General features: G+C 39.4%; 4 protein-coding genes across 10 annotated transcripts in view; 2 read left to right on the plus strand and 2 right to left on the minus strand.

The window, feature by feature from the left end:
- Positions 1–6,870: 6,870 nt before the first annotated feature.
- Positions 6,871–25,704, minus strand: LOC113119100 (scavenger receptor cysteine-rich type 1 protein M160-like). Its single transcript, XM_026288300.1, has 15 exons — positions 25,613–25,704; positions 23,289–23,342; positions 22,228–22,473; positions 21,624–21,896; positions 14,954–15,265; positions 14,105–14,416; positions 12,148–12,207; positions 11,772–11,906; positions 11,425–11,541; positions 11,209–11,328; positions 10,038–10,112; positions 9,229–9,312; positions 8,437–8,568; positions 7,859–7,930; positions 6,871–7,695 (listed from the first exon to the last, which is right to left on the minus strand). The coding sequence occupies exons 1-15, from the start codon at positions 25,662–25,664 to the stop codon at positions 7,559–7,561; spliced, it is 2,181 nt and encodes a 726-aa protein (XP_026144085.1). The 5' UTR covers positions 25,665–25,704; the 3' UTR covers positions 6,871–7,558.
- Positions 25,705–28,505: 2,801 nt separating this feature from the next.
- Positions 28,506–29,186, plus strand: LOC113120170 (antifreeze protein Maxi-like). The gene has a single exon (XM_026290116.1). It carries the CDS (start codon positions 28,506–28,508, stop codon positions 29,184–29,186), a length of 681 nt encoding a protein of 226 aa, XP_026145901.1.
- A 2,857-nt stretch (positions 29,187–32,043) lies between these two features.
- LOC113120243 (G1/S-specific cyclin-E2-like) lies at positions 32,044–51,568 on the plus strand. Its single transcript, XM_026290164.1, has 10 exons — positions 32,044–32,170; positions 32,292–32,336; positions 32,844–32,944; positions 34,518–34,653; positions 45,526–45,672; positions 47,812–47,907; positions 48,897–49,031; positions 49,127–49,238; positions 50,388–50,545; positions 50,729–51,568. The coding sequence occupies exons 3-10, from the start codon at positions 32,874–32,876 to the stop codon at positions 50,816–50,818; spliced, it is 945 nt and encodes a 314-aa protein (XP_026145949.1). The 5' UTR covers positions 32,044–32,170; positions 32,292–32,336; positions 32,844–32,873; the 3' UTR covers positions 50,819–51,568.
- An 11,238-nt stretch (positions 51,569–62,806) lies between these two features.
- The window catches only part of LOC113119102 (H-2 class I histocompatibility antigen, Q10 alpha chain-like), a 14,954-nt gene continuing 5,671 nt past the window's right edge, over positions 62,807–72,089 (minus strand). For 3 of the 7 annotated variants that reach the window (XM_026288308.1, XM_026288309.1, XM_026288307.1), the window contains exons 2-9: positions 68,892–69,164; positions 68,496–68,783; positions 68,121–68,405; positions 65,800–65,916; positions 65,569–65,604; positions 64,925–64,965; positions 63,856–63,899; positions 62,807–63,776 (exon numbers count right to left, since the gene is read on the minus strand). In XM_026288308.1, the coding sequence (XP_026144093.1) occupies positions 63,867–63,899; positions 64,925–64,965; positions 65,569–65,604; positions 65,800–65,916; positions 68,121–68,405; positions 68,496–68,783; positions 68,892–69,164 (1,073 nt within the window). In that variant the 3' untranslated portion in view covers positions 62,807–63,776; positions 63,856–63,866. Of the gene's footprint in view, positions 63,777–63,855; positions 63,900–64,924; positions 64,966–65,568; positions 65,605–65,799; positions 65,917–68,120; positions 68,406–68,495; positions 68,784–68,891; positions 69,165–69,774; positions 69,963–71,177; positions 71,341–71,618; positions 71,761–72,089 lie in introns of those variants that run through there. The other 4 variants (XM_026288311.1, XM_026288310.1, XM_026288306.1 and 1 more) reach the window with 3 other exon arrangements.

The following is a 72,089-nucleotide window of genomic DNA, read 5'->3' on the forward strand; positions in this document are numbered from 1 at the left end:
TAACCTAGAACACTGTCTAAGACTTGATGGTTGCTCTGTCAATTCTTCATCATCAGTTAGGAACCTAGGTGTGCTATTTGATAGAAATCTTTCCTTAGAAAACCATGTTTCTAGCATTTGTAAATTTGCATTTTCCACCTCAAAAATATATCTAAATTACGGTCTATGCTCTCAATGTCAAATGCAGAAAGGTTAATCCATGCATTTATGACCTGAGGGTTAGATTATTGTAATGCTTTATTGTTTGTTGTATAGATTTTAAAATCTTGCTTATCACTCATAAAGCCCTGAATGGATTAGCACCTCTAACAGCTCTTGTTGCATTATAATCCTCCATGTACTCCATGTTCTCAAAACTCAGGCAATTCGATAATACCTAGAATATCAAAATCAACTGCAGGGGGGCTGATGTACTTGCTACGTCATTAGAAGAATGGCATCTACGCTAAATTTAGTCTGTTTCTCTCTTATTCAGAGGTTCAGTAGCCACCAGATCCAGTCTGTGTCCAGATCAGAGGGTCACTGCAGTCACCCGGATCCAGTACGTATCCAGACCAGATGGTGGATTGGCACCTAGAAAGGACCTCTACTGCCCTGAAAGACAGTGGAGACCAGGACAACTAGAGCCCGAGATACAGATCCCCTGTAAAGACCTTGTCTTAGAGGACCACCAGGACAAGACCACAGGAAACAAATTATTCTTCTGCACAATCTGACTTTGCTGCAGCCTGGAATTGAACTACTGGTTTCGTCTGGTCAGAGGAGAAATGGTCCCCCAACTGAGCCTGGTTTCTCCCAAGGTTTCTTTCTCCATTCTGTCAACGATGGAGTTTTGGTGCTTTGGATAAAAGCATCTGCTAAATAACTAAATGTAAATGTAAAATTTAAATCGTAAAAAAAAAAAAAAAAAAAAAAAAAAAACACTTTAATAGCTTGCACCAACAGTTGCACACAGAAGCAGCTCCCTCGGAATGATGTACGGAGCTCAGTGTTTTGCATGCGCCGGTGAGTCTCATGAAAACCAATGTTTGTTTACAGGATCAAAAGAAGCAAAGTTTCCTTGCTTTAGCAAAGAAAGAAACAGTCTCCTCTTGGCTAATATCAAAATCCTCCAACATTATTCTATACAAATCCTCATTTTGTACTTCTAATTAATGAACATTGTTTTGATTTTATCTCTCTGCTGCGTTTCTGTGTGCGTCATTTCCGAGCGACACGTTGGGCAAAGCCGAGCTCCGCAGTGACTGCTGTCACACCCTCAGCTCGTTCCCTTAGCCCCAGTCACCATTGCCAGTCACCATCCACTCAATCTCCCATGCACCGCTCACGTGAACCGTCACCTGAATACTGATTACCTGCACCTGCACCAGCAATCACCACACCTTTAAATACTCACCTCACTCATTCACTCACCGGCTGGAATCAAGATTACATGGATGCTCTTTGTGGATCTTCTGCCTGCTTCTTGTGGACCGTATTGTGACTCTGTGGAGATTCAGATACAGCGATTAAGGGAAGTGACTCTTTGTTGTCAGGCCTAGCTTTGTACTTGAACTCACCTATTGATCAGTGCTTGAAGATTCACCGTCTGTGACCACACTTACCTGCTCTGTTGAAATCCTATGTTAATAAAGCTTCACGAAAGTACTTACCCGTCTTCTCCTCTCCTTGTGTGGATGTGACAGGATTCCAGCCCCGAAAACAGAACTTCATATCTCCCATGGATGTTAACGCTGCTGCTCAGGAAGCGGCTTCGGACCCGTTCACCGAAATGGTGACTGCTCTCCGCCAAGTATTACAGTCAGTTTCACCACCCACCGAAACTAGTGCTACCACCACCAACAGCACGCCCCTTGCACGTCCCGCGTGCTATGCGGGTGAACCGAGTGGCTGCAGTGGGTTTATACTGCAGTGCTCACTGTTCGTCAACGCGAATACCAGTAAATTCCCCAATGAGGCCACCAGTGTCGCCTTTGTGATCTCTCTCCTCACCGGACGAGCGCTACAATGGGCGGAGGCTCTTTGGAACTCCCAGAGTCCGGTTCTATCCTCATTCGATGCCTTCACCACCCACCTCCAGGAAGTGTTCGGGATGGCTCTAACTCCTCTTTCAACCCATGATGAACTCTTAAATCTCCGCCAGGGAGCCACGGAAATTCACGACTACACTCTCCGTTTCCGGACATTAGCCGCCACCAGTGGTTGGAACCAAACTGCCCTGCTAGCTGCATACCGTAAAGGTTTAAAGCCCCAGATCAGAAAGCAAATGGTCATTTACGACGATAATGTCAATCTCGAGACATTCATTAGAAAAACTATAAATGTTGCTCAGCACCTCTCGGCTTGTGCCTCCCCGGCTTCATATACCATCTCTCCATCAGCCAGAACGCCCTCGCCTCAACGAAACCAGGAGGAGCCCATGATCACCGACTCCTACCGCCTAGATGCCTCTGAACGGAGACGCCGCATCCAGCTGCGGCTGTGTTTATACTGTGGCGAGGCCACTCACCTGATCCACGCCTGCCCAGTCCGTCCGCCTCGCCCAATGGTGAGTACAGTTTCCATTACCCCATCTGTATCTCACATACCTCATATCAAAGCCCAGATAACAATTAACTCACGTAATCTTTCCATCCATGTCCTGGTGGATTCCGGAGCCGCAAGCAACTTCATCTCATCTCACTTCGTAACCAAGCACCGTATACCCATCACCCAGAATGAGACCACCTACCGTATCACTACCATCCAAGGATCACCGTTAGGGGGAGGCAAAATAACTAGAAGGACACATGATCTGGAACTCGTTCTGCCCCACGGACACCGGGAACAACTGGCCCTCCTCGTACTTCCTCGCGCTACCGTTGACGTCGTCCTGGGTAGGCCGTGGCTGGCCCAACATAACCCACAAATCAACTGGAGCACAGGGGAGATCCAGGCATGGGATCCGCGATGCCAGAGTCACATTCACCGTTCACCAATCCAGAGTTCACAGTCCGAGCCACCGCACCTTCAATTGCACTCCACCTCCATAGGAAGACCTGCCCTTTACTCCTCCTACTCCGATGTGTTCAGCAAGGAACAAGCCACCCGATTACCACCACATCGGCCCTGGGACTGTTGTATCGACCTGCTGCCAGGTGCCAAGCTACCGCATGGGAAAATATATCCACTCTCCCGTCCTGAGCAGGTGGCGATGGAGGAATACATCCAGGAGGCTCTCGATCAGGGGTTCATCAGACCGTCCACATCTCCAGCTGCGTCCAGTTTCTTCTTCGTCCCCAAAAAAGATGGCGGACTTCGACCATGCATCGACTATCGAGTGCTAAATGACGCCACCGTCAAGTTCGCCTACCCATTACCACTCGTTCCGGCGGCTCTGGAGGAACTGCGTGAAGCCAAGGTGTTCACCAAACTCGACCTCCGCAGTGCCTACAATCTGATCCGTATCCGAGAGGGAGACGAGTGGAAGACTGCTTTCATCACCCCTGCCGGGCACTACGAATATCAGGTCATGCCCTATGGGCTTGCTAACAGTCCATCCATCTTCCAGAGTTTCATGAACGAAATATTCCGTGATTATCTCCACCAATTCGTCATTGTCTACATAGACGATATCCTGATCTACTCCCGGAACATAGAAGAACACCAAACTCATGTCCACCACGTCTTACAACGACTCCGAGACCACCACCTCTACCTAAAAGCTGAGAAGTGTGAGTTCCACTGCACTACCGTCTCCTTCCTCGGATACGTGATCTCTGCGGAGGGAGTTCAGATGGAGTCAGCCAAGGTAGATGCTGTGGCCAACTGGGCGGAGCCCACAACGGTGAAAGAACTCCAACGTTTCCTTGGCTTTGCCAATTTCTATCGGCGCTTTATCAAGAACTACAGCCTGCACTCGGCTCCTCTAACATCCCTTCTAAAAGGAGGTCAACGCCGGCTGCGCTGGACACCCCAAGCTCGAGAGGCCTTCAACCATCTTAAACACCTCTTCACCTCGGCACCCATTCTTCGACATCCTGACCCGTCCAAGCCGTTCGTCGTAGAGGTTGATGCGGCCAATCACGGCATTGGAGCCGTGTTGTCTCAAAGGTCTGGTGAACCTTGCTCACTCCATCCGTGTGCGTACTTCTCTAAGAAACTCTCTCCTGCCGAATGCAATTATGGAATCGGAGACCGTGAGTTGTTGGCCATTAAACTCGCCCTTGAGGAGTGGCGGCACTGGCTAGAGGGAGCTCAGTTCCCATTCACTGTTGTCACCGACCACAAAAATCTCCAATATCTGCAGAATGCCAAAAGACTCAATGCTCGTCAGGCTCGGTGGTCACTCTTCTTTGCTCGCTTTAATTTCCAGATCACGTATCAACCCGGTCACAAGAACACTAAAGCAGATGCTCTGTCCCGTATGTACTCACCAGATCCAGACACCAACAAGCCTGATTCAATTCTACCACCCTCCGTTTTCCTCGCGCCTATCCTCTGGCAGATCGACGAGGAAATTCGAGCCGCCACCCTCGAGGAGCCTGCACCTCCGGAGGTACCCACGGGTCTAATGTACGTGCCCACCAACCAGCGACTCCCCCTACTGGAAAGTACGCACACGTCACCTGGCTCAGGACACCCTGGCAGCAGGCGAACCCTCTCGCTCATCCAGCAGAAGTACTGGTGGCCTAACATGGTTCGTGACGTTACCCGGTACATCCTCGGATGCTCGGTCTGCGCCGTTACCACCACACCTTGTCAACTTCCCGTGGGTAAATTACAACCACTACCCATTCCTCGCCGACCCTGGACCCATCTAGGGGTGGATTTCGCCACTGACCTTCCCCCCTCAGGGGGGTACACTACCATTCTAGTTGTTGTTGATCGTTTTTCTAAATTCTGCAAACTAATCCCATTAAAGGGTCTTCCCACAGCGTTCGAGACCGCCGAAGCCCTCTTCACCAACGTGTTCCGGAATTATGGCACTCCAGAGGACATTGTCTCGGACAGAGGACCTCAGTTTGTCTCCAGGGTCTGGCGAGCGTTCTTCCAACTCCTCGGAACATCCGTCAGTTTATCTTCTGGATATCACCCTCAGACCAACGGCCAGACCGAGCGGAAGATTCAAGAGATCTCACGGTACCTCCGTACTTACTGCTCCCAACACCAGGATACCTGGAGCCAGTATCTGCCGTGGGCTGAGTATGCCCAAAACTCCCTTCGCCAAACCACTACAGGCTTAACCCCTTTTCAATGTGTTTTAGGCTATCAACCACCGCTGTTTCCTTGGTCAGGAGAAGTCTCTGAAGTGCCCGCGGTAGATCACTGGTTCCAGGAGAGCGAGAGGGTGTGGGACTCAGCTCACGTCCATCTCCAGCGGGCAGTTCGGAGGCATACAGAGACCGCTAACCGACGCAGATCGCCTAATCCCGTCTATCTACCTGGAGACAAGGTTTGGCTCTCCACTCGGGATATCCGCCTCCGACTGCCCTGCAAAAAGCTGAGTCCCCGCTACATAGGGCCGTTCACCATCTATTCTCAGATAAATCCCGTCACCTACCGCCTGAACCTACCACCACACTACCGGATCTCACCCACGTTTCACGTCTCACTGCTAAAACGTCACACTGATCCAGTTTCTCCTTCCTCCACAGAACCAGAACCGCCTCCCCCTCCAGACCAACCCGAAATCCTCGGAGACAACATCTACCAGGTCCAAGAGATCCTCGACTCCCGGCGGCGGAACGGCCACCTGGAATACCTCATAGATTGGGAGGGGTTCGGTCCCGAGGAGAGGTCGTGGATACCACGCAATGACATCCTGGATCCGGCTCTCCTCGAAGATTTCCACCGACAACACCCGGACCGCCCGGCTCCCAGAGGTCGTGGTCGTCCCCGTCGCCGCTCTAGGATGCCTGGAGTCACCCGTGGGGCGGGGGGTAGTGTCACACCCTCAGCTCGTTCCCTTAGCCCCAGTCACCATTGCCAGTCACCATCCACTCAATCTCCCATGCACCGCTCACGTGAACCGTCACCTGAATACTGATTACCTGCACCTGCACCAGCAATCACCACACCTTTAAATACTCACCTCACTCATTCACTCACCGGCTGGAATCAAGATTACATGGATGCTCTTTGTGGATCTTCTGCCTGCTTCTTGTGGACCGTATTGTGACTCTGTGGAGATTCAGATACAGCGATTAAGGGAAGTGACTCTTTGTTGTCAGGCCTAGCTTTGTACTTGAACTCACCTATTGATCAGTGCTTGAAGATTCACCGTCTGTGACCACACTTACCTGCTCTGTTGAAATCCTATGTTAATAAAGCTTCACGAAAGTACTTACCCGTCTTCTCCTCTCCTTGTGTGGATGTGACAACTGCAAGCTACATTAAAGTGATTATTACATTTTGAATATGGTTATTTTTCATACAAAAATGCATTGATTCGCTACAGAAGGCATTTCCTCATCCCCTGGACCTGTGTGAGACACTTTTTTATTATGAATGGATCTGCTTTATTTAACTTTTTTTGGACTGATGCATGCAACACCAGCTATTCATCTGAAATAACAAAGTCTTATACACTTAGGATGCCTTGAGTAATTTGTGGACTAATTTTAATTTTTTTGGTGAGCTAACACTTTAATGTTTCCCGAATGTTCATCTTAACCCCGGCCAGGGATAATTTGTATTTTAATTAATTCTGAGCAAATTATTCTGAGCAAAAGTATTTTTTTTTCTGTTAAGGTTCCAGAGGTCTCCTTTCCAAAAGGCATCCGGCTAGAACAAAATAAAAGGACACTTAATGTTATAATGAGAGTACATTGTACTTATACACACAATAATAATAAAATCAGATCAGTCACTTAAGTTTTTTTTCTTCCCAGAGACAGATTCAGTCATAACTAAAACATTTTATTTACATGTCATCAGTTACAGATGCTGCTTTTAGCTTCAGATAATGATTCTAAAATAGCACGTTTGATTAATATTTGTTTTTGTAAGCATTTTGAAATTCAGAGAAAAGCGTTTATGTAATATTTGTACCTTTTACATTGATATGGACTTAATGTACCTTAATGATAAAGTTTAATTGTACTATTTAAAAGCAGATATGAATGAACAAAGAAATAACACTGAAACGGACTGAAAGGTCTGATAGAAGAATGACATACTGTAAAATGATTCTCAGGTATGATTTCTAAATCTATACTTGTAGTACAGTCAGAATATTTCTCAATGTACACACTTAAAAATAAAGGTGCTTCACGATGCCATAGAATAACCTTTTTGTCTACATGATTCCAAAAAGAACCTTTAACATCTGAAGAACCTTTCAGTTTCACAAAAGGTTTTTTGTGGCAAAAGAAAGTTCTTCAGATTATAAAAAGTATATCTTTATATATTTTTTTTAAACTACAGAAAGAGATGGTTCTTTAAAGAACCTTTGACTGAATAGTTCTTTGTGGAACCAAAAATGGTTCTTCTAAGGCATTGCTGTGGTTATTTCATCATACATTAAACATCACCATTATTTTTAAAGTGTAAATGTAGCCACATCACAGTCTCTAAGCTAATATAACTGACTAGGTTGTTGCAAATAATTGCCAATGTCATCATAGTCACATTCTGCAGAGACTGCCTCATTATCATAGCTGACGGGTGAGTACAACGGGGAGTCCTCTCTGCTGCCGCCCTCTTTATCTAGCTCTGACAATGAAAGATAGACCAAATGACATATTAGTGCAATAAAATCACAAAATTACCAAAATTGGTAAAGGGGTTTGTATGCTACAAATAAAGATCTCAACAAATCAGTAACACATCATTTTGACGTGTAAATGTATATTAATTGCTGCTGGTAGAATCACACCTTGGTAACTGAAGGGAGGATCATCTGTGTCGGGGCCTAGGAATGACCTTCCAGATCCCTGCTTCAAGAAATCTGCATTATCAGAGTAACCATTTTAATTTATGTATTTACATTTGAATATATATAGTTGTATATTATCTGTTATGTATAGTCCTCATTGCATTGCTTTGCCAAATCATCTTTTGTTGTTCCCAGTCTTGTGCTTTCCATGTCCTATATTCAGCTTTGCCCTGCCTTTTACCCATTGTTTAGATTTTTTAAACTAATGTCCATCTTACCACGTGTAGTTAATTAGTATTACTCAGTAATTGTTTGTGTAATTACACAGCAACAAGGACACCCTAAAATAAACTATCCAGAAAGTCATGTAGTTCTGGAATGAAGAGTACAGAGTTTTGAAGTAAAACACAAAAGCGTTTATTTCAACATCGCTTAGTGTGCAAGTGTCCACCTATATATACTCATACTGTCATACTGTTGGACTAAAATTCCCTGTATGGCATGTTTACAACAGAACAAAGCAGATCATTCTTCAGATTTTTTAAAAGAAAATTAAAAAAGCTTTGAACGTTTAATACCTGAAGTTTGTAGCTGGTCCCCTGTGTTTTCATAGCATTCAGCAGACTCCTGTGAGCACAGGTCCTGTGCAATTGTGCCTGTGTTTTCATAGCATTCTCCTGATGAAGTGCAGGATGACTCAAACGTGTCCACTGTGTGAGAGGTGATGAGAATACTCATTGCAGCCTAATCAAATAGTTTTATATGTCATTTAAGGGGAGACACTGCAGGGTAAAAAAATGTTTTCTCATGCACCTGACCATTTTTTGATTTTGGGCTTTTTGACCTTTCATAAAATGTTCTTTCAGACTAATGCAAAGAAAACACCCAAAAGACACTGTTAAGTGTTTCTTTTATAACACTTTATCTATTTGTGTCAATAGATATCAATTATAATACATATTGTTAAAGGCCATTTTCTCTAAATGAGTTTTTTCTCCAACACTGAGCCATAAATCTCCTCTTCAGTAGCACTATACACACACAAAACTTTAAATATTTATTCCTGTCTATATTCTGAAGGTTTTTACAGAGGGATTCGTTCATATATAGTTTTCTTGATTATATACAACAATTTATTCCCCCCAAAATTGTGAAAATATATTGTTTTCTGGCTGTTCAGTGTATTTTCTGAATTATGGAGTGACAAAAAGACTTTTTTTTCAATTATCAGTGTAATCAATCAACTTGGTAAGTAAGGTGATAACTATTAGTTATTTATTTTTCACCCTATTCACCTGCAGTGTCTCACCTTAACTAATAATATGAAAGACATCTCTCTTCAGTTAACAGTTTGTTATAAAAGTTCTCACCACTTGTAGCAGACCCATGCATCTGCAGTGCATTATGAGTAGAGATTTGCTGGTATCCTCCCGCTGTGACCTCTGCAGGGACAGCTGAGACCAAACCGTGTTTACAATCTTTTTCAACTGCTCACATACTTTTTCAAAACTTTGCCTCTTTTTTCAAAACTTTACACACAAATCCAAGAATTTTCACACACAAAATGCATAATGCCTCACATCACTTGCAAACTGAAGCACTGCTTTCAAAATATCAGAAACACATCTCAAAAGCAAACATTTGCAAACAGTTTTGCCTTAATATTAATTCCTGTTAGATTTGTGTGTGTTACAGAGAGAATTGTGAACTTTATTTTCATAAAGCGTTTTAAAAAAGGCTTCAAAGATAACGACGGAGGATTAGTGTATGGTTTTGCAGATCTGGTGTGTGCTTCTGCTGTTTGATGGTCAGGTTTCAGAAACTGTGTGAGTAAAGATTTTGTTGGAAAAAGAAACTGTAAATACATTCAGATGATCTGTTATCTGCCTATGCTAGTATGTTAAGACTGTTTATCAAAAATGTTACATGAATCCATTATTTTAGCACTCGAGTCAACTCCTGTGCTCAAACCCTTCCATTACGGACAGCACAGATATGTTTACCTACAGCTCGTAAGGCTTATGGATTAAATTAATCAGTGACCTTATGAAATTACATTTTGATGAAAGATTTTTTCGAATGTACATAGAGTGAATTGAATTTTGAATTCATGTTGAAGTTAAACTGGATAATAGAAATAAAATGGAAGTAAGACAAAATGAAACCGGTCCCTTCCTACCTTCCTCCGTCACACTGTTCAGGTTTGTGACCCTCGCTGCAGGCCTTTTACCATCTGCACTGTATCGCATCGAGTCTGAGGAGAAAGAAGAAAGAGAGAGAAGTCTTACAGCACCGCTCACATGTTTTCAGTTTTATCTCATGTCATCTACAGAGAAATCAAATCTAGTGTGGGTTTTACAACACTTGTTCTGACATACAGTAGGTGAGACCTGGGATGGTTGTGACAAATTTTGCTTTAACCTCTGTAAATGATTGAATCTTGTGATATTTAAGCCTATTTAAATTATTCATCAGTGCACACAATTTTTTTTCTTAAACCATGCGCCCTTTGTGCCTGTTGTCCCATTTAGGCAGCTGTAATAGTAAAAATGAAAAAGAAGTTTTCAAAAGAATTGTAAGACTTATTTAATATGCAAAGATGTTAATAACAGTGGGCATTTGCATAGTTTTCAAAGTGACCCATGCACTCATTTAGGGTAGATAACGGACCTTTTCTGATGTAAAAATCCTATTAATATTTTAAGCACATTATAACAACAGTCCCAAACAACAAAAATTAAAACTATAAGTCCACGACCCCTTTAATAACTATATTTATAAAGTGCATTATTCTTGAAAACTATGTTTATAATGAGCATTTCATAAGACCTTTGCATCAAAAGTCGTTTGCACTGTGCTCCTTTGTCACTTAATATTTTATTTTAGCGCATTAATCTATTAGATTCACACTCACAAGATAGTCTTATTTTTAGGGATTTACTTCACATGTCCTATCGGTGATCAATGTATAATAAAACACTAAAAAGAAGACTATTTTGTGAGTGCGGATCAAGGTTTCATATAAATAATTTTTTTCAATGCCTGTTTTTTGGCATTCAACAACATATAAATTACATGGTGAGCTAAAAGAAAAATGTATATGGCTGAGAAAAGACCATTATATTGTCGAATTGTTTTGCCTTTTCATATCTTGTCTGTTGTGAAAGGGCCTTTTCACCAGTAAAATGTGCATTATTTTATGTAATTAGCTACTTTTTGTAGTAAGTAACACAATTTGCTCTTGAAAGTAACTTTCCTCATACTGCTAGCATTTTTATCTCCATGCCTACAACCATCCCGGTTCTCTCCTGCTTTCTCAGTATGGTCCATAACACGTAACAGGGACTCACTTTGAAAAGTGGATAAAGGAAAAGCCGTTTCCGGACTGATGTCATGTTGCTCATAGTCTGTGTCATACGATCCGCTCTCAATGCTACTCTGAGCCCAGATACGCAGAGGTGATACGGGGGCTATAAGGGCACAGAGAAAACAATTCACAAATACAGAAAACAACCGTAGAGCATCTGTCATCCGTCTAACATCAGCTCAGAGTAAAACACGCTCACCCTCAGGCTCGCTGCTGTTGTTTGTGACTTTGACGAGATGCACAGATTCTCTGTAGTTGTTTTCCTCTGCTTCGGCTGGGGCCTGCAGGTTCATGTATCTCTTCTGGGCCACAGCAGCTGACCACAATGAGGGGAAAGACACAGATGGCTCAGTTGTATGTTTCAGTGGTGTTCGAATTGTCAAATCATGTATTATTTCTTGTTTATTCATTGTGCTGTTGATTATGGATATGCTCTTGACAGGGTTTGTGAGATTCATCTAAATAAAGGTATTGATGGGTCCACAAGATTTTCTGCCAACTGAAAGGGTTGTGCATTGTGGTGTTGGGTCGTAGGTTTGCACCCACCTTTCTTCTTTTTATTATGATGACACAAGAGGATATTTGTGATAACTGCAATCAAAAGAAAGAAAGCAAGAACAAAACACCCCAGTTGCTCTAAAGTCGGGAAGAATCCAGGTGGTTTTTCCATTGTCATAGTCACTGGATGAAAGAAAGAGTGAAATGATGAAAGAGTGATGCTTTGCCTTACATTAAACAGCGTTTGCATTAACACAGCCAGCTATAAATGTTATCTAATTTTAAAGTTGTTTTTCTGCAAATGATTTTTTTACAGCCTTACTGTGATTGTAGTGGATTTATTTTATGATCTATTAAACAAGGGGAAGTTGACAAATATTGTTTCTGAATCAGCTGTAGGGTTGTTAGAAAGGTTTGGGATCACCTGTGGTTGCTGGTGCTGAGGTCGATGGTGGACCTGTGGGAACAGGCAGACCAAGAGAATCTGGAAAAGAAGAAATGTTTATCTGAAAGCTGTTTTACACAGGGCTCATCTTTAGGGTCTAGTGTTAAAGGCAGCTCCGTGGCTGCTTTGCTTGTGTGTAAACAGCATTACAGTTTTCATAATGTATATGTAATTATTTATTAATTAAAATGGACTATAAGTGCAAACTATAACGGATACAATGCAGTGGCAACATTGATGGCCAATGGCATTAGATCTCACATGGTGCAAAATTTCATTTGAGAGCTCCAAAAATGGGGGAAATAGTGAAAGATGTATAGTAAAGCAATAGTAAAGCTTCAGAAGGCTCTAAATACAGGGTACAGGGGCTGGCACCCAATGTCACGCAGAGGGATAGTCAAGGGCATGTGAGCAATTGGGAAAACAGTATACCGAGGTAATCATTCCTCATAGTTATACAGCCTTTTCGGAGCTATAAATACTATTAAAGTGAGAGAATTAATTTGCGCTAGGGATGGCCAATCAAATAAATAAATTAATATTAAGGTGAAAAGAAAAGTGAAAGTGACGTGACATGCAGCCAAGTGTGGTGACCCATACTCAGAAATTGTGCTCTGCATGTCTGCAATTAGTCTGTTTTACCATAGAAATATTAAATGACGACAGCTATTTAAAAATACAGCTAAACTCTTCTTCTCAAATATGGCCATTTTGAAAGAGAGAGAGAGAGAGAGAGAGAGAGAGAGAGCGATTAAAGTTGTGTGTGTGTGTGTGAATTATCTGTCTCTCTCTTCACACAAGGAAGCTGAGTTTAGTTACTTAAAAACTTTTACATCCTTGTTGCAGAGAAATATAATTTAAAGTTTGTGTATCGGTTAATAAGTCACAGGCTGCATTGACAACATGTTTCTGAGCTACTAAATGTTTTTGTGTGCACAGTGTGATCTACGATCTTTGTGATGTGTGTGTGTATCAATTAAAGCAGCGCATGGTAGAATGATCATTATGATCTTTTATGGTCAACTGGCATTGTCACACACATAGAAAGTATAAGAGACGTGACATTCAGCCAAGTACGGTGACCCATACTCAGAATTTGTGCTCTGCATTTAACCCATCCAAAGTGCACACACACAGAGCAGCGAACACACACACACACTGTGAACACACACCCGGAGCAACGGGCAGCCATTAATGCTGCAGCACCCGGGGAGCAGTCAGGGGTTCAGTACCTTGCTCGAGGGTATTGCCGGCCGAGACTCGGACCCGCAACCCTAGGGTTAGGAGTCAAACTCTCTAACCACTAGGCCACGATATGCCCATAAATAAATGTAAAAAAATCAGTGGGCAGCAATAGATTCAGCGCCCGGGGAGCAACTTAGGGTTCAGGGCCTTGCTCAAGGGCACTTCATTCATGAGTATTGAGGGTGTAAGAGAGCACTGTTCATTCACTCCCTCCCACCTACAACTCCTGATGACACCAAGACTCGAACCTGCAACCAAAATCCAAATCTCTAACCATGAGACCACAGCTGCCCCACAGTATGGTCACATTGTACATTTTTTATACAAAGTGTGATTAAAACATTAAGATAAATAAACTTTTAAAAAGCTTAAAAAAACAATATATGAAAAAAAATATTCTGAAACTATTTGCATGATAATTAAATCAAAAGATTTTTAATGCACTATATAAATACATCATGCATTTAATAAAGGGGGATGTATTGACACAGTGGTTAACCAGAGGAATTAAAAATGGCACCTAATGCCCAAAAGGTTGCAGAACCCTGATGTAGTATATGAGCTGTGTGGTGTACTATTTATATTTTGAGAAGTGTTTTACTTAGAAAATTAAATATATTTTGTTTTGAGGTATACTTTAGCTATTAAAATGTTATATGGGACATTCAAAAACATGAAACATGTAACTTACTATTGCAAATCAGCCCAGCTGGTTTTGGGTCATTGCACAAGAACACATTATTAATGTATTCCTGACAATGCCACAGGTCTTTCGTTCCCAGAGGACAGTGAAAATACCAGAGTGATCCATTTTTATGCTTAAAGGCTGTGTCGAAAGCTGTGAATTGTTTGGCTTCTCCACAGTTCAGCATGTCACAGGCCATTTTGGCTTCTTCCTTATGCCAGGACGAGTCACACACCGTCCCCCAGCCACCATTGCGATGGACCTCCACTCTCCCAGAGCATCGGTCCAGACCTCCTGTCAGTCGCAGAGCCTTGTATTCTTCATTAAACATAAGAGAAGATGTGTGAACAGACACATGCAATCAGACAAAATCATCACAAAATCAACTCAAAACAAACAATACATCAGTGTCACCCTTAGTACAGACCAGTTTGATCTGTTTGACTGGCTTTTATACCATAAATGTTTTGTCATTTTGCAGTTAGTATCAAGCAACAAGTTTTGAAGAGGAAATAATAATGTTTTAGCTAAAATGTACAAGGCTGCCCCACTAAGAGCGGCATAAAAATGTATGAAAGATGTTTTAGTTGTTACTGCTGCCTTTGACATTATATACAGGTAAGTACTTTACAGGAGAAGAGTCTGAGTAATTCTAGTTTAAAACTGGGAAACATGTTGGTAAAAAAAAAAAATGTGGATATTATTTGTGACCCTGGACCACAAAAGCAGTCATAAGTAGCACGGGTATATTTGTAGCAGAAGATTATTGGATGAAATATGGATGCTATCTGTACTGAAGTCTCTAATTACCATAATTTGAGATGTCACTTATAACTCACACATATCGTCACGTACCTGAGCAGACCACACCTGCATCCTCCTTATGTCCACAGTCATGTCCATTCCTAATCGCAGGACATTCCCATAAACTCCTCTCTTTTCCAGTGCAGTTGAGCTCATCCATGTGTATGGAGCCTATGCCCTGGCCGTACGGCTCACCTTGCCCGCTGACAGACACAGGGTACCCGCAGCCCAGCTGTGCACACACCACGCGTGCATCGTCCATATCCCATCCATCATCACACACTGTGCCCCAGGAGCCCCTCCACACCTCCACACGGCCCCCGCAGCGATGACCGCCCCCCATCAACCGAACAGGAGCATTGCCTGAAGAAACAGATGCAACATTTAGACAATGAAGATAATATTAACATGATACAGACATACAGAAACCTTTGCATATACACTAAAACCATGTTTATAATAATGCAATTACTGGAATGTTGTTGAAGAAAGTTTACTAAAAAGTAGAAATGTGCAGCTTGTATTAGTGAAAATAAAATAATAATTTTTCCATACAAAAATGTCTGTCATTTGAAGGGACATTGTCTAATTATTTATTTTTCAAGTTGAGACTATTTTTCTAGGAACCTCTGATTATCAGCATAATCTCTGTCTGTGGAGTTTATGTTAACAGCCCTTGAGTTTGTCATGTGAAGTTAAAGGGATTTTTGAGTTAAAGAGATAGACCCAACTATCAAACTCAGAGAGAACTGAATTCAAGGCTATGTCTACATTAATACAGATAAGCAGCGTTTTCATTTCCAAACTCTCTCCATCCACATTAGCATTTTTCCAAAAGTTTCTCATCCACACTGAAACGGTGTGTGTGTGTGTGTGTGTGTGTGTGTACAGGCATAAAAGATACACTCTCTCTATATATTTGCACATACTGTATAAAGACAATCGTATATGATGTAACCTTCTTGTATTTTTATACAAGAACAACATAAAGGTAAAAAAAAATTGAGATATGGTTAGAAAGCATGAGGCTCGCAGTGTCAGGATGCCAGTCTGTCAGTCAAATCATGAACAAACAGTTCTTCTTATTTTAATGTTTTAATGGTGGCTGAACATGCACTTTTGAGGGTCTTCTTTTGCTTTTAATGGCAGTTGGCAAATCTGTGGGCTTAAGAGAGCCGATACCGATCAGTTAAAAAAAATATCCAGTCCAGATGGTGGATGAGCACCTAGAGAGGACCTCTACAGCCCTAACTAGATGAGCCCCAGAGACAGATCCACAATCAAGACCTTTTCTCCTAGACCACAGGAACCAGATGAGTGCTCTAAACAATCCGACTCTGCTGCAATTAAACTGCTGGCCTCATCTGGCCAGGGGTGAAGGCTCTATTTTGACACACTGTTTAATACTCTACAGCCGCTTTTACACAATCTGCATTGCAAGAAGCACTATATAAATAATAGTGACATGACTTGAATGTTGGTCTGTGCCACTGCAGGATTTCAAACAAACACCAGTGATGTGTTAGTGATTTCTGCCTCTAGAGGCTGCTCTCGTACTGTATAATGACAGTAGATCCTCCTCAATAATTGGTCAATCTATCTATCTATCTATCTATCTATCTATCTATCTATCTATCTATCTATCTATCTATCTATCTATCTATCTATCTATCTATCTATCTATCTATCTATCTATCTATCTATTATGTTCACAAAGACTGCAAAAACTATCTATCTACAGTAAGGTCCATATATATTTGGACTTTACGCTTTAATTCAAGGGGTTGAACAAACATATAACAGAAAATGCTTAGGAATTACTACCATTTTATACACAATGCCCCCATTTTCAGGGGCTCAAATTTAATTCTATACATATAATCATATATTTAAAAAAGATGGTTGAGAATCCTTTGCAGGCAATGACTGCCTTGAGTCTGGAACTCATGGACTTCATCAGAGACTGGGCTTCCTCCTTTGTGATGCTTTGCAAGGCCTTTACTGCAGCTGACTTCACCTGTTGTCTGCTTGGGGGTCAAGTGAAATGCAGCTCAATCAGTTTGAGATCAGGTGATTGACTTAGACTTGACTTAGACTTACCTTGAAAAACTCATGGGGTGCTTTTGCTGCATGTTTTGAGTAATTGTCGATTTGTACCATGAAGCATCATCCAATAATCATTGTATTTGACTGAATCTGGGCAGAGAGTATATCCCTACACACTTCATCACTAAACACTAGTAACCCAATGCTACTGGAAGCCATGTGTCACGCTGTCTGGTCTCTGTTTCCCTGGGTGTCCACTAGTGGGCTCACTTCCCCTCAGGCACTTCACCGTATTCACTAGAATTCCTCTAGTCTTGTCCTGTCATCACAGTAATTTCACTCCTGTTAATCGCACCAGTTGCTGTCACTTTATTGTCATTAGCCTCCCTATATATACCAGTCTTTTCCTGTTGTTTGTATGGAGTCCTTACCTTTTGTGTTTACAGCCTTCTCGTCCTCCGAGATTCTCCTTTGTCTTCTCGCCCTCCGAGACCCCTCATTTTCCGAGTTCCCTTTCCTGTCCTTTTCCTTTGATTGTTTGTTTTGATTTGCCTTTTTGGTTTTGACCTTGGCTTGTGTTTTTGACCACGATTTGGATTACCCCAATAAACATACCTGCGATTGGATCTATCCCTCTCTTGTGTCTCACTGAACACGATCGACACAGAAGGACTCCATCTCTGGAGGATCAACTAGAACCTGACTCAACTCTGGAAAGTCAATGGGCACCTGACTCGACTCTGGAAGGTCAACAGGAATTTGACTTGACTCTGGAGGGTCCACGGGAACATGCCTCGACTCTGGAGGGTCAGGAGCACCTGACTCGACTCTGGAGGGTCAACCAGAACTTGACTCAACTCTGGAAAGTCAACGGGCACCTGACTCGAGTCAAGGCCAGTCACCATTGACCTTCCAGAGTCAAGTCACTGGTGATCTTCAAGGACAGAGTCAAGCACCGGTGATCTTCAAGGACAGAGTCAAGTCAACGGTGATCTTCAAGGACCGAGTCAAGTCACCGGGGTTCTTCATGGGAGAATTCAAGTCACCAGTGGTCTTCATGAACAAAGGCAAGTCACCAATGATCTTCATGAACAAATGCAAGTCACCAATAATCTTCATAAGCAGAGTCAAGTCAGCATTGATCTTCTGGAATCCAGTATAAACACCATGGGATTACCAGAGTCTTGTTACTTCTCTGATGAACTATCAGAGCCTCCCCACGTCTCTGATGAACTACCAGAGCCTCTCCACGTCTCTGATGAACTACCAGAGCCTCTCCACGTCTCTGCTGAACTATCACAGCCTCCCCACGTCTCTGCTGAACTATCAGAGCCTCTCCACGTCTCTGATGAACTACCAGAGCCTCTCCACGTCTCTGATGAACTACCAGAGCCTCTCCACGTCTCTGCTGAACTATCAGAGCCTCTCCACATCTCTGATGAACTACCAGAGCCTCTCCACGTCTCTGATGAACTACCAGAGCCTCCCCACGTCTCTGCTGAACTATCAGAGCCTCTCCACGTCTCTGATGAACTACCAGAGCCTCTCCACGTCTCTGATGAACTACCAGAGCCTCCCCACGTCTCTGCTGAACTATCAGAGCCTCCCCACGTCTCTGCTGAACTACCAGAGCCTCTCCACGTCTCTGATGAACTATCAGAGACTCTCCACGTCTCTGATGAACTACCAGAGCCACTCCACGTCTCTGCTGAACTATCAGAGCCTCTCCACGTCTCTGCTGAACTACCAGAGCCTCTCCACGTCTCTGATGAACTATCAGAGCCTCTCCACGTCTCTGCTGAACTATCAGAGCCTCTCCACGTCTCTGATGAACTATCAGAGCCTCTCCACGTCTCTGATGAACTACCAGAGCCTCTCCACGTCTCTGATGAACTACCAGAGCCTCTCCACGTCTCTGCTGAACTATCAGAGCCTCCCAACGTCTCTGCTGAACTATCAGAGCCTCTCCACGTCTCTGATGAACTACCAGAGCCTCTCCACGTCTCTGATGAACTACCAGAGCCTCTCCACTTCTCTGCTGAACTATCAGAGCCTCTCCACGTCTCTGCTGAACTAATAGAGTCTCTCCACGTCTCTGCTGAACTAATAGAGTCTCTCCACGTCTCTGATGAACTACCAGAGCCTCTCCACGTCTCTGCTGAACTATCAGAGCCTCTCCACATCTCTGCTGAACTATCAGAGCCTCTCCACATCTCTGCTGAACTAATAGAGTCTCTCCACGTCTCTGCTGAACTACCAGAGCCGTTCCACGTCTCTGATGAACTACTAGAGTATCTCCTCGGCTCGGCTGATCTACCAAAGTCTCTCCTCGCCTCTGCGGAACTTCCGGAGTCTCGTCACGTCTCAGTCGAACTCTCTGAGCACCCGACTGATCCTGTTGTGGCCACGGAGGCTACCCTTAACTTGTTCATGTTCTCTGTTTCAGACTTGCCCAACCAGACTTGCCGTCTTGTTCATTCAACCACATGGATGTGGTGGTCTTCTGCTCCGCCCTGGGGGCCATCAGTTTTGACCGCACGGAGGTGGTGGTCCTCTGCTCCGCCCTGGGGGGCGTCTGTTTCAGCCGCACGGATATGGTGGTGTTCTGCTCCACCCTGGTGGGCATCAAGTTATGTCCTTCTAGGACTTGTTTTTTTTCTTCTGTCTGTTTTCCTCCTATGGACCTGGCCCTCCGTCCCTCCCCCTGATCCTCGGCCGGTCCACCTCCCTCCTGGGTTTCTTGTCTGTGTCTTTCTTTCTGTTTCCCTCTAAGGACCTGGCCCTCCGTCCCTCCCCCTGATCCTCTGGTGGTCCACCTCCCTCCTGGACTCCTTGTTTTGTGTTGTACTTCTCTTGTCTCGGTTTCCCCATTTTACCTGGTCGTCTTGTCTCTTTTTCCCCATTTTACCTGGTCCTCTTGTCTCTGTTTTACCATTTTACCTGGCTCTCCGTCCCTCCCCCTGGTCCTCCACCGCTCAACTTCCCTCCTGGTCTCTTTGTGTCTTTGGTCTTCCCTTGGGTTCGGGTGGAGCATCTGGCAGCTGCTCCGTGGAGGAGGGGGTAATGTCACACTGTCTAGTCTCTGTTTCCCTGGGTGTCCACTAGTGGGCTCACTTCCCCTTAGGCACGTCACCGTATTCACTAGAATTCCTCTAGTCTTGTCCTGTCATCATAGTAATTTCACTCCTGTTAATCGCACCAGTTGCTGTCACTTTATTGTCATTAGCCTCCCTATATATACCAGTCTTTTCCTGTTGTTTGTATGGAGTCCTTACCTTTCGTGTTTACAGCCTTCTCGTCCTCCGAGATTCTCCTTTGTCTTCTCGCCCTCCGAGACCCCTCATTTTCCGAGTTCCCTTTCCTGTCCCTTTCCTTTGTTTGTAATTAAAACAAATCGTGCCTCTGTCCAAATATATATGGACTTAACTATATATAATATACTAATAATTCTGGTCAGAGGGGACCAGAAAATGTTACATTCATTCTTTAAAAGATCTTTAGTGTTCAACAGAGCAAAGCAATTAAAAAAGATTTGGATTAAATCGTGGATGAGTAAATTATGACAGATGTTTCATTTTTGGGTGAACTATCTCTCTAACGTTAAACAATATGCTCAAGGGCTGTAAACATAAAGGGTTTTTCAGCTTTACACAGTGGAACGGAAAAGCTGCAAGTCATTTTTGCACAGACATTTTATCACATTAGTTTCACATCTATAATGTTAAGACAAGTTACACTATGAATTCAAAACAGTGTGTATTTTAACCCCTTAACTGTCACTCACATTTTTGAAGATAGATTTGAATGTGCATGATACAAACCTAAATTTTTATAATTCATGACTGAAAACATTTTGTTACATGATTTTGATGTACCGTTTTCATGGTAATGCAATGTTTGAATTTAAAATGGGTTTCAAAAGAGGAATTTTATGTTTTCAAGTGATATATAATTTCTGATGATTTCTAAAGTGTGATAGAGAAAAAAAGGTAACAAAGAAGACTTTTTTTTTTTTTTACAACATATCTCAAAAATATGTTGAAAGCTGTGATGCTCAATTAAATATATTTTTGAGATAGAAAATATACCTATTTAGTTTTAACCCCCATATGAAGTTTCAAAATTTATTTAAAAATGTGTTTCAAAAAATATATTTCCAATCTTATGGTAGCCTAGGGTAAATGCAAATTATATATCTTTTTTTTTCTTTTTCTTTTTTTTTTTTACATTTTAAAGCGTGTTTTTTTGCAGAATTGTATTCAAATGTGTAATATGTTCATACGTTTTTCTTCAAATGTGCCATACATGAATGTATTTCTTGGATTAAAATATATAGCACAAATAATATTTGAAAAGTAATTATTTTTTATATTTAAATATTTCTTAATATTTTCACAAATATTCTTATAATTAAGCACATTATACATAAAATTATATATATATATATATATATTTAACAATATATTTTTTAAATGCATTTTTTTATGTAAGTCCTTTACTGAGGGGGGAAAAACTTTTTTAATAGTGGAAGTGATTTTCTGTGATTAACTGACATCATGTCACAGATTCTGCCAACAGAACTTAACTTGTACTGAACCCAGAACATTTCTTTAAATAAATATACTGTCACTGATTTTATAACGATAACATGACAATGGAAAATGTACAGACTTACCACATTCAACTTCAGAAAGGACTGAGCAACTCGAGTCAATAACCTCACTACAGTTCTTCAACTGATTGTTGTGATAAACACAGTTTGTGAAACAAGTTGTGTTCAATCCTCTGCTCTGACTGAGATTGTAGACCTCTCCACAGCCAAGCTCTCGGCATACCTCACGGGACACACTGTGGACAGTGTCTTCAGTCAGATACACAGGAGATTCTGGGTCTGGGGATTTGATAGTCCAGGAACATGGGCTAGATATTTGAGCCACAATGGGAGAACCTGCGGGTGAAAGAAGATAATCAGTGTCAAACTCAAGAATTTAATAAGATGCAAATATAACATACATTAAAAAAATTATATATTGTACAAAAAATAAATAAATAAATAAATAAATGTATAAAATAAATACATTTATTAAAAAAATTATATTTTACAACATTTTTTAATATCAGCTATGCACTTATTTTATAATCATTATGTTTATTTTATTTACAACATTTTAAATGTAGTTCTTTTTAATTTAAACTACATTTCAAACAGAAGTAAATAGAGTTTCAGGCAATGCATTCCACCATGCAGACATCACATTTCACATCCCACCGGTTCTTACCGCAAATGACCTCAGAAAGCTTCTTGCAGTGGCTTCCCACAGTCTGACTGCAGTTGCTTATCTCAGAGTCATGGTAAATGCAGCCTGTGAGACAGGTTCTGTTGATCCCTGCTTCACGTGTCCTTAATTTATACACATCACCACATCCCAGAGACAAACAGATCTGAGAGGAGAGACGGTTAATATCCTCCACGGCTATATCTGAAGAGGTGCTGAGAGTCCAGGAGCACAAGCCAGATGCCTGATCTGCTTGTGACACAACAGAGAATACAAGATCATGTACACTTTCCTTTTTCAATGCATGCTACTGGTCTGTTAAGTAATCGTATAATTCCAAAGAATAAATGGCCTCTGTAATATTTAATCAGAATGTAATAACGTAGCTCTGACTATGCTTCTTTTATATTGACTCTAACTGGATAATGTTAACCAACGCAAACATTTTTTAAGCATTTGATCTTGCAGTTTAGTGATATCCAACTAATCCCCAATGCATCAAATCAAAAAACCCTGCTTCTGAAATGCATCACATTATAGAAGCATCAAGTATATGAATGGTATTTCACTTTGAGTGAAACTCTCTCCGAGATACATCTAACAAAAAAGATCAAACGGTTATTAAATGTTGTTACATGAGTGCACATACATAATAAAACCCAGTTAACGCAATACAACACAATGCTACCTTTTGAGCTCATAACAAATCATGATGGTGTTCAGATAGAAACAATAGCATGGAGCTCAACATAACCTGACATCTCACACTCAGCCTGTTTGATGTGCCACCTGTTTCAGTGCAACAAAAAGAAAAACACTGGAAGTGAGCAAATGTGCACCGGTTGAACAAGTGTGTCGCCGCAACATCCTGTCAAACTATTCAAAAGGGTTACAAATTACGTGAAATATTCTTGACAATGCTCTAAATCTTTGCATCACAAAATTCAGAAGTCAACAGAGTAAAAAAACGAGTAATGCACATGTAAACTACTAAAAGAAAAATAAATAATAATATCAATGATGAATATCAATATGACATGCACTATTAGGAAAGCATAACTTACATTTTACATTGACCCTGACCTTTGGAGGCTCAGCAGAGATGAGACTGTCGTATCCTGAAAAAAAAAGGCAAGAAACTGTATGATCTTGATCAGCTTTTACCTCTATATAACATAGCTGGAATATTATCATCACCAGATTAATGAGAAAATGGATATTTAATGAATAATCACATGGTTTTATTGCACCATGTTCCAGTAACTGCCAGATCATTGATTTTCCATAAAACAGAAGTGCAGCTGACAGCTCAGTGTTTCTGCGTAAGTTTTATTCTGTGTCAGCCGAAAGACTAAACTACTTTACATGACTGAATAGTTAATTGCATAACGCTTACATACATCTTATGGAATCTGCAACATGAAAATCACTTTAACAAAATAAGGGAGATCGTAAGAATCATTTGTTGTATTTTTTGTGTGTTTATAAGGCAATATAATTTCTGAATTCATAAAAACTCAGTTTAACAGTTAATCAGCTCTTGATTTGTAATGATATGTGTTATTATGTGGATGTTCTTTGACGAATTAAGTGTTTTATAGATTTTTTTTGGTCTTTTGAGAAGCATGTAAGTATCATATATGGCTTCTTAATGCCAGCCCTAAATGAAAGCAATATAATTTGAAAGGAAAAAAAAAAAAAAAGAAAAGAAAAATTTTCATCCTGTTCAAAATTGTACAACCCCAGCTCTTAATTCATCACGTTGTTGTTATTTTTTTTTTTTTTTTTTTTTTGAGAATCGGCTAATGTTTGCATCTTTTGTAACAAATCTGTGTTTGTGTCTCTCATTTGTCCAAACGATACTCATGAACAACTAAAAAAAATGTTGTGGAATATCCAAGGGACGTCACACAGCATTACTAGTGTTGTGTATGTAAACTTAGGACATGGCAGTTTTTATAAATTCAGTTCTTATTGTCTTGTGCAACATAATTTTCAGTAAATGCCCTCATCACCAGACTACTAGTACATGGTTGAATGTGTGGCTTTATCAAGTGTGTTTATAGACTGTGGTTAGACAGTCATATTATGTAAAATAATAATAATAATAAATGTTTTAAATGCATTGCTATACAATAAATAGTATTTTTCTTAGTACATATCTTTATTTATTCCTTTCATTTTCTGTTTTTGACAAGAAAGCATCTGCAACGGTTTTATATCAATGGGCTGGTGTGTGCTAAAATTGTAAAGGGATAGTTCACCTAAAATAATAATCATTCTATTATCATTTAATTATTTAAATTGTCTCACTCTACAAAATTTGTCATAATTTTCATGTTTTTTTTTTTGTTTGTTTTTTTCACAGACATACATAAAAATAAAAAAAAGTCTTAATGCTCACAAGTAGATCTATAATTTATTTTTTATTTTTTTAGGGGGCCCCAAACTCCCCAAAAGGACTTAGTTATCGGACCTTGGCATTTCTAAAACCCTGCATAGATAATGATAATAACAGATAATTATAATAATAATAACAAACTATTATTTTCTATAGCACCTTTAAAAGTTAATCTCGAAAACCAATGCAAGAATAAGATAAAACAAAAGAGAAATACGAACTTATAAAGGAAATGCATTCATCAAAAAGAAGTTAATTAATACAAATAGAATAAAACATAGAGAAATGATGAACACCATTGTATAAAACAATTACAAAATGATGGAATAAAATCTATCCAAAGACAAGTACGTTTAGAGGGAAGATTTGCACAAAGACACAAAGAGATTTCACTCGCCTATTCTCAGAGGACAGAGACTTCCACAGTTTTAAAGCTAACGAAGAGAAAGCCCTATTAAAATAGATATTAAATTAATTGTATTTATTTATAACACTGTTTGATTATTTTATTGCTTTTCTGTTTTGAAAGATAATGTTTTTATTTTTCAATTAGTAGTGATACATTACCTTAATATAAAATGACAATGAAGACATCTAACATTCTAATAATAATAATAATAATAATAATAATAATAATGTAATAATTAAATTATAAAATCCTGAAAAGACACAAGCGGTTTTTCACAGATCATTAAGCAGAGCAATAATTTTCAGCTGTGATATTAATAAAAAAATTTAGAGTACCAAACCAACATATTATGATGATTTCTCACTAGCTGCTGATAATGGATATTTACCAAGACAAATATAAGTTTGTAAACAAAAAAGTTATTTAAAACTGCAGTAATATTTAACAAATATAACTGTTTGTGACAACAGTTACTGATCCCAAACATTTCAATAATAGATAGATAGATAGATAGATAGATAGATAGATAGATAGATAGATAGATAGATAGATAGATAGATAGATAGATAGATAGATACCTTGTATTAAAGCAACAGTTTGGATGATGGTTATGATCTTTATGGTCCCCATTCCCCATGAGTTGGATGAGGGTTGTGTTCGGTACTGCTGTGCTTTCACTCTCTGAATCTCAAAGAGGAAGTGACACTTCTTGTATAGTCTACCTTTTTTTTTTTTTTTTTTTTTTTTTTTGAAACCACACATTCTATGTAAACCATTGTATTATTTTAGGTGTCATATGATGCGATTTAAATGTTTTATTTCTCTTTGGATGTTCACGCAAAGAAGGAAGGCACAGTTAGTGCTGAAGCAGTCATGTCAGGGAGATGTGTGTGTATCTAGGAGAAAGCAAAAGCACTTTATTTGGTCTTCTGAAGGTGGATACATTTAAGAATCTTTAAGATTACTCACAACAGAACAGCAACGCATTTTATGGACGACCATTTTGTGAACCTAGGAGGTAATTCTGACTTTGCTCCGACAATCTGGCGCTTCTAAATCAAGCTACTGTATGTTTTGTTTTTAGTTTTAATATTTGCTATTGAAAGTTCAAGTGGAGTTTTGTGCATTGTGTATGTGTGTGAGTGTGTGTGTGTGTGTGTGTGTGTTTGTGTGTGTGCGCAAGTGTGTGAGAGAGAGAAAGACTGTGGAGTCAGCTGTCTTAACCGTCTGTGGCTTGTGTACTAAAAAAAAATAATACAAGATTCATCACTTTATCTGTTAGGCCACTCTGTTCCACTTTTGGGCTTGAACTGATGTTAAGACTAAGGACATTAACTGTGTTTACATTTATTTTGAAAGATGAATCATGGGATTATGAAAATGATTACAATGAACTGGGTCAGTTGGCCAGTCAGAGCAGACTGTGCTTATCGGAAGAGGGGACTTTGTAGAAAATTATGTGTTTTTTTTATATGAAAGCATGTCAACATATTCTGTTACACCAAATAAGTATCTTTAAAAAAGCATCATATTACCCCTTAAGACTTGTCCACGCCCTCCTAAAAACACCTAATTTAAACACGCCCCCACATGTCTATGTCACAATGTGGGAATATTTACATAATGCCACCCAAATGTTCACGCAAAGAAAGAAGTCATAACTCGCTGTAGCATTGTTGCCGCCATGCTGTGGAGATGCTTTGTGTTTCATTGTGAAAGCAAAACTACGTGGTTTTATGTTTATGCGGTGCGATTCACAAAGCAATGTGTAAAAAGTCAAGTCAAGTCACCTTTATTTATATAGCGCTTTAAACAAAAAAGATTGCGTCAAAGCAACTGATCAACATTAATTAGGAAAACCGTGTGTCAGTAATAGAAAATGACAGTTAAAGGCAGTTCATCATTGAATTCAGTGACGTCAGCATCTCAGTTCAGTTTAAATAGTGTTTGTGCAATCATCTGCAATCAATTTAACAATATCGCTGTAAATGAAGTATCCCCAACTAAGCAAGCCAGAGGCGACAGCGGCAAGGAACCAAAACTAGATCAGTGACAGAATGGAGAAAAAATCTTGGGAGAAACCAGGCTCAGTTGGGGGGGGCAGTTCTCCTCTGACCAGATGAAACCAGTAGTTCAATTCCAGGCTGCAGCAAAGTCAGATTGTGCAGAAGAATCATCTGTTTCCTGTGGTCTTGTCCTGGTGGTCCTCTGAGACAAGGTCTTTACAGGGGATCTGTATCTGCGGCTCTAGTTGTCCTGGTCTCCGCTGTCTTTCAGGACTGTAGAGGTCCTTTCTAGGAGCTGATCCACCATCTGGTCTGGATACGTACTGGATCCGGGTGACTGCAGTGACCCTCTGGTCTTGATACATACTGGATCTGGTGGCTACGATGACCTCAGAATAAGAGAGAAACAGACTAATATTAGCGTAGATGCCATTCTTCTAATGATGTAGCAAAAGTACATCGGGTGTTATGGGAAGTGTTTTAGATTCAGAAATCTAAAACCTCACCCAATGAGCCCTATGCTCCATCTAGCCTGAGTTTTAATATGCACTTATCCCTGGACACAGATTTGCGGAAACATGGCCTTCACTTAATCTACTTGAGAAAATAATTTCAGAGTCAGAGTAAATCAAATGTAACAATTTATTATCAGTCAGGTAAATATTACGCCAATTACATAGTCAATTCATAGATATCAAATCAATACAAGACATCAAATTCTCAAAGATGAATCTAAGAGTAAAAGATGCATACCTGACTTCTAGTGAAATACACAATATGAAGTGTGTGGACACACTTCATGCTATGGGCTCAATCTGGCTACAGAAGGCCCTGATCCTTTTGCTGCAATCGTTTAAATACCTCAGACCAAGACAAACATCCCTTGAGATGGAGACAGGAACTAACAACTGGTATTTGCAATAACTCAGGTCCCAAACTTACAACTCAGTGGGAAAAGAAGGTAATTTACATGGAGGACTCAGGGAAATGACACTCCCATCACAGTAATCAATATATCTCTTGACTCTTGGGATCTTTATTGTCTTCTAATATACTTTTGTAAGATTGAGACCATTGTACAAGTTGCCCTGAGACAATTCAAATGACACTAAACATGACTGTAAATATCACTTGCATTAATGTAGACCATTATATTCTACTACTGGCCACTCTGAGTGAGCTATGTGAAGGGAAGGAATGGGATGAGAAGGAACTGTTGCATATGTGAGAGAGGCGTTTCTTGCATTTTCTCTCAGTGAGATGTGGGAAACGATGTCTGTATGTTAATGCACTTAATGTCCCTGTGACTTGGTTCTGTTTTGTTTTTTCCCTGTTGGCCTTTTTGTTCCTGTTTATTAAAAAGTATTTCTTCTCTGCATATGGACCCAGACCCTGTTCTTTCCTCAGCATCCTCCGCCGCGCCGTGACCAGCCAGCAAACATGGGTCCAGCAGGGAGGTTTCTCGATGTCCACCAGGGAGATCGGGCCATCAAGGATTATCAACTTCTGGTTTCCACGAAGCGTGGAAGAGTCCCCTGAGGTGGCAGTAGCCACTAACTATTCCCCCGAGGCGGGGGTGGCAACTCGGAGAGCTCCAGAAGTGGCGGTGGCTGCTCACAATCCCCCTGAGGCGGTGGTGTCCGCTCACGATTCCCCAGAGGTGGCGGTGGTTGCTCAGAGTGCTCCAGAGGCGGTGGTGTCTGCTCACGATTCCCCAGAGGTGGCGGTGGTTGCTCAGAGTGCTCCAGAGGGGGTGGTGGCTGCTCATGATTCCCCCGAAGTGGCGGTGTCTTCTCACGATTCCCCCAAGACGGTGTCCGTTCTCAGTTCCCCTGAAGCATTGGCGGCGTCCGCTCACAGTTCCCCTGAGGTGGCAGCGGCGGCGGCGTCCGCTGACAATTCCCTGGAGGTGGCGTCTGCTGACAGTTTCCCAGAAGCAGCGGCGGCGTCTGCTCACAGTTCACCTGAGGCAGTGGCAGCGGCATCCATTCACAATTTCCCCGGGGTGGCAGCGGAGTCCGCTCTCAGTTCACCCGATGTGGTGATGGTGTCCGCTCTCAGTTCCCCAGAGGCGGTGGCGGCATCTGCTCTCAGTTCCCCCGAGGCGGCACCACTCTGTCTGGCTGTATTAATTGTGATTTGTTAATTGTTACTTGTCATTTGTGTTTTGTATTCCGGTTGCTTCTTCTCATGTCCCTGTGACTTGTTGGCCTTTTTTTCCTGTTTATTAAAAATTATTTCTTCCCTGCATTTGGACCCAGACCCTGTTCTTTCCTCGGAACCCACCACTGCGCCGTGACAGGTTCCTAACTGATGACAAAGAATTGACAGAGCAGCCATCAAGTCTTAGACAGCATTGTAGGTTATTACATGTGAGGTTATTACGAGTGTGAGGTTATTATGATTCAGGTCCTATAATTTACACATCATTTTCAGAATTTAACAGTAAGAAATTACACGTCATCCAGTTTTTTTTCATATTGACTATGCATTCCATTCATTTTTTACATTTGTATGTTTCGCCGGAGCATGAAGAAATATAGAGCTGAGTATTATCAGCATAACAGTGAAAGCTAATACCGTGTTTCCCCGATGATGTCTCCCAATGGTAACATGTAAAACGTGAAAAGTAACATGCCTAGTACTGAGCCTTGAGGTACTCCATTCTGCACTTGCAATTGATATGATACCTCTTCATTGGCTGCTACGAATTGATGGCGGTCATATAAGTTTGTTTTAAACAATGCTAATGCACTTCCATTAATGCCAACAAAGTGTTCTAGTCTATGCAAAAAATATTTGTGGTTAATTGTGTCAAACGCAGCACTAAGATCCAATAGCACTAATAGAGAGATACAACTACAATCAGATGATAAGAGCAGGTCATTTGTAACTCTAAGGAGAGCAGTCTCAGTACTATGATACAGTCTAATTCCTGACTGGAAATCCTCACAGATACCACAGATTTCTCTAAGAAGGAATATAATTATGAGGATACAACCTTTTCTAGTATCCTGGACAGAAAGGGAGATTTGAGATTGGTCAATAATTAACTAGTTCTTTGGGGTCAAGTTGGTTTTTTTTTTTTTTTTTATGAGAGGCTTAATGTCCCCACTGGATGCAACAAATGCCTCATTTGTAATGGGTTTTACAATATTTTCTTGTCACACAGCATCACGTTTTTGTCTTTCAAAAGAAAGAGTTGACTGAATCAATGAAATGAGTCATTTTTAAAATGAATCCCAAGACATTTCATGTTGATGTCAACCTGAAACATTAGCATATTGCCTGTCCACCTGTTGTTATTTTCACTTTTGTCTGAATGAAAATGCAAATTCATACAAAGCAGCACTGCACCCACAAACATTGTTTTATCAGGCATTACAGGTATGATAAATATGAAAATGAGACCAATCACAGTGGATTAGTGTCATGCAAAGGAGGTGCTATGAAAAATGAATCTTTGAGCAAATTGCTTGGGAGTTGTTGAGTGAATAAGTTAAACAGAAAATGCATATTATAAGAAAATTGCCTTTAATGCATGTCATCTTTTTAATCTGGACTACCAAAACCTATGAACCTTTCATAACCCATAATGGGGCACTTTAAGAAAAAAATATGTTATGTCAATATATCAAATATATTTATATATGATATATACATACATGTAAATATTCTCAAGATATAAACTGTATGTCTGTGTGTATTTATAATAAATATATACGGTACACGGAAATATATTATGTAAACAAAAACTTGTTTTGGATGCGATTAATCATTTGACAGCTCTAATAAAAATATTACTTCTTAGAAGATAATACTAAAGTATTGCCTGTTGAGCATACATTAACTCCACACACTTGTGTTTACATTCTCACGAGGCGCACGTGGCAGCACAAGAGTCCCACCCATTGGTCTTTTCATAGAGGAAATCCTAATATGAAAGAAACTTAAAAAAAAAAAAATGTTCAGTTCAAAGTACATCCAATAAAAAAACAGATCCCTATTTTCTCAGTCCTAGTGATAAAAAAACAGCGGTTTGGGCGGAAATCTAAAGTCTACATTTTTTTATTATAGCTATGAATATGCAATTAAGTTACCGCCTAAAATAACAAATTTAGTCAAGCAGGAAAGTGAACACAAAAGTGCGCGAGGATCACACACAGGAGCGCGTGCGCCGGCGCGAGACTTAGAAAATCTTCTTGATCCGGTAAGAAGTGCAGTATCATTTTTAACACACTCAATATTTTTATTAAAATAATGCATGCAATTTGTGGTTGTGGAGCAGCTGTCGAATACACTGACTTTAGTACTTATTTTTTATTTGTATAATTGCAGTAAGAATTATCGAATGAGGAAATAACTGGACATAAAATATGAACATGACTTTGCCATTCAGAATTATAAACTTGTGTGTCATGCATTTATAATGCATGGAATGTTTACTAAATTCGCGCGTCCCATGTAGCCAGAGAGTAATTGATCGCGCAGCCGTATTTATAGATAAAACACATCCAACTGCGATTAAATGTTTATGATTATTAGTAAAGTGACAATATTTTACTTTAGTAAAGTGAATATATTTGACTTTAGACCTGGGCGTAATGCAAGTTGTTTTTGTTGTCGCTGTATTGTTTTCCCGGAAACTGATTGATCATGCAGCATAATAATATTTCCATGATAGGTCATCTAGTTCTGAAGAAGACAAGCTACACAAGAACTTGCATCTTACTTGCATACGAAGATTATGGTCAGAGGAAGGTAAGAACAATCTTATTACTGTAGTAATAATTACAGTTGTATTTGCTGTCATAGCAGTCTCCCATTGCCTTTTACTGTTTTTATACTGAGATCAAGGCGTAAGCATAGCCCTGACACAAACCATTCATGTTAAAATTTTGACATTTTCATTGCAATTTTATTGTGTATTAAGTTATGTTATGTTAATTAAGCTATTATGACCATTGGTTACTTTCCGTAAATGCTTGTAATTTCAGGTTTTATCGTGCATGTGGAAACATTTGTTAGTTCAACCTGACCAATTTATCTATTCCTGTGGCTTTAATTGGATGCTGGCAAGCTAGATCTGTGGATGGAAACACACATACGATAGCAAGATTAAAGAAAGAGGTAAATACATTATATGTTTGTTTATTTGGTATTTGGTCTGTGTTTATGAGGTACTGTTTGTGCATGTACGTCAGATAGTTGTAATGTCTGAATATTATTATTATTATTATTATTTTTGCAGTGCAACAAGAGGAGAACATCAATAAAAAAGTTTAACCACTCTCAGGTATTTCATATAAATAAAATGCATATACAGTGTCATCAAAAAGTATTTTAAAATGTAAGTCACAGTTAAAAATGTCAGAATACTTTTGCATTATTTACAAAACAATAAGCAAGTGTCATCTGCAGACAAAATGCAACAGGAACCTTTCTCATAAATAATTGAACTTTTCTGAGCCTGGGGTTTAGTCGATATTTAGTGGATATATTACATTTGTTCTCACAGACGTAGATCATCATAGCAACCTACAGTTACACTCTTAATTTTTTCTATTTTATAATTTCAGATTTGACTAACATTTTGCTTTACAAGTGCTTATTTTTCAGGCACAACTTTTGTATCTAATGCAATGACATTCAGACTTATTAAATGCAAATTACAGTTACGTATTTGTTGAGACATTGTAGGTAGTCTGTAGGTAAGATCAGTGACGTTATGTATTCATTGTGTGTTTGTGTAATCTGTAGTACATGGTTTCATCTTATTTATGTAAATGTATTGTCTGTTCAGAATGTAAGGAGGCAGATTGATCTGAGCAGCATGAATGAAGTTGTGTCTGACTCGTCTGATCAAGCTCCAGATGCACAGCCATCTCCACTCCCAACACTCAGGTGTGTTCCTGTAGTGTGACCACTTTGTGCGAAATTCATCAATTAACAACTGCAAACTGGCAGAGAGGCAGAAGTAGCATTACATGGCATCTTACGCACAGAGATGCTCAAGGGAACATCTGATTTTCAGTGGACTGTGGCATGTGCCACTAAAAATTGCTGAGCATTATACAAAGTTTTGTGCCACCTCTAGTAGTGAGTGACACACAAGGAGGTTTAAGTATTTGAGATTAATACAATAGGCTAAAAACACAGCGCTTCCATCTTGATATGACCCTTTAACTCTAGCACTCTATTCTAATTCTATAAAAAACTTGACTCTTTTTGACTCACACTCAAAAAAAAAAAACTAACACTAGCTTCTCTATTATTTTATTATACAAAAAGCAAAAAAGGCCTCTAACACTAGCTTGCTTTATTCTGTTCCTATTCTATCTGTGTTATAGAAAAAAAAAACTTTGCAACGTGTACTGCATTAAGCTAACTGAGACTTTTTATAGCACTTGCATATCATTGCTCTTTTGTTGATTTTGATTGCTTCCATTGTCCTCATTTATAAGTCGCTTTGGTTAAAAGCATCTGTTAAATGACTAAATTAATATAATAGAGAAATGCCTGATAAAATTCTTTACAAAATTAGTAGAACATAAAAAAGGAAGACGAAAGGACAACCTAAACACCCTAATTTAGTCATATTTTTAATAGTCTCAGCCTCAGACTTCACGCCCACTGACCTTTTGCTAAACGTCTGATGCATATGGGACACAAAAGTGGAAACACTTCAGGAGTGTCGAAGTCGTCATCGGATTGGTTGAATTCTTCAGGATTTCAGTGAGACGTGTGTGTTGCGTTCTTTAAAGTTCTGTCTGGAAACAAAGATGCCGTGGCGCCAAACCCCCACACAAAAAAAGAAAGCCGTAGTGTTTAAACTGTGACAACAAGCGCTGATCAGGAACAACTAAATGCTGGATTTTCAAAAGTATGTGAAATATTTAAAGTTTGCGGCACAGAATTTTTATATATATGTCAGCAATTTCCCTAGCCCTAAGTTTAAGTTAGTTGACATGGCAAGATAAAAAAAATGAATATGTACTTATTGGTACTACTTTAATTAGAATGCATCAGTTTTTTTTTGTTGTGGTCTGCAAACTACATATTTGTTATGTTTATAATTCCAAATGGCATATGGCTCAGCTGAAGATGTCCTTAAGTAATTTATTTTGGAGAAAAAAGATTGTTTGTGCTAAACAAATCATCACAGTATTTCAAAAATCAGCTTACAGCATTATGTCTAAAAGCAACCTGTTAAAAATAATATTTGCGATGAAGGGCGTATGTTACACCATTCCCATGTGTAAGTTACTTCTGGAGCCGCCACAACACACTGATGCTGATAGCTTCTGTGCATAAGATGATCAATCTACTAGCATTATTAACGTTAACCGGCAATAATCCCCTTAGTTTCTGTGCTACTGAATTTCAGGATGATTACAGTCATATGTTTTTCTGTATCTTTTTTTTACTGATACAGTGTCTGAAGTCTGTATTTGTGTTCTGTTCTATTTTGGGGAAGTTGGGGCAGCTCAGAGGACGTTTGGAGGAAAATGCTGATTAAAGAGATAAAGTACAAACACAGCAAGAGCAGTTTAGACAGACACCCATCGCTGCGACCCAAAATGAGAGCCATGCTGCTCGATTGGCTCATGGAGGTACTGTCACACAATCTACTCTTCACACTAGATTGCCTTTATAATGTCTCATTGTATACTGCCATAACAACATTGTCAATGTGAGGGTTAGTTATATACAGTGAGAATATCTTTCTTTAGTCCCGCTTTATATATTAGGTGGCCTTAACTATTATCTACTTACATTTATGTTAATAATTTGATACAATGTACTTATTGTGTAAATTTTTACATTGTACTTATATAAAAAAAAACTGCATGTTATAACAACTTTCATTAATTTCTGTAATTACATGTATAATTACACCTTAACCCACCCTAAAATCTACCCATACCTCCAATCCTGTCCCTAACCTTACAGTACACCTCAATAGCAGCAGAGGTGTTTTACAATACAATATGAGCACAACAAATACACTGTATCTATTTTTGATGTTAGCTGCTGTAATTAAGGTCATCTATTATAATGTAGGTCCTATTTTATCTATTTTCAACTTTCTTTTCTCACCAGAACTATTTCTTACTTATTCACTTGTTAAGTCTGACGTCACGTGTCACTGCTTCCGTGTCCAAACGCTATATCAGTTACCACGAGAAAACAACAAAAGGTGCTAATATAAACTCACAATGTGAAAGAATACTAGCGAAAAAGTTATAATCTTAAAACGATGGTGTACTGTTTGAGTAAATGAATTACTCCGGGATATTGGTTTGTTTTAACTCAGAGGGAGCCACATTAAAAAAGTTAACAACTTAAGTCATTTGTGGACGCGAACTGTTTCACACGATTCAGTTCTATTTGGTGAACTGGTTCAAGAAGATCCAGTTACATCAAGTGATTTGTTTGTGAACCGGATGTCATTGAACTGCAGTGAACGTGCTCACAACAGACCCGGAAGAGAAGATAATGGTGAATAAAGACATAGTTTTTGCTATTTTTGTATTTTCGATGCTTCAAAAAATTATAACTGACCCTGTGATATATTTCCAATATATTTCGGTCCATACCGAAGTCCGAGATAGCCAGACAATGAAAATATAAATATAAAAAAATATATGCAAATTATTTGTGTTTGGGATGCTGTGAGCATGGAGACTGTAGTTTACACTGTAAGTTTGAAAGCGTTTAACTTAAATGATTATTATGAATAAACATTGCTGAGGTAGTATTCTCAAGTGTAATAAGTCTCAAGTCTTCTTATGTCATCACTAAACAACTGAATAATTTGAATGAAGCCTTTCAAATAATGCAATGAAACTAAACAGATAAAATAAAAATAAACAGCCACTTTATCAGGTACACCTCTTTAATTGTTTGGTAGCACAAATTGCTAATCAGCCAATCACACAGCAGCAGCTCAATACATTGAGACGTCTAGATGTGAAGAAGACGACTTGATGAAGTTCATACAGCATCACAATTGGGAAGAAAGAGGATTTAAGTGACTTTGGACGTGGAATGGTTGCTTGTGCCAGACAGGCTGGTCTGAATGTTTCAAAAACTGCTGATCTACTGGGATTTTCATGCACAACCATCTCTAGGGTTTACAGAGAATGGTCTGAAAAAGAGAAAATATCCAGTGAGCGCCAGTTGTGTGGATGAAAATACCTTGTTGATGTCAGAGGAGAATGGGCAGACTGGTTAGAAAGGCAACAGTAACTCAAATGCAGAATATGTATGCAGAATACCATCTCTGAATGCACAACATGTCGAACCCTGAAGATAAGCTACAGCAGCAGAAGACCACACCGGGAGCTCCTCCTCTCAGCTAAGAACAGGAAACTGAGGCTCACCAAAATTGGACAATGAAAGATTGGCAAAAAGGTTGCCTGGTCTGATGAGTCTCAATTTCTGCTGCAACATTCAGATGATAGGGTTAAAATTTGTCCTGCCTTGTCTCAATGGTTTAGGCTGCTGGTGCTGGTGTTTTTTTGGCACACTTTGGGCCCCTTAGTACTAATTGAGCATTGTTTAAATGCCACAGCCAACCGGAGTATTGTTGCTGACCATATCCATGCCTTTATGACTACAGTGTACCCATCTTTGTACCCAGTGTACCCAGTGTACAGTGACACAACACTGTTCATCGCTGGTGGAGTTCATGTCTGTGAAGTGTCGACCGCTCTGCCGCAGGGATTCACGGCCATTGTTATTGTCGCAGTCTACATCCCCCTGTGTGCTAATGTGAAGGAAGCGCTTCGTGAGCTGTACAGTGCCATAAGTGAACAACAAACAAAAAACCCAGACGGCTATTTCATAATAGACTTCAACTACACAAACTTAAAGACAGTTTTGCCAAAGGTCTACCAACATGTGAATTTTGCAACAAGGGGTAAAAACACATTGGACATTGCTTACACAACAGAAACGAATGCATACAAGGCTGTACCCCGCCCCCACCCAGGGTACTCAGATCACATCTCTGTTATGCTAATTCCAGCATACAGAACACTTCTGAAACTCACCAAACTGGTTCAAATACTCATCACAGTTTAGTCAGAGGATGCTACCTCAGCATTACAGGACTGCTTTCAGTGCACAGACTGGAACATGTGGGAGGGAGCCACCTACAACAACCACCACATAGACGTGCAGGAGTACACTGAAACTGTGACTGCTTGTATCAGAAAGTGCGTTGATGATATGACAGTCACCAAGACCATCACCACATGTGCAAACCAAAAGCCGTGGGTGACAGCAGAGGTTTGTGGGTTGCTAAAGACTAGAGATGAAGGATTCAGATCAGGAGATAAAGCAGCCCTTAAAACAGCAAGAGCCAGTCTGTCCTGTGGCATCAAAAATGCAAATGTTCATATGCTCAAAAAAATCAGCAGTCACAGACAGCAGAGACACACTTAGCCTGTGGCAAGCCATTTAGTCCATCAGTGACTACAAGCCCCTTCCACAAGATCTGTGATAATGACACATCTCTCCCGGATGTGCTCAACCACTTTTATTCACAGTTTGAAATGCAGAATGACACACCTCAACTCTCTACATTGTGAGTTAATCACTCATTTATGCGACTAAATCTTCATTCTGGCGACTAAATTATGTCTAATATTAGGCAATGGCTAATAATTCTCAGATTTTACTCGCCAGTGTGTGAGTTGGAGGCTAAGTATAAGTTTAGCTCAGATATATGAATAAATGAATAAATGTAAATGTAAAAATGTAAATATGTGCACATATTTTCACTCGCAAACAATCTCTTACTGAGCGCTTCAGAGTTCCACTCTCTGTCTAGCGATCTGTGATATTTCTCATTTCATCCTCAATGGATGCGCAGCTTACCTGTTTTTAGTGTACTGTGAACTCTATATACATAAAATCCTCAATTACAGTCCGTGTTGGCCACAACACCTCGAGCACTACCACATTGAGCACAGGTGCCCCACAAGGCTGTGTGCTCAGACCACTGCTCTTCCTGCTGCTGACCCACAACTGCACTTCCAAGTTCAGCTCCAACCACATCTTCAACTTTGAGATGACATAACTGTGGTAGGTCTCATCAGCAACAGTGATAAAACACACTACAGAAATGAAGTGGCACAGCTGGCTGAATGTTGTGTAACTAACAACCTGTCCCTCAATGTGGAGAAGACAAAGTTGTGATGGACTTTAGAAGAAACCACCCCCCATTGACCATTGACCATCGACTGCTCGACTGTGGAAAGAGTCAGCAGCACTAAATTCTTGGTGGTGCACATCACAGAGGATCTCACCTGGACCGCCAACACCATATTACTCTCCAAGATGGCACAACAGTACCTACACTTTCTCCGAAAGTAAAATAGCAAGTCTCCCTCCACATTCTACAGAGGAATCTAGGAGAGTGTACTGACCAGCTGAATCACTGTCTTGTATGGGAGCTGTAATGCAGAAGACTGCAAGACCCTCTAGCGGACAGTGAACACAGCTGCAAAGATCATCGATGCCCCTCTCCCCTCCATCCTGGACATTTTCCTTACACAATGCTACAGCAAAGCAAACAGTATCATGAAGGACCCCACCTATGTTTGTGCAATTCTCCTCTATGCACACTAGAAACTTTTCAAACACAATGCTGTGTGTACATAATCCCACAAAAGACGCAGTAATATGTGTGTTTAAATGCTCATTAGATATGAGCCGGTATTCGGTAATGCAATATATCACGGTAGTGAATATGCATGATATTGTTATCGTGGGCACTTCTTACTTAGATATTACAAATTATTAAAAATTTGGAATGGATTTTAAGAATTAAAATAATGTGCTAAACTACAGAAAATGCAGCCTTTAATTTAATTCAATTCAATTCAAGTTTATTTGTATAGGGCCTTTTACAATACAAATCGTTACAAAGCAACTTTACAGAAAATATTTAACTTTACAATATTTAGTAGTAGCTTATAAGTGGTGACTGTCAGTTTTTGTGCGTATGACAGCATTTTTCAGAAAAATTTATACAAGACGTAGTCAGCCAGACGATGAACATTATTAACAGCAATTATTATATGATGCAGTCACACTTGTAGCAATATTTGTTAGTTCTGTTTGTTGATTCAGGGTTAGCATCATCTGGGGTCCTCTGAGAGGTCAACATCATCTCTTATCAGGTGTTCTGGATACACACTGGAGCTTGTGTAAATCCTAGTAAAACATAGAAACAAATATAGACATCATTAGCATAACAAATAACGACATCATTAGCATAGCTGCTGTTCCAATAAAGTAAAATTAATTAGTTTAACCCAAGTTAATGAATGAGAATGCGCAATTGATCAGATACATCTGCAGTCACATTTTAAGAGATACATTATTTGAATGCTTGGCGAAGAGATGTGTTTTTAATCTAGATTTAAACAGAGAGAGTGTGTCTGAACCCCGAACATTATCAGGAAGCCTTTACCCTGGTAGCCCCATAAATAAAGCCGCTGCACTACTTTCTAAAACATATTTGAATCATTTTAAATAGCCATTCAGATTTGTGTATTGGCTATGATGTTCATCACAGTGCCAAATACTTAAATATTTAGACTTAATAGGGTATTTAATGTCAAACTTTTTTTTTTCATTTTAATCTGGACTACAACTTGCCCTAGATATTGTTTGAAAGTGTTTTGATTCTTTATAGTTAATTCACACTTTACATGAGGGTTTCATTAGTTAATTGTCACAGTGTCTGGGTTGTGTTTCCTGGGAATCCACTAGATGTCCTCCTTCCACGCGGTGTCTGTCACTTTATGAATCACATTCCTCACGTTCTCTGCTTAATTATTGCACCCAGCTGTCACTAGTTACCAATCATTACACTCTGTCTAATTCCCATTAGCGTTTGTCTCTCCTGTGTATTTAACCCGGTCTTATTATGTGTCACGGAGTCCTTGTTTAATTCATGTCCGTCAGTTCGTGGTCTTGCCTTGTGTTCATGTTTAGTTTATGTTTGGATTGATGTTTTGGTTTCGACTCATGCCTGTACTGTTTATTCTCTTTGGATTATCCCTTAATAAAGACATACTCGCAATTGGTTCTCTCTCCGTGAATCCTTGTATCACCGGTCGTGACAGAAGGACTCCGTCACTGCAAGAGCCAGTGGTATGTCAGCTTATGTCTCCTCCCCAGACACAGAGCAGGAGAGGAATGGATTTGAGGGAACTCGCCTGGTGGTTTTCCGGGGGACCAGGGGAGGTCGCCGAGGAGGGAGTGGTCAAGAGGAGACTCAGCACCGCTCTCAACCATGGCCTCCCTTCGTCCCGGGGCTCGTGTGGGATGGATTAGAGCCACCGTCTCACCATGGTGGATGGAGAGGAGAGAGGAAGCGCACGTCCGCCATGGTGGCGCCACTGCCCATGATGGCCGCTAGTCCAGCACCGCGAGGCAGGATGGACGCCAACACAGCACCACAACATAGGGTGATCACCAGTCCAGCGCCATGGTGCAAGATGGCCGCAAGCTCAGCGCCAACGCCTAAGATTGCCGCTAACATGTTCTTGGATTATTTCTCCACGCTGTCAGAGATCCTAGAGATTCCCAAGACTGTTCAAGTCACGGCTGCTGAGCCAGCACCACAGCCCAAGATGGCTGCGAGTCCAGTGCCACAGCACCAGGTGGTCGCCTGGCCAGCACCACAGCACAAGATGGCTGCTAACCCAGCGCCAATGCCCAAGATGGCCACTGGTCCAGAGCCACGGCCCAAGATGGCCGCTCGTCCAGAGTCATGGCCCAAGATGGCCGCCAATCCAGCGCCACAGCACAAGATGGCCGCCAGCCCAGCACCACAGCACAAGATGGCTGCCAGCCCAGTGCCACAGCACAAGATGGCTGCTAACCCAGCGCCAATGCTCAAGTTGGCCACCGGTCCAGAGCCACGGTCCAAGATGGCCACCGTTCCAGCACCACAGCACAAGATGGTCGCCAGCCCAGCACCACAGCACAAGATGGCCGCCTGTCCAGAGTCATGGCCCAAGATGGCTGCTTGCCCAGCGCCGGTGCACAGGATGACAGTCACAGCTGACCCTCCGGAGTCGAGTCAGGTTCCAGTTGATCTTCCAGAGTCTAGTCAGGTTCCAGTTGACCCTCCAGAGTTGAGTCAGGTAACAGTTGACCCTCCAGAGTCGAGTCAGGTTCCAGTGAACTCTCCAGAGTCGAGTCATGTTCCAGTTGACCCTCCAGAGCCGAGTCAGGTTCCATTTGACCCCCCAGAGTCGAGTAAGGTTCCAGTGGACTCTCCAGAGTCGAGTCAGGTTCCAGTGAACTCTTCAGAATCGAGTCAGGTTCCTATTGACCCTCCAGAGTCGAGTCAGGTGTTCGTGGACCCTCCAGAGTCAGGGCTAGTCACCGATGACCCTCCAGAGTCAGGGCAAGTCAACGATGACCCTCCAGAGTCAGGGCCAGTCACCGATGACCCTCCAGAGTCAGGGCTAGTCACCGATGACCTTCCAGAGTCAGGGCTAGTCACGGCTGACCCTCCAGAGTCAGGGCTAGTCACTCATGACCTTCCAGAGTCAGGGCTAGGTACCATGGACTTTCCAGAGACAAGGCTAGTCACCGTTGACCTTTCAGAGTCAGGTCAAGTCACTGGTGATCTTCAAGGACAGAGTCAAGTCACTGGTGATTTTCAAGGACTGAGTCAAGTCGCCGGTGATCTTCAAGGACTGAGTCAAGTCACCGGGGATCTTCAGAAACAAGTGCAAGTCACCAATGATCTTCATGAACAAATGCCAGTCACCAATGATCTTCGCAAGCAGAGTCAGGCCAGCACCGATCTTCTGGAGTCCAGTAGAAACACCATGGGATTACCAGAGTTTTGTTGTCCCATTGGTCTGGCCGCACGGATGGCTGCTCAGCCCTGGGGGGCTCTCGTCCTGATCACACAGTTGTGGTGGTCTTCTGTTTCGCCCTGGGGGGCATTCGTCCTTACCACACGAAGGTGGCGGTCTTCTGCTCCGTCCTGGGGGGCTTCTGCCCTGACCACACGGTTGTGGCGGTCTTCTGCTCCGCCCTGGGGGGCTTCTGCCCTGACCACACGGTTTTGGCGGTCTTCTTCTCCGCCCTGGAGCGATTCCGCCTTGACCATAGGGGTGTGGGGGTTTTCTGCTCCGCCCTGGTGGGCGCCACGTGAAGTCCTTCATGGACTTATCCCTCCTGGTCTCTGTTTTGTGTCTGTCGTGGAGCGTCTGGTAGCCGCTCCGTAGGGGGGGTATTGTCACAGTGTCTGGGTTGTGTTCCTTGGAAATCCACTAGATGTCCTCCTTCCCCACGATGTCTGTAACTTTATGAATCACATTCCTCACGTTCTCTGCTTAATTATTGCACCCAGCTGTCACTAGTTACCAATCATTACACTCTGTCTAATTCCCATTAGCGTTTGTCTCTCAATGTGTATTTTACATGGTCTGTCTTATTATGTGTCACGGAGTCCTTGTTTAATACATGTCCGTCAGTTCGTGCTCTTGCCTTGTGTTCATGTTTAGTTTATGTTTGGATTGATGTTTTGGTTTCGACTCATGGCTGGACTGTTTATTCTCTTTGGATTATCCCTTAATAAAGACATACTCGCAATTGGTTCTCTCTCCGTGAATCCTTGTATCACCGGTCGTGACATTAATATTAGCTAATTCATTAGTTAACCTAAACTGCAAATGAAAAATTCTTCTTAATCTTAGGTATTCCAATATTTAATAACACGTTGTTAAAATCTAAAGTTGCAACTTTATTATTTAAGTAGCTAACATGAACCAAGACTTGTATTTTATTTAACAAAGATGAATAACTTCTGTAGCAAATGTAGCTATTGCTCATTGTGAATGTCAATGGTTAAAAAATAATGAGGTCTTATTGTAAAATGATACCTAGGGGTCTTTATAGTTCTTTTGCACTTTAATCTGTGTAAAACTATAGTATATTAATCTTTGTATAACTATAGTATAGTATAGTATAGTATATGTAGTATATTTATAGTCAGAGTCTGTCAGTAGGTTAGTTGTGTATAGGTTTATACTGATTTACTTCATTGTTGTATGTATGCATTTATTTAGCACCGTGGTCCTGTGAGGCACGACATTTCATTCCACTGTATGTCCACACATGTTGGTACACATCATAGAAAAGATTAGTAGATTGGGAGGGGGCCTCACCTTCTCTCCCACTGTCGGAGACGAGCAGTGCCGGCCAGCGGCAAGCAGCTTGTCGAAGCCAGGCCAATCCCTTCCAAGCAATACGGCCACCGGCAGGTCTTTCACCAGGCCTACCTCCACCGGTCAGGTGCCTTGGGGGGACGAGATGACCATCTCACGGGCCGGTACTTGGCGAGTGTCTCCGTGCACACAGTTAATCAGCAGGAAGTTTTTCTGGCCGCTTCGAGGGGTGCACAACCGTGACTGGGATGAGTGACCGCACAGCCTGAGTCCAGCCGGGCCCGGAATCGTCTTCCATCCACCTTCACCTCTGCTTCGGGGGCTCCCGCTGGTACTCGCTGGTGGACGATGCAGCCTGCCAGCCAGCCTCGCGGAGGCGATGGTGGGTCTGCGCTAGGCATGGGCTCATCTCGCGGTGGGGGAACCGTCGGCCTGCTGACCGGTCGCGCGGTGCCTTCGAGCGGGCACCGCTCCTGGACCACTCTCCAGGGGAATGGCGGCAGCCGGTCCCCTGCCCCGCTGGGATGGACAGCATCCGCCAGCTCGATCGCCTCCACCAGCAGTTACTTGGGTTCCTCATCCCGATGGCTTGTCTGTTGGTGCGAGGTAGCGCGAAGGAGGCGATAGACTACCACTCGTTCCGCTACCTGTGTTGGGGTGGGGTCTCCCTCCAGCAACCAATGCTGGCTGATGCGGCTGAGTTCGAGTTCGAGTTCGTTTATTTGCTATCAACTCTGTGCTCTCTGCTCTGCGTCGAGTCTGAATCTGACCACAAAAATGTTAAGATTAATCGGTTCATTTATATTATTATAAAAATGGGAGAAAATGTAAAGCGCGGTTTGGTGGTCGATGTCATTGTGTCCTTCACTAGTTGCCATAGAAACATGAAATGTGCTTGAGACTGTCACAATGATCGAGATAACTAGACAAGAGAGACAGACGATAATCAATGAACCAACAACAGGATTGCCAGCCAAACTTAAAGGCAGCACAAATCAGACAGAATATCAGACACACAATCAGACAGGATCTCTCGCTTGACTTCGGCATAGTTGTCGGCGGTCGTCAAGGGGAGCGAGAAGTAAGCCCTCCGTGCTTCACCGGTGAGGAGGGGTGCCAGCGCACGTGCCCATTCCTCCTCGGGCCATCTCTCACGGTGGGCGGTGTTCTCCAAGACTTGAAGGAAGGCCTCCACATCGTAACAGGCGGGTTGCTTGTGCCCGATGCATTGTAAGACGTCCTCCATTGCGGGGACGCGCACGCCGCCTTCCGTGGTGCTGGTGACACAAACAGGGAAAGAGGGAAAAAAATTAGGAGTTGGAGCGGTGATCTTGTCTGTGATTCTTCACTGTTCTGCCCGCATTCTCCACCACTTGTCATGGGGTGAAGAATCACTCGACAAGGGGTGTGTGAATTAAATGCCCCGGAGGGTGCATTTATTTATAAGTCTGAGGTGCCTGGTGAAGTGAGCTGATCCTCTTTCTGGTGGCTGGTGCTTCCCGTGTGCTCTCCGTGCTCTTTGGTGCCAATCAGTGGGTGTCCTGACGTGCTCCAAAGTGGGTGGGCTGTCGGTCACTCGCTGCTTTCTGCGAAAAATGAGAGAGGGATTAGACCAGTGTTGCATTCGGTTTGAGAATGTCTTCTAAGTGCCGCGTGTGCTGCTTAAGAGGGTGCAGCCTGGATGGGGAGCAGCTGTGACCGATCAGCCGGTGATGAGGACGTGCAGGTGTTTTCCGTTGGTTGCCAGGGCGACACTGATTCCTCCGGGAATGCTCGTCACACTTCCTAGACACAAACATCCCCGGTTTAATTATTCTAACAGCCATATTTAAGATGATCGGGTCGATGTACTTTGATGCATATTCATGATTAAGTTATTAATGTCTTAAATGTGCTTTTAAAATACTTATATATTTTTTCTTTCCAACTGTGTTCCTGCTACGCTTCCCTACTAACCAACTGTAACGATAAAAACTCCATAACTATGGGAAGAAAAAGTGTGTTCATAAAAAGATATCTAATCTATAGCAATGAGTTCAACCCCACCTTTCTCTTTTAATAAGAGTTTTTTATTAAAACTTATAAAAATATAGCATTTTTTAAACCTGTCAGAGAATCACTCTCCCAGACATTTTCTCTAGACTAAGCCCTTGTTAAAGCATAACAAAAAATAAAACTACAAGCATCACTAGATGATTCACTATATGACTAGTCAGTAACTGTTTGTGGAAAAATACATTTAAGTTCTTTGTCTTTTCTCTCTCTCTTTAGGTGTGTGAATCGTACGTACTTCACAGACAGACCTTCTATCTGGCTCAGGACTTCTTTGACAGGTACATGTTGTCCCAAAGTGACGTGCAGAAGAATCAACTGCAGCTCATAGGAATCACGGCTCTGTTCATCTCCTCCAAAATAGAGGTATAAAAGTGTTTAAAAACTGTATGCTTGATATAAACGATGAACATCACATTAAACTTGAAATTATATTACATCTGGTCAACATAAAATTATTTGTAACACATAAGGAGTCTGACATCAGTGCAAAAACAGCTTCACATTGAACACTAAAGAAAAAAACTAACACATTTTATTGTATCATAGCAGTCTAATTAGGTGAGCTATGTTCAAAGTTCACAACACCTGTAACTGTATGGCAGCTGAATTCAGTATTAACAAAGGATGTGATTTTTATATTGGAGTGTCTATTTTCAATAAGTGCAAATAGCCTGCCTTGTTGGTGCAGATGGCAAAACGTTTGACATACTAATTTTGATGCGAATCTGCCTTTTGGCAAACTTTTTCTCCCTTTTTCAAGTGTCATATTATATAAAAAAAAAAACATTCATTTTAAATGAAAATGAAGAATATAATTAAAAAGTTGAAAATAAATTATCTGGTAGGGTTAGGATAGGTGTAGGAAGGGCTTTATTGTTCTAGTAAGTTGGCATTCATTTAATAATTTGAATTCAAATTACAATTTACACTCAATAAGTTAATATTTTGTGTACTGTCTAGCTAATAAGCTCAATGGAGAAATATGTATAATCTGTCATAAACAGTTATGATTAATTATAAATATTTTGATCTGCTTTAAGTTTTTACTTGACCTTTCAGTGTCAACTGTCTGTCACTTCTAAGACCATTACTTTCCTGGTTTAGGAAAATAACTTTCTTACTGTACAATACTACTTGTAGCATGTAGCAAAAAATGAACAACCACATGTGTAATACAAGTAAGACTATCAAAAAGCCACAACAGCACCTACAGTACAGGAAAAAGCATTAAAGCTTAAGCATTTAAGAGAAAATAATAAAATCAACACTAACTCATTGATACCAAACATCATATAGATGAGGTTATATTAACTAGTGATCTATCATAAGCATGCATAAAACATATACAATACACAAAAGACAATAAAGTATAATGTGTGTTCATTCAAAGAAAGAGTAGAGTTACTTAAACACATTCCTGTGAGCCATAAACCTAGTGTTATCAGATGGTGTGCATTTGGTTGCTATGGAACCAAAGGCCTGATCTGCCTTTTTTTTTTAGATGATTTCTTTAAAATACAATTTTCATTTTTATTATTTGAAAGAATGATTGAATGCACTTTCCTTTTGAAATTTTGTAAAAATATATATTTTGGCTTGTGTCAACTGAAGTGGAGCTTATACATAGATAGATAGATAGATAGATAGATAGATAGATAGATAGATAGATAGATAGATAGATAGATAGATACCAATACTACTGATGTCTATTAAATTTTCCCCCCTAATATTTAACCACTATAACCATTCAGCTTTACAGTATAATTGAGAGTATAATCAGTATAATCTATTTTAACATGTATAAGACTTTAAAACATAACTTTAATTACAGTACTACATCAAACAATCTTCAAATAAACCCATTATAATAAATTTTGTATTTTAACATTAAATTCTAAAATACACACATATATATATATTAATGAGCTATGAGTTGAGTTAAATCCAATGTGTTAGATGAGGGAGACAGTGCTGGGCCTCTCCAGGACACGTTCTTAAATGTGACTTCTATAAAATATATTACATGCATGCACAGTTTTAATGCAGCTTTATTTGCATTTATTATTTGCATGCACGTAGTTTATTTCCTGCTTTGATATGAAATGATATAGGCTACTGGGTGCACCGGCGCCTTTGTGTGTGCAATTGAAGAGCATATGGACAGTATTCACGCTATGACTCGCACCTGACACCTGAAGTGAAACGCATGTCTAAAATGTCTCCTATTCTCAGTCATCCTGAGACTGTAAATAAATGCACTTCTTGTCAAGAGAAAAAGTGACAGAAGCAGCAGTTGTAAGTGGGGTGGCCAACCCTAGCCCTGCCCCAGCGTTAATGGAGTTAATTATTTTTAACGCGTTAAACTGAAAAAAAATTTGCGCCTGCATTAATGGCTAATTTTGCATAGTGTGTCAAAAATAAATTAGGTCTTATGTTTTTAATCTGCACTGGAGCCACTGTCTACATACAAAATGAATCACTGCATGTTCCTTGTTCTTATAGGAAGTATATCCTCCAAAAATCACTGAGTTGGCTTTTGTGTCTGACGGAGCATGTCTGGAGGAGGAGATCCTGCAGATGGAGCTGATCATGTTGAAGGTGCGGACCAAGCTGTAACCTCCCGCTCTCTCTCGTGAAGCCCATACAGAAGTGACTTAAACTGTAATTCATTTACTGGCCGCTAGTAGCTTGCTACAAAAAGGAGTCAATCCCATAGACTCCCCTTGTTAAAATGCTCAACTTTACTGCAGCAAATAACATGTTTACATCCTGGTGCAAAAAAATATTTTGCTCTTTATATCTAAATTTGCTCTCCATGACAATTGTGAGGGGGGTGAATTTTTTTAATCCATCCGTTTAAAATTATATTAAGCCTTAAAGTTCTGCATAATTAAGGGCGTGGCCATTTGAGTGACAGGTGGATTGCTAGGTGGGCGTGGTTTCAGCAACCAGCTCCCACCTTTTTCCCATTTTCGATTAACCCGGAGTGACGAGCGGTAACACACTGCCAAGATGGTGACAGCCGCCTCCGCCCACTTTTGGCTTCAAAAACGCTCTTCGGTATCCTATGGGTAATGTCACGGATGTAAAATGTTTTTATACAGTCTATGGTGCAGACAGAGAAATAATTTCCGGTTCTGCAGTGGAGACCCCTGAAGAGAGAGAGAGAGAGAGCGAGAGAGAGGATGCTAAAATTACAGTCATAAGTCATAAAAAATGTCAAAACATGAATAAATAGATATAAAAAACAACATGTTGAAAATAATATTTACAATTTAGCATGTGATTATGTGGTTTCAAATATTTTTTCATTTCTTTGTTACATTTTATATTTAATGCATCTGTAATTTTGATTATACATTTTTTGCAAATCTCATTGACATTTCATACAATTTTAAAATTGACTCATCTTTTGAACATTTATTTACTCGTATGAATGTCCCCTACTTTTACTCAATACAGAAAAGCTGAAAACCGGGAACATAAAAAGCATCTAATAAAAATAAAAAATAAAAAGAATGAGAAAATATTGAACTTTTAGTTGTGGATGTGTGTGTTGTTTAAACATGTCTTTATGTACTCAACAGGCGTTAAACTGGAATCTTTGTCCAGAGACTGTGCTCTCGTGGATGAAGCTCTACATTCAGATCGCATCGCTGTATGAAGTCACCAATCTATTAGAGCCTCAGCTTTCTCAGGAAACCTACATTCAGATCACACAGGTACACACGCTTTCCCCACACCGTTTAAACTATTAAATTATAAAATCTAGACAACTACTGTGAAAATTCTAATATGCTTTTTGTGTTTGTTTTAGCTCTTAGATTTGTGCATCCTTGATATCAACTCTTTGGACTTTAAATATGGAGTCTTAGCAGCGGCGGCTTTTAGCCACTTTATGTCAGCTGATGTCGTCCAAAAAGTATCGGGTAAGATTTTAACAAGTTCTACTGGTATATAAAATCTTCATGTTTCTAAAGCTGTTTTTGATCATCTAAACCAGTTTGAAGCAGTTTAATATGCATGTGCCCACATTGTGGCTTGACAAAATAATATTAAAACTCACATTAGACACATTTAATATTGAATAAAGCACATATACAAGTCCTATTTTGTATGTTGTTCCGGCCGTGACGTGACTAAAAATAAAAAAAACTATGTTGATATCGCTAATTGTTTCGCTGCCTCAGGTGATTAGGACAAAAAATATATAGAAAATATACTTTTTATCCCATCGTGTCTGGTTGGGACACCCGATGTGACAGTTTGATCCACCCCAAAAAAATCTAAGCATAAAAATATTAATACTGACAAATCAAATAAATGTATCTGCAATAAGGGAAAGTGGAGAGAAGAGATCTGGGCTGGAGAATTCACTCCATAGTGATTTGGTGGGCTTTTGTTAAATGTGTGCCAAAATAATCACAATTAAAAGAACCAAAGACTTTAACTACTGTCTACTACAGTCTGTGTAGATTGAATTTATTTAATACACGATTTTCACAATTTGAGAACTTTTCCACGTCATTCTAATTCATTGAGATGCACCTGTATATAGGTCAGTGGCTCTTTGCTTGGTATTGCTAGCAGAGTTCAGCCCTCGGCTAAAAATAATTGAGGAACCCTGGTGTAAATGCTAGTTCTTCTTCCTGACACATTACATTTAGTCATTTAGCAGATGCTTTTATTCAAAGCAACTTACAAATGTGAACAACAGAAGCAATCACAATCAGCAAAAAAGCAGCAAAACAGCAATGAAACCAGCAATTAAACATTAAATACAACAGTGAAAGAACCGCATAATGCAGTTTACTCTTTCATCCAGGATTTTCCTGTGCATTTTTTATTACAGGGATTTTCAGTTCATGAGTAAAATAAGGTCTGGTAACATAACAAAGCAATACTTGACGTTTTGTTGTACACATAAAGGGCACATGCATTCTTATGGCAAACATAAATTTTTAAAGATAACTGCATCAACATTTGCATTGTTTTTGTGTAGTTTATATTACTGAGCAAAGCATAAAGAGTATTTGGAGCATGTGTAGATCAGACTAATCTGTTTGTCCTCCACACAGGACTGAAGTGGGAGGCCATTGAGACCTGTGTGAACTGGATGGCTCCTTTCGTGGAGACCATGATGTGTTATGAGAGCGCACAGCTGAGAGAATTTGGCCAAGTGCCTTCTGAGGACAGACACAACATTGAGACACACGTGGACTACCTCTGCATGCTGGTGAGTCTAGAGCTTAACTCATATTAATCATAGAGATCTGCGCTATTGGCGGTTGCAGAAGTTTAGAGGTGGAATGAGGAACATTTATGAGCATGTTGTTCATTTTGTTCTGCGGTGGCATTGTTTCAGTCAGGTGCATTTAACCGTTTTTTTTTTTAATTTATGTCATGTTCTCATTTAAAGAAAGAGGCTCAGGAGAAGCAGTCAAAAAGCCTGGAGCCCTTATTCCCACCAACACCACCCAGCAGTGCTGAGAAACCCAGCCAACACTAGTGTTCATTCAGCAGGATCAGTGAACTGTGATTTTTACTGTCACTCTAGCTCTAGACTTCATCTCGAGCTCAGGTCATTCAACATAATATGTGCACTGCTATTTAAGTAGCAAAATAGACTTCAAGAAACAACACTGTTTTATATTCTGAATAAACATTCCCTGTGATTATTATGGTTCTTATACTTAAAAATATAGTGCAAATAAACAAGAGCAGGCCTCAGAATTTGTGTAGGAATTTTGTACATTTTCTATTTTATTTTTATGTTTTTCTCTGGAGTCTAAATGATGACTTCCTAAAATTTGATTAATGAAAATATCAAATTTCCTGCCAGTCCAATGTTCATTATACAGCATAGGGTTAATTTGTATATAGAATGTAATATGTTTACATTTTCTCATTTCAACTTTACCAAAAGCATTAAATTGTGCATTTGATTGTTCTTTATTGACACATAATTGTGAAAATTAGATGTGTGTCAATGTGTGTGAGTCTGTATACATTTGTATATTTTAAAAATAGGACAAAACAAATTAGCATAGCCATATTTATTTGACAAGTTAAAAAAAAAAAACCAGTAAAAAAAAAAACACTCCCTTGGAATGAAATTAAAAGTAGAGTTTAGCCAAGGCCTGTAGGAATTTCTTCTGCCTTTTTTGTGCTGCAAGCTTCAGGACTTCCTCTGGATTACTGGAGTTTAACTCTGTCTATCCAATGGCCTTGATCTGTGTTCAAAAAGATTAACCATCATTAGCTCCACATCTATGTACTGAACTGATTAAGTTTCATGTGTGATGGCAAATAGTTTCATCTGAAAATTAAGCAACTTCTGTACAAATCTTGCTTTGAAACTGCACTGAAATTAAATATTGGTACATATTGTTAAGACTGCATTTCTGCAGTATCTTGAATAAATGTCTTGAGACACTCAATGTGCTGAATAAAGGCTCATTCGAGTCTTTTTATGAATACATTTGCTCAAGTAGAGCACCCGTGATGGTCTGAGACTGGCTCTTCTTTAAAACGGATACGTCAGATGTTCCAGTATCATCACATCCCAGATGTAATCATAGAACAAACCCATAGAGTCATGACTGATTGAATAGAGAAAAAAAACAGTAAGAGATTGTTTCCGACTTTGTAAAGCATGCATGCATTGCAAGTTCACGTTTTGCTCTTGTAGAGCTTTGAATGCAGTCATGTAGTCGACTTCTCTCAGAAACTGGCAGAGAACAGCCACCTGCAGAGTGCACACAAAAACATCAGTAGTGACACAGTGCAAACCTCCGAGTCCAGACTCATGAAGCGGTTTGTTACTTGAGAGTGACAAGTTCAACAGCGAGCAGCACTTGATCATTCTATTTAGGACCTGCAGAAACATTCAGCGCATGTCAGTCCTGACAGTGTCACATGATCTCTACATGACACTAACAGGACAAAATTAGAAATAAAAGCATTTGCTTTATTTGTGCATAAGGTTCTGCAGATTTCCAGCACCTGGTTGGTGTAGACGTCAAGAGGAACTAGTTTAGTGAAGTAATCGGAGCACACGGTCCCCGCCTGAAGGTAATAGTGCATGGCTGCAGAATACTCGTCGGTCATTGAAAGAACAAAAGAAGAAAAAATAAGAGAACATTAAACTTGAGTTTAGTATTTGAACCATGAAAATCTGTTATAATTATTTTAGAAATTATTTTATATTCTGTTAAAATATTTTACTTGAAACAAAATAATAAAAATAGGCTTTGTTTAAAAATATTTAAAAACAATGCATCTCTATGAACTCATCTCTGAAATATGCATCTGACAGACTAGGCCAAGATTTTTTAATTCTTTAAATGTCAAAACATTTAGGAATTAAAATGTATTTTCAGAGTAAAGCTATTGGCTTACATTTTATGAAGACTTTCATTTTGAATGTTCAATACCAGTCTCTTGTAAATAGTTAAATATTTTGATGAAAACAAAACTTTAAGTATTCTAGCATGAATTAAAATGTAATATTAGGTTGAACTGCTTAGGGCTGGGACTAAAATCTTAAAACCATGATATTTATATGCCTTTCTAAACCATGGCTGTGATAAACACATCACTTAATCGTAATTAGGCCTCCATACCAAATCAAAAATTAATTAACCCAGCTTACAACTACAACAAAAATAAACAAGCATAAATACACAGTCATAAAGCGATTTACAGGGGCTTCTCAATAAATTAGAATGTCGTGGAAAAGTTAATTTATGTCAGTAATTCAACTCAAGTTGTGAAAATTCGTATATAAATAAATTCTATGCACACAGACTGAAGTAGTTTAAGTCTTTGGTTCTTTTAATTGTGATTATTTTGGCTCACATTTAACGAAAACAAATTAGAATACTTTATAAGACCAATAAAAAAATGAATAAAAAAAAGTATGTTAATTCTGTTCATCACTATACATGTACTTAATACTGGGTAGGGGCTCCTTTTGCTTTAATTACTGCCTCAATTCGGAGGTTTCTTTGACAGTGGCCTTCAGCTCATCTGCATTTTTTGGTCTCTTGTTTCTCATTTTCCTCTTTACAATACCCCAAGTATTCTCTGTGGGGTTCAGGTCTGGTGAGTTTGCTGGCCAGTCAAGCACACCAACACCATGGCCATTTAACCAACTTTTGGTGCTTTTGGCAGTGTGGGCAGGAGCCAAATCCTGCTGGAAAATGAAATTAGAATCTTCAAAAAGATTGCTCCACTGCACACCTCAGACCACTTCCTCATTACTAACCAAGCACTTACTCCTGAAGCGGCACAAACTCCAGTGCAGTCTCTCCATCTCGGTCACTCTCTCCATCTCGCCTATCCTCTGTGGTTTCATCGTCACTTCCTTCACTCTCTCAGTTTTCAGCTCTGGACACGAACATTGCTACGGACAGTCTTTTCTCCACTCTAACTTCTTGCTTGGACAACTTTTGCCCACTGACGTCTAAACCAGCACGCACCACCCCATCTGCCCCCTGGCTGTCCGAGGTTCTCAGTGAACATCGCTCCAAACTCAGAGTTGCAGAGAGGAAATGGTATAAATCAAGAAACTCTACCGACCTCAGTGTGTACCAGCCTCTCCTCTCTTCTCTGCTAATGTCTTCACTGCTAAAATGCTACCACAAAAAAATTAACAACTTTTGTGAAGTTTGGACACTCTACAAAACTTTCTCTTCTCTTCTTAATCTGCCTCCACCTCCTCCTCCATCGACTTTTACAGCTGACGACTTTGCAGTTTTCTTCACAAATAAGACAAGAACCATCAGTGGCCAATTCTCCACACTGCAAACTGAGGATAACTTCACAATGACTAATGCACACTCTCTCCTCCTCCTCTTCACTCTCAGAGATGGATGTTTCCAAACTTATCCTGTCCAATCATCCTACTACTTGTCCAATAGATCCGATCCCCACTCACCTCCTACAAGTGATCTCTCCTTCAGACATACCTTCACTTACTCAAATTATCAACTCCTCTCTTCACTCTGGAACATTTCCCTCAGCTTAAGCAGGCTCGAGTAAGCCCACTGCTGAAGAAACCATCTCTAAATCCAGTCTTTCTAGAAAACTACAGACCCTTCTTCCATTCATTGCAAAGACACTTAAGTGAGCTGTGTTAATCCATCGTTCTGACAAAACTTTGCTTCAAGAATTAGCCACACTGCTGAAGTCAAGTCAAGTCACCTTTATTTATATAGCACTTTAAACAAAATACATTGCGTCAAAGCACTGAACAACATTCATTTGGAAAACAGTGTCTTAATAATGCAAAATGATAGTTAAAGACAGTTCATCATTGAATTCTGATGACAGATGAAGTATTCTGACAACGACTTTACATCCCTTTAATGGACCTTTACCCTGTTATTTATTTCTGTAAAGCTGCTTTAAAACTATGTGTTTTGTGAAAAGTACTATAAAATAAAAGACACTCTTATTGAATAAGAAGGTATGATTACCACATGACTTGATACATAAGTTAAAACTGCTTACTTAGACTAAATTAGTAAATCATCATGAGACTTACTAAAAATGCAATATACTACAAATCTGTGGGAAGTTTTTGTGGAAGGCTCTAAGCTATTTTAACATTGGTCTTGCAATTGTAAAGGTTTTTTAATCAATAAGTAAAGCACTATTTAATGTTAGTGAGAGTTGTTGCCGGCCCCATAATCGTGGTTCCTCATGGTGTGCTGCTGTCTTTTGCTGGGGTCTAAAGCTTTGTTGATGGTTTTGCAGGCGCTCCAGTATCCAGCCAACCGCTGCTCATCCACACAACAGAGAGATGCAGAGGAATCCAGCTGCCATCAGACACAGCAACAAAAGAAATGTTGGCCTGAAAACGTCTTAGGATTATCTCAACAGATTACTACAGTCCTGGATGCTGATTGGTCAATACAATATTGGTCATGAAGGTGAGAATATAATGACAGCATGTACTTTTTTGAGTGAAATGTTGCTTTAATTTGATTATGACTCACCTTTGTGAGCAGGCATTCTGAAGTGTTCTCTGGCTTTCTCATACACTAGAGGGTCAGAACAGCCTTTCTATAAGTAAATGCCTCCTAAATTGTAATGCACCTGCCAGATATTAAATATAGTTAACTTTTAAAGCAAGAACTAACCCAAAATGAAATTTCCTGGAAATATTCTCACCCTCAGGCCTTCCAAGATTTAGAAGAGTTTGTTTATTAATGGGAACAGATTTGGAGCAATAACACATCACAATAATCCACACAACTCTTCATATATTCTTTAAACTGTCACTTCTAATGAAAATACCATAATAAGCCCATAATAACAGTTGCTCCACTGAACAATTCTCTCACAATGTCACAGTGTCTGGTTTGTGTTCCCTGGGTAACCACTAGATGTCCTCCTTCCCCACAGTGTCTGTCACTTCCTGAACCACATTCCCCACGATCTCTGTCTCCTCATTGCACTCAGCTGTCCCTGGTCAGTAATCATTACACTCAGCCAATTCCCCATTAACATTGTCATTTCCCTGTGTATTTATACCCTGTCTGTTTTAGTATGTGTCACGGAGTGCTTTTAGTTATCACGCCACTTTCAAGTCCTGTTCTTGCCCGTTTGTTTTGTGTCTGTTTATGTTTGAGTTTCTACTTTGGTTTTGACCCCTGCCTGGACTGGATTACGATTTGGATTACCTAATAAAGAAACTACTGCTATTGGATCTTACCTGTTCTCTGTTCTTGTGTGGAGTAACGTGACAGAAGGACTCCATCCCACAAGATCCAGCGGTATGTCTTTTGATGTTTCTTCCCCAGCCACCGAGCGGGAGAGAAAGAGTCATTTTGAGGGAAAACGCCTGGTCGTGTTTCGTGAAACCAAGGGAGGTCACAGAGGAGTGAGTGGTCGGGAGGAGGTTCAGCATCGCTCTCCACCATGGCCCCCGTTCGACCCGGGGCTCGTGTGGGACGGATCGGAGCCGCCGTCTCATCATGACGGACGGAGAGGGGATGGAAGCACGTCTGCCGAGCCAGCGCCACTGCCCAAGATGGCCGCCAGCCCAGTGCCACCAGGCAAGAAGACCCTCCAGAGTCAGGGCTAGTCACCGTTGACCTTCCACAATCAGGGCTAGCCACCGATGACCTTCCAGAGTCAGATCGAGTGGCCGTTGACACTCTAGAGTCAGGTCCAGTCACCAATGACACTCCAGAGTCAGGTCCAGTCACCGTTGACACTCCAGAGTCAAGTCACCGGCGTTCTTCATGGACAGATTCAAGTCACCAGTGATCTTCATGAACAGATTCAAGTCACCAGTGATCTTCATGTGCAAGGTCAAGTCACCGACTCTCTTCATGGGCAAAGGCAAGCCACCATTGATCTTCATGAACAGATGCAAGTCACCAATGATCTTCATGAACAAATGCAAGTCACCAATGATCTTAATGAGCAGAGTCAGGCCACCAATGATCTTCATGAGCAGAGTCAAGTCAGCATTGATCTTCTGGAATCCAGTCTAAAGACCATGGGATTACCAGAGCCTCCCCACGTCTGTGTGAAACTACCAGAGCCTCTCCACATCTCTGCTGAACTACCAGAGTCTCTCCTCGCCTCTGCAGAACTTCCAGAGCCTCTTCACGACTGATCCTGTCGTAGCCAGGGAGGCTACCCTTAACTTGTTCATGTTCTCTGTTTCAGACTTGCCTAACCAGACTTGCTCTCCTGTTAATTCGATCCCACTGTGGTTGTCTTCTGTGCCGCCCTGGTGGGCTTCTGTCTCTAACACACGGATGTGTTGGTCCTCTGCGCCGCCCGGGTGGGCCTCTGTCTCAACCGCACGGCTGTGGTGGGCCCCAGTTCCACTTGTTTTGTTTTTTTTTCACTTCCTGTCTCTGTTCCCCTCTGTGAGCCTGGCCCTCAGTCCCTCCCCCTGATTCTCCGCTGGTCCACCTCCCTCCTGGGCTCCTTGTTTTGTGTTTGCACTTCTGGTCTCTGTTTCCCCAATTTACCTTTTTCTTGAATGGCCTGAGAGTGATTCAAATTACAGCAAATTTTCATTTTTGAGTGAACTATTCCATTAATAACAGAACAGATTTTCACATGACAACTAAGCAGATGCCAGCACAGTTTTTTTTATCAGAAATCAACAAAAGTAATTTTGCATTTTAGATATATAGTCAAGAAGTACAGACGAGAGACAGATACATCTCAGGTGTGTGATTTTTTTAATAGTTCAACAGGAGTCACATTCTGCTTGTGTCAATGGTTACAACACAGAGACTTGTGTGTACGCTCTTGTGTGTAGGCATCTCTTCCCAAGCCTCCATTGCTAATACCAAAACATAATTTTAGAGCTATTAATGGAGTCTTGAGCCATTCACATGCAGACAAGCACATTTATTGGAGTGAAAGAGAAAGAAATTAAGTGGGTATGAACTAGGCTACATGAGTTTGTGCAGTTCTCAACAGTGTTACTAATGGCAAACTGTGATAAACTGCAGTGAAACTACCCCCTCACCCCCTCAGCGATGGCTGTGGTGGGTAGCAGGGTGGACAAATCCAGATCTACGTGCTTAACTCCAGGAGGAACACGACTGATGCACAGAAACTAATTCAATAACATATTAAGAACAGGGATGGTCAAACTGTCAAACAGAAAGACAACGAGAAGAAATCAGACAAGATGTAATTCCTTGAATATCGATATTTATATATTATATATATATTTCATATATATATATATATATATATATATATATTTCATATATATATATATATATATATATATATATATATATATATATAATCCATGTCCAATTGTTCAACACAAGTTTAAAATTTCCATAAGACAATGGTTTGCCTATGCAAAAAATAAATAAATAAATCATTTCCACAATGGTCAGGCATTGCTGTGTTGCTTTTATAAATTTAAGCAAATTGCTGAATTGCTCTTAGCATGTTAATGTGGTATAACCCAGACCTGCCAAACTTGGAAAAACTTTTTTGAGTACCACCATGTTTATGGGACCGGTGTTGGGGGGTGAGAGATGAGAGAGCTGCATTATTACTTGAAACTCCTCGATGGCTAATTACAAAATCATAATTGTGTGATTTCATGTTAAATATTTTCAAAATGTTGGTAGTACGGGTCTACGCTTAGTCACACACACTTTTGTGCTGTTCCTGTTAAACAGTATTTTAGAGTAAGCAGGGATGCAGCATTACATTTAGTCCATGGTTCAATACATTTTTAAATGCTATAAAAAATTAATAAAATAAAAAAGAACTCCAGAACACTAAAGAGAAACAGAGGGGTAGGGGAAAGGGGAAGGGCTAAGGGGTAGAATTCATACTCCTCTACGTCCGCTACGTTCTCAAAACTCAGGCAATTTGATAATACCTAGAATATCAAAATCAACTCCGGGCGGCAGATCCTTTTCTTATTTGGAGCCTAAACTCTGGAATAACCTACCTAACATTGTTCGGGAGGCAGACACACTCTTGCAGTTTAAATCTAGATTAAAGACCCATCTCTTTAACCTGGCATACACATAACATACTAATATGCTTTTAATATCCAAATCCGTTAAAGGATTTTTAGGCTGCATTAATTAGGTAAACTGGAACCGGAACACTTCACATAACACCGTACTTTCTACATCATTAGAAGAATGGCATCTACGCTAATATTTGTCTATTTCTCTCTTATTCCGAGGTCACCGTAGCCACCAGATCCAGTCTGTATCCAGATAAGAGGGTCACTGCAGTCACCCGGATCCAGTACGTATCCAGACCAGATGGTGGATCAGCACCTAGAAAGGACCTCTACTGCCCTGAAAGACAGCGGAGACCAGGACAACTAGAGCCCCAGATACAGATCCCCTGTAAAGACCTTGTCTCAGAGGAGCACCAGGACAAGACCACAGGAAACAGATGATTCTTCTGCACAATCTGACTTTGCTGCAGCCTGGAATTGAACTACTGGTTTCATCTGGTCAGAGGAGAACTGGCCCCCCAACTGAGCCTGGTTTCTCCCAAGGTTTTTTTCTCCATTCTGTCACCGATGGAGTTTCGGTTCCTTGCCGCTGTCGCCTCTGGCTTGCTTAGTTGGGGTCACTTCATCTACAGCGATATCATTGACTTGATTGCAAATAAAAACAGACACTATTTAAAGTGAACAGAGATGACATCACTGAATTGCCTTTAACTATCATTTTGCATTATTGACACACTGTTTTCCAAATGAATGTTGTTCAGTTGCTTTGACGCAATGTATTTTGTTTAAAGTGCTATATAAATAAAGGTGACTTTGACTTTAGAATTGGGATTGGGCCTCAGTCATTTAGCAGACACTTTTATTCAAAACGACTTACAAATGAAGTAATCAAAATCAACAAAAGAGCAAGAATATACCAGTTCTATGACAAATATCACTTAGCTTAATGCAGTATGTGTAGCAAGGATTTGCTTTATTTATTTATAATAAAAGAAAACAGATAGAAAAAGAATCGAGCAAATTAGTGTCAGGGGCCTTTTATTGCTTTTTGTTTATTGTATAATAAATAAAAAGAAAACAAAAAGAGAAGAGATTCTACAAACAATAGAGAAGCTATTGAACGTTTTTAATAAAGGATTGTATTAGAATAGAGAGTGATCGAGTTAAATGGTCAAAAATTATGGAAGAGATGTGTTTTAAGCCGATTCTTGAAGATGGCTAAGGACTCAGCTGCTCGGATTGAGTTGGGAAGGTCATTCCACCAGGAGGGAACAGTTAATGTAAAAGTCTGGGAAAGTGATTTTGTGCCTCTCTGAGATGGCACAATCAAGCGACATTCACTTGCAGAACACAAGCTTCTAGAGGCACGTAAGTCTGAAGTAATGAGTTTAAGTTAAGGGCTGCAGAGCCAGTGGTGGTTTTGTAGGCAAACATCAATGCCTTGAATTCTATGCGAGCAGCTGTGGGTATCCATTGCAGAATGATTAACAGAGGTGTGATGTGCATTTTTTTGAGAAAATTAATCTTGTATGTTATGGAGTCATTTCAAGTCATTTTTTTATAAAGTGCTTTTAACAATACAGATTGTAGCAGCTTTACAGTATTAAATAGGAAAACAGTGTTTAATAATGTGAAAGGACAACAGTAAAAATGCTTAATTTTAATTAAAGTCAATTCATCATTGGTTCTGTGATTTCATTGTCCATATTTCACTTAGCACTGGGTTGTATTTAACCCAGCATTTTTGTGTATACAGTAAAAGTCAATGTTGTTTGGATCCTATTGACAATCAATCAAAAGGAAAGATATTCTTACAGGTTTATAATGACATGAGGATGAATGAACTATCTGTTTAACTTTATACACATTTATGATCATGTTCCAAAACAGGTCAGTGCATGGTGTTCCAAATGTTTTTACTTTTTTTATTTTTTATCCCATCTCCTTAAAGCATCTTTATTTAAAAAAAAAATAATAATAATAAATAAAAACAGATGTGCACAGATGGTTGTTGTTGTTTTTGTTTTTTTAGGGTGGTTTCTATCCAGATGAAGCCGGGCAGTTTAATATGATATCGGTACAGTGTCTTGTGATGTGAAACACCTCATGGGGATGTAAAATACTTGAATAAAGAACAAATCCCCCAAAATTACAAAAGTATGGCACTTGTACTTCTACTTCATTACATTTCTGAGAAAAAAAGGCAGCACTCTTTATTCCTTACCATTTTATTTCAAATTAAAAAAATAGTTGTTACATTTTTGCTTTTTTTTTTATCTTGCTTGCATTAAATGCAGTAAACATTAAAAACAGACCATCATCAGAGTTCGCAACCTGAAGTCTGTCATCATATCCAGGGATAACCCAATCAGGTTTTTAAAAATGATCTAGCCTGTTCTTTTGCTGTCTTCAATGCATGTTCCTGCTCTTATAGTGCAGTTTCTGTCAGTACATATTGTTCCAAGTCTTCACTGTAAAAAAAGGCAACCTATCACATTCAACTTAAGTCCAGGCAGGACCACTTTGGCAAGTTACTTTATTTATTGAACACAATTTGTCTTTGGCGGTATGGTTCCTTATGGGGGTTCTTGCTCCCAAATTATTTAAACATACAACAGCTTAAACATGAACCCCCCGGAACCATCATCTTGAAAAAAAAAACGTCATTTAATGTGTTTAAAAGCAAACAGTGGTAATTGTGTAGATGTGGCAGTGGGACTAAACTGCTTAACTAAGCATGTTTCTTTAATATCTGCAAACATATTATGGTATTTTTATGCATTAGTAGTGTGAAAATCTTACATACAGCACCTTTAGGCTCATTAAAATTTCTGTTTCCATAGCTACCTGTTGCACTTAAAAGCCTTTAATTTCAGTTCAGTTAATTCCATACAAATAGCTGATTATGCAGTCACCTTTTTTATATAGTGCTTCATACAATTATAGTATTAAACAGGAAGTTAGAAGTTTTGCTCTTCTCGGAAGTCTTTTTATTCAGAATTGATTCCTCTATCACACTTATTCTAGAGATGCCCCAATCCTCTCGACTCTGGCAGCACCTCCATCCTTTATATGATACATCTTCCTCAGAATCGGCACCAGCATCGTTTTGAGATTAAAGCCTTTCAGTTCAAGGATTTGTCCAGCAGAAAATAGCTAAATGAGGAGGTAACTAACACGTGATCAGAAGCATGATTTGGGCAGACAAGCAAGGGTTTTAAGTGTTTCTTTCTGCAAACAGATTTACATCATATGCTCTACTGAAGTGTGCTTGCCCTCTGGGTCGCCTTGCACAGAGACCTGCTTTGATGGAAAAGTGAGTGTGTTCAGAATTTGTGTATATTTACTCGGATGTTCATGATTACAATGACTTATTTCTATAGTCTGCCAGCTGATGTGACTTGTAGTCCATATTCTTGTAGTCTCCCTGAACAAGGCCAGGTGAACCACTGGCACTGGGAGTGTGTGAATCCTTCTGTTGGTGTTTGTCTACGTTAGAATAAAATTTTATCTCGATCTTTGCACAATGTTCATTCTGGCAAGCACTTAAGACTAAAGTATGTAACTGCCCAGGGATGCAGATTTATCAGGGGCCATAAAGCTGAAAACCTCTCAGGATGATCATGCACATCCTCTCAAGGAGTAAATACGTTTAATATCACTTTCAAACTATCAAGTTTTGGAGGGGCAAATAGTTTTATTAATACTACATAAATACACTCAAATAATCTGTGTTTACAAATGTACAAACCTTAACCTCATTCTTACACTAATTCAGTTATTAGTCATGAGCGGTTTCTGAGATTAGTTTACCTTAAAATCCTCTGATTGGATGCTGTGTTGTGACTACAATGCTGCATTAACAAAGATGCTGCAGTAACAACAATGCTGCAGTATCATGCAAACAGAAACCTTTGACACTTTTAACCGGATTGGAACCGGATTGTGTTAATTATTTAAACCCATAACTCTATAATCCCCCCCCCCCCCCCCAATAAAATAGAAGCTCTAGACATTTAGAAAACTTTTAATGGGAAGTGGTTTTATTTATTGAATGCAGCTACAAAGCAATGTGTTTCAAATTAAGATAATATATTAAACATAATACGATGAGCTGTTTTCTGGAAGCGGATGACACCAGAAGCAAACCAAAAAAAATCAGGTGGATATTATGAAATGCATGTGACCTTCGATTTACAATAATGATATTTAACATTTAAATGATTACATACATATATGTTTATAAAGTTTTTAGGTAACACCGAATCAGTTTTTCAGTCAGTAGTGCTAACTTTACTCATGGCATGATGTGTAGTGTCTCATGCTTTATTTCTGCTTAGTGAAAGGATGCTATTCATTCTGAAAAGAAAAAAAAAATTAAATAAAGCAGTCTGCAGTCAACAAAGCCAAATCTTCAACAAAATTGTTTTGCAACCATATTATAACACTGTTATATTGCTTATTCACTTGATAAATTCATACTTAAAACACACTCTACTATGTGTCATGGGTATCAGTCTCATGAACTGGTGAAGTGTAAAACTTGAATGTAGTGGATAAAGGCAATTACCAAATGCATGATGTTGTAACAAAAGAATACTGTCATCAACTGAAATGTTTGACCTAACTTGAATAAACCTTTTTGGTTATAACAGTGAATGACTACAGCTACCCTAACTTCCTGAACTTACTGAAATATGAGGGGAAAAGGTGTTATTCCAGATATTTAACATTTTCCTTCAGGTCAAAGATGATAAAAGTTCAAAATCCCCCATATTTCATGTTCTTTCTCATCACACATGCATAATTACACATCACTGAAAGTAGCATGCCTAAAGCAGTCATTACAAACAGTTTTAGTAACCTATGTCTGACTCTTACACACATAATATGAAACAAAGCACACGTTAATACTGATGGGAAAAGGAAGAACAAAATCAAAATGACCATCTCCGTCTTCAGTCATTACTTTTCTTGCTTCCTATGGCACAAAAAGAAATCATAATCAATATTGCAGTGTAACATGACTATAAGATTGTTCATAATTCTGGAATACATACGCATTTTTCTTCTAGATGGCATCTTTATACATCTTCATTGGCTCCTTTAATAAAGGGAAATGAATGAGACAAATGTCAGAATCATTTAGTGAACTTCATATACTGTATGCACCAGTTTAATTACCAATACCAATTAGGGATGCATCAGTGCCCATGAGCCCCGGCCACTTTAGTCTCTTTGGGAAACTGATTGTTTTATAAACACAGGTCATAATTTAACAGCAGCACATACTGGATAAAGTGAAACTATGTTAAGAATATAATTTTCTATCAACATGATGTTATGAGCACAAAGAAATGTCATTTTATTATTATTATTAAATAATTAAAAAAAATAATGCAAAGTCTAGTTATTTTGCATAGTGAATATTTCCATACAAATTCTACAGATTTTTGTTCATGACATACTTCATCAAATTGAGTCGCTATAACCAATTAAATTTCTACTTTCTAATTATGCAGTTATTTTTCTAATTGTTGGGATATAATAATTTAAATGGGTATTATAAATATTTACATCCAAATGAGGTCAAATCAGAAACATTGCAGACATACAGCATTTCTATAAGCAGTCCCCCCCTTTGAAGGGTATTTCAGTTTCAGGTCTGAGCTGTTCCCTGATTATTTAACTAAAAATTAAGCAATTTACAGTTCTGTAGTTGATTCCAAATGTTAAATTTCATTTGCAAGATATTGCTGGGAACTCCCAGGATGAAGCGAATAAAACTGGGCATCATTAGGCTGAAAAAACTAACAAAATCAGGCAGATAGCAGAAAAGAAGAAAAGCACTAGTGAGATCACTAACACCAAAAGGCCTGGCAACACAACACAACTTGTGTTTAAGTCTCTACAATCAACAGAAGATCTAGTGAAAGTAAACACATTACAGAGAGTTTATTACAAGGCAGGTAACTAAAATACTTAATTTCTGCACAAGTTATTACATTAAAAATGTAATACTTATATATGTTCAGTTTTATACATGTTTTTTGTTATTATGCAATCAATCGATACACCACCCTTATGGCACATTATATCAGAAATCACCAGCAGATATTAACTGCTTACCTCCATTGGCTGCAGTTTGGCATCTCCATTCTCTGTGAAATCTAGAGGAATGAGATAAACACAGAAATCTTATTAATTTTAATTTACCATAAAATGATGCATCTCTTAAACAGGTCAAACTGCATTACATTAGTGAAGTGGTCACAATCAGTTAAGTGCGTCAAAATAAAACAGATAAATCAACAATAATAAATAATGAATCATATTTGGTGGTGGTTTCATGGAAACTTGTCTGTATTTATGGTACCTCCCTGAAATTGTTTATCTAATACATCATTTCTGGAGGTCTAAAATAAAATTTAAACTATGATTGTGGGAAATACCAAATCGTTAAGCTATATTGCTAACTTGCTAACAATGCTTTTGGCTTTTGGGAACCACTCTCCAGAATGTTCATTATTAGCAGTGGAAACTGATTCCCTGTCAAAACATACTCAGTGTATTTTAAAGCAGTCCATAGAAATCGTGTTATATTTTATGTTCATAACCAGTGAGAGGGCGCATTAAAAACATCCAGTAGTAGGTGTATTCACATCCACCCAAGCTCTAGTGATAAAAATGCATTCATGTGTGAACATCCCTTAACACTTATCTAAAGAGAAATACAGATTCACTCCACTTCAGTATTCTCCAAAACAGTTTACCTGGCAGATTCCTTTGAACTTCTCGTTTTCGGCAAACTAGAGAGGGTTACAAAAAAATATGATAAATACAGGTGCAATCTCTATGCATTACTTTCAGGTACTCTTAAAACAATAGAGTTATAGTTCTCTCTCTGAAGCAGTTCTGTCAATTCTAATAGTTGAAGCACTTTCATTAAAGAGAAATATTAAAAGCCATGTGCCCAGAATCTGTAATCATGTTTTAATACTCACAGAGTCTTTTAGTCTTATAAAGGTAAAAAATCACTAATGCAACAACAATTGCTACGCCTACAGCTCCAATCGCAATTCCAATAATCATGGAGCCTCCACAGTCGGGGCATTTTCCATCTGCAAAAACAAAAAATGAAAATTAATTCACTGAAATTAGATGAATCACATTTAGAGAACTGACATTGTTAAGTCCCTTTTAAAAGGGATTTTAAGGGATCCTCTATTTTATCTATAGGTTTAAACAAAAGTTTTTTTTTTTTAATAGAAAAACATAATAGAAAACAATGTCAGCAGGCGTGACATTTTATAGTTTTTGAAAACTGGTTAAGCTTTTAGGTATTATTTTTGTCTTGCAGATTTTAAAATCATTAATGTCACTGAGTTTGTGGCTTTTTCTCACGTTATAGTACACTAATTGTCTCATAATTATTCCTGATAATTCATGCTCATCCTATGAGAGCATTTTGTTTTCGCTACACAAAATGTATTACTTATTCCAAGAGTCATGTAATAAAATCTTCATATTGTAAAATGTTATTGTATAAGAAATCTATTGTATTATTTAGTTAAAAATGTCTGATATGGGGTATCAATTTAATGTGTTAATTTAATTAATTAGTTATGAAAAATAACATCATTTAATGACTCGTACAGTTAATTGGAGACAAACATGATGCAGGATAACAACTCACTGCATGATGTACAGAATTCCCCTAAAATTCAAGAGATTTATACAGGAATGCTGTCTTGATATCAGGGCGGTATATCTGTATATAAACTGTATACGAAGATGTAATATGTTATGTAAATATATATGCCTGTATATGTTATGTAAAATATCTTATTCAGGACATCACTAAGTCTATAATTAGTTTTTTAATGAACCCTTTTATTATTATTTATATTATTATTACATTTAGTCATTAATTATTTTTATTATTCAACCCTCTACGCACGCCTTGGCAATATAATCATCATTGGCTAGTAAATTTTTCAGTTTTCTCACCAGACTGATATACTATTTTACAAACACACACACACAGACACACACACACACATATTTATATATATAGTCAATAATTATAAAATGGTATTAAGCACTATTTAATGATATAACTTTAGTGATTAGAACTAAAACTTGATAACCATGTATGAATGTATATTTGGCATTTTAACTGAACTTAAGACTGGTGGTGATGCTTAAGATATTGTTGGTCATTCAGGGTTTCTGTAAAATAAAAATAGTAATAGATCATATTAATTATTATTAAAAGATAATACTACTACTAATTCTACTATAATACTAATTTATATACAATGCACTATGGATTGATGAGCTGCTGGGTTCATGAATATTAATCACGTTGTATGCGTTCGGTCAAACTGATTTGCTGAAATCAAAACAGAGACGTAATAGATGAACGCCAGCCAATGAAATTGCCATTTACACATTAGCTCCACCCACTACCGGAGAAACCGGCCTATCTTCTGCTTGTTCTAAAAAGCTAAATAGTTCTAAATGAACTCCATTATTTTGACAAGAGAAGACGAAAAACAATATAGTTTACATGTAACGCGTCGATTCAGCATGGTAAGACTCTAGCTCTCTCTCTTTGCATGTGTGAGAAACAGCGCTATCAGCAAAGCGATGACGAGTCATGGGCCTTCACACAGAGTTTACAGTTCAGCAAATACAGGTGCACAGTGCATCCATTGAGACGAATTGAAAAGTACAGATCGCTTGATGGAGAGAGAGGTCTGAAGCACTCAGTCAGTGTTCAGCGAGTGAAAATATATCTGTGCTATTCATACAATAGCCTCGAACACACACACTGGTGAGTAAAATCTAAGAATTCATTAGCCAATGGCTAACAATAGACATAATTTAGTCGCATAGAGTAAAATTTTGTTGCATATGCGAGTGATTTACTCACAATGTAGAGGGTTGTTATTTTGTGTTTCCCTTATTATTTTTGATAAAGAATTTTAGAGCTTAAGAGCAGAGCATAAAAAATTTATAATTCTTTCAAAGGTTTTTCATTTATTTTCATGATTTTTTCATGACCTGTGAGATTTTATGTGCGATTAATTTGATTAATTAATTGTCGCATTGTGTAATTAATTTAATTAAACATATTAATCTCTTGTCAGCCCTATTTATTTATTTTTTTGTGAACTGATATTCAGCTTTTTCTTTTACAATTATTATCCAACAAACCAAAGACGAGCTTAGGAGGCCTATTAAAACTCAATAGAGTTGCTTCGAAGGAAATGCCCCTGCTTTAATGAGCATTTACTGTAATACTTTCTGTTTTGCCTACCCCATGGGATGATAATTGGCTCTTTGAGGGTTCTGTGAGACACAAAACAATCATATTCTGCTTTTTCATCCTCCTGGATAAACACACTCTTCTTCAGCTGGAAGGTCCCATCATGGTTTGGTCTGACTCCTGAGGATACAATCTCCTCTTCAGGCAGGGGTGAGCGATATTTCCTGATGCTCAATATCACATCTTTAGGGTAAAAGCCAGTGGCAAAACAGGTGAGTTTCAGCTTGGTTTTGTGACCGGTGTACCTTTTTGCAGACACATAAACATCTGGAGGAGCTGAGGACACAGGGAACAGTTTATCAGTGAGTTGTATCTCCATTACAGCAGCAGATCATCAACAAATTCAAATACGTTTCAGTTACTCACAGCCGTTTTGGATCTCCTCATCTCCAAAGTCTCTGAATTTGTTAAGCCAGTCCACACACTCTTTCTCCAGGTAGCCCTTGGTGTACTGGTTTAGGATGGGCACATTATCCCACTTCCTCTTGGTTGGAAGAGCTGCAGCAACAGGAGCGACCCACTGAGACTCCTTATCATCAAAAGACAGGAAGTTATCTCCATCATAGCTGTACTCATCAATGCCTTTGGAAAATTTTACTTCATCTCCCTGTTTCTCAATTTCACAACCATGTCTCCACTGAAGAACATGAACATCTGAAATAGACACAAATTAAAATGTTTGTGAGATTTTATTATGATAAAAAATATATATTTTTTTTTCATTTAAAAATATGCATGTTGAATTGTATCAGTGTTCCTCACCAGATTCATTGTGTCTCATGCGTTTCATCAGAATGTCGACGTTCACATTAAACCACTGTTCTTTGCTCTTTCTGGACTGGGTGCCTTTCTCCCAGTAATCCTGCTGCATTTTCTCCTTCATCCAGTGCTGTTTGGGAATCTTTCTCTGTTCGATGCTATTGTAATAGTCGATCTCTCTGTCATCTAGCAGACCCATAGCAGTGAACTGATAGATGCCCGGCAGCTCGACAGGTTTAGACAACGCCGTGTAAATGTAATACAGTTGGTGTTTCTCTGCAATAAAGATAAATATTATCTGTTTTATATCAACTATTAAAGTAAATGTGATAAAAAAAAATAATAAAAAAATCTGAAGGGAATGGCAGATTAAACTTGATGTGTTAACTCTACAGTCTCAAAACATTTCAGTTACAGAAAGAACTGAACAGTCTAAATATATTATAACATATAAAGTCAGACCTATAATCCACTGAGACAAAGGAATAAGGCTGGATAAAGTAAAAAATAACAATAAAATAATTTCTGTTTATACATAAGGATCATATTTTTAATTAACATAATTAAAGTGTAATTCAGCTGAACCTGTACTTGTGACTAATCCTGGTCTCAATTTTATGATCAATAATAAAGGTGTTGGTAAATAAAGGCCCCTACGCTGCCATGCTGATCGACGTTTAGCATCAATCTGTGGAGAGTTGCTTTTAAAATGACAAAACTCTTATATAATTATTTTTATGAGTAGATACACGTTTAAATATATTATGTTAGCATACATTCGTAATCAAATGTTAATTCTTTCGCGACAAAGACGTTTTAGACCAGGAAGTGTAGAGTTACTTTCACTTTCTTTCTCCGACAAAAACAGCAAAATGTGATCGTTTACCTGTTTGAAGTGAGGGCTCACAGAGAAGAAAAACACAAAGCAGAGCAAAACTCGAGGTCAGGACAGTCATGCCCATGGCTGGAAAGATTTTAATTCTCTGTAAACTCTCCTGATATTTACGGAAGTCTGAATACAACTGCGCAACAACCGAACACAGAAACAGTCTGCTGTGAGAAAATGGCGGATGAATAGAGGATAGCCAATAAGAAAATAGTGAGCGATCATTTCATTCGTATCTGGGCAGATGCACTGAAGCAAGATTACTAAATCAACACAAGCTGTGGAGGTGCATGATCTAGACCGGTTTATTACCTCTAAAAATATTAAACAGCGTGCTTAACGATGTGTTCAGGTTTAATAACATTTATTAATGCCCTATTTCTCATTAAGTTACAACAAACAGTTCTTCAAGTTCACTTCTTGTTTGGAGCAACGTTTTGGCGACGTAATGCAACATGGGCGAAATAAAGTAGCTTTACATTAAAAATATATTCCATCTGACAGTCGGTATGTTTGGGCTTTGTGTTAATGGGTTTGAGTTTAATTAACCATTATTAACCATTATACCATCTAAAGCAACACTCACAACCACTGAAGTTGCAATTATATTTTATTTTCTGTTCTACTAAATGTTAAATAACAGGTAGATATTTTAAGCAGTCAGTTATCACAATGGAAACAGCTGTCATATTTGTAAAATGTTGTCTTATAAGGTTAAAACTAAAATTGAAACTAATCTATTGATTTGACACCATGAAAAATTATTGTAATGACAATATAAATCACCCTAATAAGACAGAACTGTGTTAGGTGGCCTTAACTACTGAGTATTTACATCAAGAAAGTAAAAATATATTTACTGTGCTCATATCGTAAAACACTTCTGCTGATACTGAGGTGGGATATACTGTATAAGATTAGGGACAGGTTTGCTGTTGTGGTAGGTTTTAGGTCCAGGGATCAGTCAACAGTGTAATCATACATCTAAATACAGAATTTAATTACTATAAAAGTATATTTTTATTTACTTTTTAATACAAGTAGCCTACAATGTAAAACATGTTTGTACACAATAAGTGCAGTGTACCAAATGAATATTTAAATGTAAGTACATAGTAAGGCCATCTAATATAAAGGTGTTGGTAAATAAAGGCCCCTGCGCTGCCATGTTGATCGATGTTTAGTATCAAGTCTGTGGAGAGTTGCTTTCGAGTTGACAAAACTCTCATATAATTATTTGTATAAGCATATAGATACACTTTTAAAAGTATTTTGTTAGCATACATGCGTAATCAAATGTTAGGCTAATTCTTTCGTGACAACGCCGTTATAGACACCAGGAAGTACAGAGTTACTTTCACTTTGTTTCTCTGACTAAAAAAAAGCAAAATGTGATCGTTTACCTGTTTGAAGTGAGGGCTCACAGAGAAGAAATACACAAAGAAGAGCAAAACTCGCGGTCGGGACAGTCGTACCCATGGCTGGAAAGATTCTGAATACAACTGCGCAACAACCGAACACAGAAACAGTCTGCTGTGAGAAGATGGCGGATGATGCTGACAACTAATTTCCTGAGGAAGTTTATTTTTATTTTTATTTTATTTTTATTTTATTATTAACATTATCAGGGAAACAGATAAAAATGACAACAAAACAATACAATAACAATTAAAAGGTAATCAAAAAAATACAATAAAAGTTAACATTTATTATGAATACTTTTTTTTTTTTTCAAGATTTTTTACAACAAACTACTTTTCAATAGTAAAAAAGAAGGTATAATTCTTAAAGAGTATCCCAGATGATTATTTGGAAATGAGAACATTTTACAAGCATGCTCTGGGTTTTTTTACTGGTATTGAAACCAATAGTTGTTGATATCAAATGCCACAGATCTGCCGTTCAGTGATGCTCTCACTCTATAGACTGTTGTTTTAGAAGTGAATGTCCTTATGCAGGCTGGATTTGACCAGTGGAGGTCTTAATCTGAAACACAGACATTAATATTTGTTATTCAGTTTAATATTATGAGTGGCTAAATATTAAGCAAATGATGTTTGGTATTTCCACGTTAGTCTCTAAGACACTTTTAATCAAGAGGTAGCTACCCTTGTCTACGCTATTTTGAAATCAGTGGATGTCCAGTATTCCCAAATTTAGAGTTCACTTCAATGTGCAAGGCATGCTTATAAAATAGCTATCCTGGTCCTGGTCCTTAAGTCTGCTTTTGTCTGATTACTCTAATGGGTCATATCTATGAAGGTGTATGTCATCAAACATTTGCAGTTCATCCAGAATGCTGCAGTCTCTGGCTG

Source organism: Carassius auratus, chromosome 19 (genome assembly GCF_003368295.1).
Source record: "Carassius auratus strain Wakin chromosome 19, ASM336829v1, whole genome shotgun sequence".
Lineage (NCBI taxonomy): Eukaryota > Metazoa > Chordata > Actinopteri > Cypriniformes > Cyprinidae > Carassius > Carassius auratus.

Bases quoted from the DNA above. Each gene is read 5' to 3' on its own strand.
- LOC113119100 (XM_026288300.1), bottom strand. From the start codon at position 25,664: ATGGGGACCATAAAGATCATAACCATCATCCAAACTGTTGCTTTAATA. The intron at 21,897-22,227 runs GTAAGAACCGGT...TTTCACCCGCAG, and splicing joins GCTTTCTGAGGTCATTTGCG to GTTCTCCCATTGTGGCTCAA. The intron at 10,113-11,208 runs GTGAGTCCCTGT...CTTTCTCCTCAG, and splicing joins TCCTTTATCCACTTTTCAAA to ACTCGATGCGATACAGTGCA.
- LOC113120243 (XM_026290164.1), top strand. From the start codon at position 32,874: ATGAATGAAGTTGTGTCTGACTCGTCTGATCAAGCTCCAGATGCACAG. The intron at 34,654-45,525 runs GTACTGTCACAC...CTCTCTCTTTAG, and splicing joins TGCTCGATTGGCTCATGGAG to GTGTGTGAATCGTACGTACT. The intron at 47,908-48,896 runs GTGCGGACCAAG...TGTACTCAACAG, and splicing joins TGGAGCTGATCATGTTGAAG to GCGTTAAACTGGAATCTTTG.
- LOC113120170 (XM_026290116.1), top strand. From the start codon at position 28,506: ATGTCCACCAGGGAGATCGGGCCATCAAGGATTATCAACTTCTGGTTT.